The sequence below is a fragment of the Solanum verrucosum genome, unplaced genomic scaffold, assembly GCF_900185275.1.
Source record: "Solanum verrucosum unplaced genomic scaffold, falcon-dt-bn FXZP01000257.1, whole genome shotgun sequence".
In the NCBI taxonomy this organism is placed as follows: Eukaryota; Viridiplantae; Streptophyta; class Magnoliopsida; order Solanales; family Solanaceae; genus Solanum; species Solanum verrucosum.
In genome coordinates, this window is record NW_026020539.1 from 4249683 (window position 1) to 4321771 (window position 72089).

General features: G+C 34.9%; 1 pseudogene; it reads left to right on the top strand.

Annotated features, from left to right (window-relative positions):
• Positions 1-21888: 21888 nt before the first annotated feature.
• On the top strand, positions 21889-48846 carry LOC125809925 (cytochrome P450 CYP749A22-like; annotated as a pseudogene).
• The last annotated feature ends 23243 nt before the right edge of the window (positions 48847-72089 follow it).

The window sequence follows — 72089 nt, forward strand, 5'->3', positions numbered from 1 at the left end:
TCAAATTTTGAGGTGAATTGGCAAGGTTGTTTATGAACTTGAACTACCTAATGACTTGGCATCAGTGCATCTAGTTTTCCATGTCTCTTTGTTGGGGAAATGTGTTAGAGATCCGACGTCTATTGTTCCCTCAGAAGGTTTAGGAGTTAAGGAGAATTATTCATATGAGGAAGTTCCGGTTGAAATTTTAGACCGGCAAGTCAAGAAGTTTAGAAATAAAGAAGTCACTTCCGTAAAAGTTCTTTGGAGAAATTAATTAGTTGAGGGTGCTACTTGGGAGGTCGAGACTGATATGATGTCTCGTTATCCTCATCTCTTTCCCTCTGTCCCTACCCTAGATTGATATATTTAGCTCCTTATGGTTTACTCTTTTGATATCATGTGTCTTTCCATGATTTCCTAATTTATGTATGTTCATGAAAAGCTTATATTTTGAAAAACAAAGAGTCAGTTGATTGATTTATTCATGTTTATGTGCATTTTAGCATGAGTTTACATATAGACTTCATAATAATATGTTTTGAACATGCATTAACTTGGAGTTGATTTTTCCTCTTGGATATGCGCATCTATGTAATTGCATTCATGTTGGGCTGTTAGATTAAGTTCCTACCTTCCTTATGATATTTTGAATCCCATTCAAGGACGAATATTCCCAAGGCGGAGATAATGTAACACATATTCAAAAATAGTAGAATTGTAGCTTCTTGTAGGATCTGGTTCCAGTTCCGACGGAGCCACCCACGACCCGTGGACTAACACATGGTCCGTAGGACAACTCCGTGGTTGGCCAGTCTAGGTTCCAAAAAATGTCAAGTTCCAATACTTTTCAACAGTTCACCAGGACGGTTTCCCGTCCAATCCACGAGTCGTAGGTAGGTTTCGTAGGTGAGTCAAAGACTTAGATAAATTTTAGGGTCAAAAGTTGAGACCTACGAACGAGATCCACGACCCGTCAATTGACCCACAATCTATAGGTGGCCCCTGTCAGTTGAGGCCCAAGGATCATGTTCTCTGAACCCATCAACGGCTGACCAGGATGGTCCGTAGGTGGAACCACGGACCGTAGGTCCCTACAGTCGATGGTGTCAGCAATTATTTTAAGGAGGGATTTTGGGTTTTTTAAAATTATTCTAGCCTAATACTATGTCATTTTACCCTTCACCTAAAGCCTTATATAAGTGTTTTTACCCCTAAATTCCCTGATTGAAATCATTCTCTCAAATTCCTAAAAGAAGAACAAGTCTTTATCTCCAAAATATTTCTCTCTCTAGAAAGCTTAAAGAAGAAGAAGCCAACCTAGGGTTTCAAGTCAAGTCTCCAATTACTCCATTGAAGGAAAGATTTTGGTATTGATGTCTGATAGTCTTCATCCATGGAGCCCTTTCCTCCATGTAGTTCCTAAATTCTCCAATTTTTTTGGTAACAAATGTAAATATTACCATTAACAACCAAATCAATACACCTAAAGAGCATCTAACTCTACAGCTACCTTTGAGGAAGGGCTATTTGAGTTAAACCTCCAACATATCTCTAATTACACAATAAACTGCTGAAATAAAAAACCACATCTTTGGCCTTTCCCAGTGCTTCTAACCAGATCTAATCTAACACTGAAACTTAGCTTTATCTGTGTGATTGTAGTTTCTATAGTGATAGTAGCCCCCCTATACAGTTTCAAATTCCTTGCCTGCCACACATGATATACTATTGAACCCCAAAGTGCTGCAAGTATTTCCTTGTTGAGTTGCTTCCAGTGCCTCTTCCTAGTTAGATTCAACACTTGTTTGACATTTCCCCATGGAATTTGCACTCCAGCGCATTAAGCCATTGCTATACTGAGTCCTTTAGTCCATTTACATTCAAAGAAAGGTAGTGTTGCATCTCTATAGTCTGATCGTCACACAAACTGCATGTTATGTTATCTACTAGTATATTCATCCTGTAGTCTATCTTTTGTCAACAATCTACCCTGTACATCTAACCATACTATGAATCTGTACCTTGGTTGAGAGATTTTGTTCCTTATCAGTTTCGCTATCCTCATCTTTCTCTGTACTCCTAGCAATACTGCATAACTGGCTCCTGTTGAGTACTTCCAATTTGCTGTTAGGACATAAGCTCCTTGAGAGTACCACTCCAACATATCAGACTTTAGTGCATTCAACTTTCTCCAGTACCAACTGCTATCTTGCGGAAGTGTATGCTCCCAAATATCTTGGTTATCCTTCATATACACCCATGTACCCATTTAACCCACAATACATCCTATTTTACTATTAATTGCCATAAAAGTTTGCCCACAGATGCCAAATTCCACAACTTGCTCCCCTTAATATTTAGTCCACCAAACTTCTTAGGCATAGACACTTTATCCCAAGATACTAATGGTGTATTCCTCTTGTCCTCAGTGCTGCCCCATAGGTACTCTCTGCATTTCTTGTCAACTTCTTTTAATACACTTTGGGGTAAGAATAAACACAGCACCCCAAAAGCTATAAATAACAAATAATACTGAGATAATCACCTGCTGTCTTCCTACATATGATAACTGTTTTGAGTAGACCTTTGTTATTCTACTCGTGATCTTCTCTATCAGTTGATGGCACTCCATTTTACTCAATTTCTTAGAAGATAATGGCAGCATGAGGTATCTAATAGGAAAAGAGCCCTGCAAAAATTCTGTTCTTAACAACAATTGCCTTTTGGTGATATCATCCACCCCTTCCATGAATATGTTTGAATTCTCCATATTTGCAACTAAACCAGTGACACTACTGAAATGTTGCAAGGCCTCAATTATTCAACTTACTGATTTAACATCCCATTTGCAAAAGATCATCAAATCATCTGCGAATATTAAATGTGTCAACTTGACTTTCTTACACATTGGATGAAACAGGAAATCAGGCAGCTCATACACTTCAATGTCCTGAAAAGTACTCCATAACAAGCACAAACAATAAAGGCGACATAGGATCCCCCTGCCTTAGTCCTCGTTTACCAGCTAAAAAACCATTTCCTTCTCCATTTACCTTAACTGTAAACATAGGGGATGTGATACATGTCATGACAAGTTCTGTAAATCTACTTGGGAACCCATATCCCTACAATGCTTCCTTTACAAATTCCCTATTGACCATATTGTATGCTTTTCTTAGATCAATTTTCATTAAGCATCTAGGAGATGTCTTCCTCTTATAGTGTCTTAATAGGTCATGGCATATTAAGACATTATGCCACATCGGTCTCCCCTGAACAAATGCAGATTGGTTATCAACCACAATATGTTTTATTGCCTCTTTAAGTCTGTTGCAGATCATTTTTGTAATGCACTTATACAACATATTACAACAAGAAATAGGTCTGAACTGGCTGGCGAATTCTGGTACAACAACTTTAGGAATGAAGGCAATATTTGTAACATTGATTTGGCTCAACAACTTGCCATTCTTAAAGAACTCTAGGATAGCTTCTGTGATATCTTTCCCCACAGCCTTTCAAGCTGATATGAAAAACCCAATCCCATAGCTATTAGGACCTGGGCTTTTGGTGCAGTCTATCTTGAACATTGTTTCCTTGACATCCCTCTTCGTGAACCCCTGTTGCAATTCTTGTTGTTGCTCTATAGAAAGGATAGGACTATTGCTTAAGAAAACTGAGTAAGTTTCCTCCTTCGTAGCATCTTTCTTCCCGAAAATCTCTTCATAAAATCTCACAAACATGGTAGCAATTGCCTCTTGATCATATTGCCATTCTCCTTGGTCATCTCTGACTTGAGTTATTGCCTGCTGGAGTCTTCGATGTTTTATCACCGCTAAAAAGTATCTTGTGTAGCCATCTCCCAGGTTAAACCATGTGGCCTTACTTTGTTGTTGGAGAAAGCTCTCAGCCAAATAGGAAGTGTACATGTACTTGCCACATTTGGCCTTCTCTTCTTCCTGCAAAGACTTATTCTGAGGATCAGTTTGAAGTTTCTGTTGTACTTCTAGAAATGCCTCCCTATCTTCACTTGCTACAGTAACAATGTTCCTGAAATATTTTGTATTCAATTTCTTCATACATGGTTTCAATAATTTTAATCTTTTCACCACTTTCCACATTTTACATCTATCCACCTGTGTGACCCAAACTGATTTGATTCTATCATTGAACTGCGGATGTTGTGCCTAAACATTACAATACTGGAATGCTCTCCTTGTTCTAGTAACTTGATTCTGTAAGTACACCTTTGCAGGGAAATGGTCACTTATACCTTCGGGTAGATAAGATAATCCACATGAAGACATAGTGTTTAACCATATAGAATTGATGAACATCCAATCTATCTTAGATTGAATTCTATTCCCTGTACCCCTATCATTCCATTTGTATTTCTGCCTTTGATGGGGTAATTCTATCAAGCCACTTACATCAATACAATCTTGAAAATCTGATACTTTCGATCAAGAGATAGGGTTTCCTCCAATTCTATCTTCAGCGTGTAACACTGAATTAAAATCACCTAATAATAGCCATGGCTCTTGACAATTTGAACTTTGGTTTTTTATTTCCTTTCACAGTTCTCTTCTATCCTCTCTATTGTTGTATGCATAAACAATTGACACCCTAAACGTTAAATGCATAGGTATATAACAGACAATGCTAGTCAACATTTGGGCAGAGCTTTCCACCAGCTCCACTTCAGCCATTATCGTGTGATTCAGGTTGGTTAGGAATTGCTAACCTCCAAACATTTTATTCACCACTTTTTCTATATTTTGGCTTTTTACCTTCGTTTCAACTAGCCCTACCAATCCCACCTTTTCCTTATTGCAGAGGAATACCACTTCCTTCTGCTTATTGAGGGCATTAAACCCTCTCACATTCCAACATATCATACTAACCATTCCCTTCTAGGAAAATGGTTCTGCCACCCACTGTTTGCCCAATCCTTGGAGTTGGGCTATTCAGCTCATTGGATTTGTTCAACATTTGGAATGAGTTATTACTAGCGACTTGTACTTGATGCAGATCTTGGTTCCTTCCGGTTTTGAATGGTGTTATCCAACCCACTGAAGATGGTTCCCCGTGTTCTACTTGATGTTGCCCAACTTGCACTTTTGTCCTCTCACCAGTTCTTAACTCAACATGTTTTGCCTCGTCCTTCACTACTCTGGCAAGCTTGTGTTGGTAGCTGTCCATGCTCCTCATAGTCCTTGGTAACCCCTTCTTCTTTGCAGGATTCTTCCTTTTACATTCATCAGTAGTGTGCCCATACTTATCACAAAACTTACAGTGGGTTGGTTTCCAATCATACACGACTTGTTGTTCTATCACCTGTCCTTTCACATTCTTGAAATGCACTTTTTCTGGATAGATTAGCCCCCAACTCTACCTCAACCAGGATTTTAGCAAAATTAAGACCCTGCTTTTTTTCAGTGTTTTGATCAGCCATTAATGGTTTCCTATAAAACTCCCGATCTTGCTTAATCCTATTGGACTCCAATATTTGAAGTCTAATCATAGGAGTTTTATCCAAATCAGAACAGAATTCAGTTCCTCCTTTGTGAATTCCATATCCATTGACCATGTCTTGACAATAAATGGCTTATTGTCAAAATGGTAAATTCCTCGTTTTAGCACTTCCTCTTTCCTCTTAACTGAATCAAACCTTACTATTATGACTCCATTTTTCAGCATCGCCACCTTATTCAACCCATACTTTGCCCAAATTCTTTGGATGTATCCGTTGATTACAGTGAATGGAGGGTGTGCACCCAGAACATAACATATATACCACAACATTATTCCAATAGTTAACTTCAAACTCAATATCCTCTAAATCAATGCCGATTATTGACCCTTCACCATGTTTTTCTAGAACAACATAATCTAGCTTGAATCCAACTTTGGCTAGTTTAGAAATGTCACATGTATCCCACATTGTTTTCTCCTTTGGTTTCTGCACCATTACCTCTTCCACTTCATCTACCCATGTTATCGATCCACTTCTAGATGGAGACCCCAGATTCGAAGGTTGTGGTTGAGTGATTTCTTCCCAGTGTTTTTGTGCAATTACCCTATTTTCCTTCTCCACATACTTAGCCTTTTGTTCCGCTAGCTGGTGCTCTTTATTTACCTCCGCCTTACTATTTACCGTTTCTCTAGATTCAGATCCGATTTTGATTTCTTCTTGGAGTTCAAGCTGTTGTACCTTTTTCCCTTTTTGTGGATTTCCTTTTGTTGCTGCTTCTTGTGCCATTAGAGCCTTATGCGATGGAGCACGAGTTCTCTTTCCATGGCTAGTGCACGTTAGTAACCTACTCCGAGAGAGAAGGACCCATCGAAAAAGCGAACTATATAAATTCTCCAATTTACAAAGTTAGAAATTCCCAATTGAGTTAGGATTTTCTTCTATGTCATGTGTTCCTTTCAATGTTGTTTTATTTGATTGTTTTATGATCTATTATGTACGAATTGAGAAGTTGCCATGTTTTTAAGATGAATCCCCATGAACTCATGTTTAACCCATGTTTTCTAGATTTTGATGATTAAAAGTGGGTTTTGAACTATGAAAGGAGAATTATGGAAATATGCATGTTTCTTATGAAATTGTTGAAATATGATGTAAGTTTCTTTGAGAGTAAAACATATATTATGTTGTTGTTAATTGTTGTGAAAGGATTTCTCACATAATTACTCCATGCATAAATGTGAAATGTTTTCTCACATAAAAGATTCTAAGGTTGAAAAGTCTTCTCACCTATAATTAATCAAAGTTAATGAGTTATTCTAAGAACGTGGCATGTAGTGATTACCCATTTCCTCTAATAAAAGACAAGAGGCGATTACCCATGTCATGTGATACAAAGACAGGAGGTGATTGCTCAAATCCTTTAAAGAAAAGATGAAAAAGACTAACGAATGTTCCATGAGAGTTATGCTTAGCATCGAGTGGGCAAGTGGTGATTACCCATGTCCCAAAAACTATGTGCCACCATATGTTATCTATATAGACATTAGCCACATCCACAATAGCTAGAAGTTCATGGTCTTACCTTGGGTAGACATCGGATTTCATGTAAATAGCTCACATGGTCTTACATGTCAGTTAAAGGTAATTCTCCCACATTAATGAACCAAGGTTACTTCAAGAAGTATCTCACATGTGATTTAAGATGATGTCTACCTGCATTGGCCATGTTTTGGTGACTTGTATTTTCCAACTCTTTTATATCATGTTTTAGCTTGGTCATTCATATTATGAAAATGCCCCTTTATCATGATTTTTACACTTCATGCATCACTATCATACTTGGTACATATTTGTACTAACGTGTACTCTTGCCTACATTTCTTATCTAAATGTACGGTCCGACGCTCCAGGCTCGCACTTTCGTGGCTAGGATCTATTAGTAGAAGATTGAAGATTTGTGAGTCCTCATGTTCTGAGGACTGAGCCTTACTTCATTATGTCTTATCATTTCAGTTTTAGGCTTGATGTACGGGTTACATTGTGATTACTTCTTATGTACTAGATGACTTTGAGACGATGTTTAGACTTCCGCTTCACTTTATAAAATCCTATGTTTTGAAATGATCTTTTAAATCTCTTGTTTTCTATTATCTTGTTTATGTATGCTACATGTCTTGTATGGGGGCCTCTCAGGGTCCTATACGCCATGTTACACCTAGGGTCTACTTTGGGCCGTGACAAAATTGCTTCCTATAAATATTCATTTATATCCATTATATTAGACATGATTCTGATGAATGAAAATCAAGAGTACCCCTAAAATTGAGAGTTCTGAATTTTGAAGAAATATTCTTCTCTTTTCACCTATCTAGAATCTCATATATTTGTTGGAGTTCTATTCGTGGTGAAAGCTCGTTATCGCTCTGACTCATCGTTTTCTCAGCTCATTTCCTTGAGCAAGGTAATTCTCTTTTCTTGTTTGCCCTTTTTTTAAATTATTAAATTTATTTAGCTTGATGATTAGATTTTCTTTAATTTAGTGTGCAAGTATAAATATTTAATTTCAGCAGTTTATTTACTATTTTCAATTTCACTTGCTTGCTTGTATTGTTAGAAGTAGTATTATTTTTATTTTGAGTCATTAGTTTAGCTTGTCTTGAACTTCTTTGAGCTTCAATTTGTGTAACATTTTTCTCCCTCTTATAATTCTCATTCACAACTATTAGTATTTTGTTTAAATTACAACATTCGAATGGTATTATCTAGTGATTTTAAATAATAAAATTTAATTTTATTTGGTCATGGCATGTATATCATAAGTTCTATTTATATGATAAGTTTATTCGAGTTGGAGAGTTTTCTTTACCGTTAAATTGCTTATTTTAAATTTAGTGACAAAACTTTCTTTTTTTCCTACTTAAGCTTGTCAATTATATTTAGCATTCTCTTGTTTAAATTTTTAAAAGTTCTTTGTTTCAATTAGTTTGACTATTTTAGTTGATGTGTTGAGTTTGATTTTGTCATTTGAATTTTATATTAAGTGATACTTATAGTTCAAGTGATGTCTGCAATGTAAAAATTGAGTTTAATCTAGTTTATGATGAGATATATTTGTTCACATAAATGATGAAGCTAGTTGTCTTTGCACTTTTTCTTTCTTTCTTGTGACAAGTTGATATGCTTCAGATTTATGTAAATAATGACTTCGTAAATTTCCTCATCCCTATTTCTTCTCCTTGACGATATCATCTCGTATGGTTAGAAACTTAGGATAATCAAGATGTGACATGAATCAATATCCAACTCTAGAAAATACATTTGTTTGCTTTTATAAGCTATCAAAAATATGCATTTTTGGATAGGTCTACTACATTCACTAATTTATCTTGCTCTTAGCTTGATTGATTAGTTTATAATGTTATCTCTAGTTAAGCCAAAGAAATAAGTGTTCATTTGTAAGAAAGTCTTGTTTTTAATAATGTCTAATGGTTTAATTAAATCATATCTTTTTCTATGAGTTATTTTTATCCATATCAAGAAAATAATAAATTCTCATTGTCACTTATTGTTGTTGGCGGATTGTTTATAATGATTTTGAGTGTCACATGTCTCTTACTCATACTAATTCTCTACTTTTTCTTTTTCATGTACGAGTCCCATTTGGACTCTCATAAGTCGATACTCTCTTATGTTTTGAGCCACCTCATCTGGAAATGAGAGGAAGAGGAAGTTGTTATATAAGTGTAAAATATGTTGTAAAATAGGTTATGTACAATCAGTACACGTTCCATATACAAGGAAAGTAGGTGATGATATACAATGATATATAATAATGATATACACTAATATACACGCCGTTGACTTTCTTAGCCCTTGGGTTACTAGTCCACTTGAATATAATGTTCACTCTTAGTTAACTAGCATAGAGAGAAGCCAAAATTTTGAAATTATCTCATTTTCTTAAGATGATCCAGTACCCAAGGTGTAATAGGTTAACTAGAAATACAATCTTGAGTAAAAAATCCCCTACCTAAACGTATGATCATACTTACGTGTTTAAATTTGAAGGACATATACGTTGTTCATCGAACCATTGTCCTTCGAGATTGTAAATTTATTTTTATAATTTATTCTAATTGAAGAAGGACATTTACAAGATACTATTTTATCCAAAAGATGTTGGTATTCGAGATGATAAGAAGTCCAAGAAGGAAAGACCTTCCATGAAAGCTTAGTTTAGAATTGTACCCCTGCGTAAGATTGATTATTTATATCTCATTTTTCCTATTATGTATTCTCATTCAATTTATTCTTAAAGATTGTATAAATATGTTTTTAGGGCAATGAGACATTTTGAAATGACTTAATACATTCTTCAAATCGCTAGGTTTACCCTTGACATAAAAGGTTCACATATTTTTATAAGACACACAATAACTATTTGTGTGCTTTATGAAATAACTATTTTGTGTGAATATTTTGCTTCATTTGGAGACATGCTAGTAATATTTTTAAAACACTTTCCTAGAGCTTCATAAACACAATCACTATTAAAGTCCGTCCAAATACTCCTCGAGTCTTGAGTTTTCCAACTAGATTTGAAATTCACTATAGAATCTTTGATCTTATTCTCTTATCTCATGAAAGGTCGATTGTCGACCTGCCATTTCAAGGTGGATAGAAATTTGAAAGCATATATATATATATATATAGAGAGAGAGAGAGAGAGATACGAGATAGGAAGTACAACAATTGAAGCACTAGAAGAACTTGGCTCAACTCAAGCCAACCTTTCTAACACACAATAATCTAAAAAAATAGATAAATTTTTGTCCGTTTAGTCTTTTTTCATCCATAGATTGAACAAAGCAAAACTTATGTGTTCAGGTCTTTGTGTGATAATTTGCATTATCTATTATGAACACAAACTAACATTCTTTCCTTTTGAGTTATTCTTCTTTTTAGAGAGAGATTGATTTGTGTAAAATATCAAACTTGCACACTTATAAAAGATTGAAGCAAAGACACTCTCAAATTTTCATCGGTAAAAGACCCGAACAACCTTATCATTGTTTACTTGGACCATCAAAGACTTATCTCAATAAACACTACTAGTTTGATTAACCTAGCCAATCTTCATTGTGCTTGTCACAACCATATGAACTACGTTTGACCTAATTTCTCTAGTGAAATACGTAGGTGCCTTACATACTCGATCATATTCCTAGTAAGTTTTACATCTTTCCTTACGATGAAAATTGGACAATTTTTTTGAGCTAATCTCAAAATTTTTGACAAAAGATGATATTTTTTACAAGATTGAATACATGAGTTTATTATAGATGAAGCGGTAGACAAAATTTTTGAGAAGATCTGAAAAATTTCATACTAAGTAGTGTCACAAGTTGCGAGGATATTCAAGAGTTCTTCTATATTCTAAACTGGGACAAAATTTTGGAGGAATATCCTCAAAAATTATGTCACGCCCCGAGCCTACACCCTGGACGTGGCCGGCACTCGAGAATCATTTATGATCCCCAAGCAAACCCTTGGCATGACTGACTACTTAGCGGAAGACTATCCAAGAGATAAAAGGCTTAAGCACAATTTATCTCAGCATATAACTCCATTGAATGTCTGAAGATACTCATTTTCAATAATCATAATAGTTTACAAAACATCTTTAATATAAAAAGGGAAAATACTAAGAGACTCCTCAACTCTAACTATCTATGAAGCCTCTAATACTAGGATATATGTCGGGACAAGACCCACGAAAACTCAACAATAACAGAAAATAAATGTGAAATCCTCCGAAAAGCAAGAAGGCTCACTAAAGCTATCTGAAGCGCAAAGTGATCTCAACCAAAAAACTTGTTGATGATCCTGAACACATGTATCTGCATCATAAAAGATGTAGGTCAAATGACATCAATACATTTGAATGTACAAGTATGTAATACAGCCGAGGAGAAATAACGGAAAGAAGGGACTACTATAGGTATAACATAAACTCAACTGATTGTAAAGAATTAAAAGAATGAAACCATTTAACTTTACAAAATACTTTCTCATTATTTAAACATTAGCATAATAAGTGATATATAAAATTACACTTTAACTCTATTAGGAGATTCTCTAACCGACAACCATCACTATGAGCTAAGTGATGATACAACGTCTTGTCCACGCCGCCAGAACTGTCCTATATCATGCCGGGATATAGAACATCTCAACTAAGTGGATCTACTAAGCTCTGTCTGAAGGCAAGACACTAAGGATTCATCTAAAAGTATGATCATATACCCATGTTGGTAAGACATGGTTTATGAGGGCTGTGAGTTGTCTGAACGCTCCCTATATCGGTGCTCAATACTACTCCCACTAATATATATACTCTTTCTCCAATGTATAAAAACATTACTCTTTCTCTGATTTGAGATAATTGCTCAAACTATCCTCTTAAAAGAGGTAACTGCTGTTAACTGTCTCTGAAACTCATTGTTTATTTAGAAAACAAGGTTTTCTCTTTGCTCAATATAAAAATACATCCTGGGTTGAGATAATTACTGAAAAAGGGCCTCTTTAAGAGGTAACTGCTCTGTACTTAATCTTTCTAAAAACTCTTTTAACTTTTCTAAAAAAAAGTCTACTTGTTTTCTTCATGTAAAAATGAAACATTTGGGAAATACTTAGTTCCCTTATACTCTTTCTCAAACTGCTCTTTACTTCTTCAAAACTCAGTTCAAACAATGATGGTTTGCCTAAAAGATTCTCAATAAAAATCTACTGAATTCTCAATAAGAATTTGCTAAATTCTCAAAATATGGTTCATGCTGAAAAATAGTCATGCACAATATACTCAATAATCAGAATTCACATTGTATGCCAATTAAATGATTAGGAATAGGAATTACATAATCAACAACACAAGAATTCAGATTTCCATATCAACTCATCTCAAGAATACTGAAATCTAAGGATAGAACCCTAGATTACTCTTTTACTGATTTGAAAGTAGATGTAGCGTGTGAGGACGAACTAGTCCAACACTATGATAACCTTACATACATGGAAGAATGCAATTCTTTGGCGAAATCGAAGAAACTTGAAGAACGCTTGAACCTTATCTTTTCTCCTCTTGGAACCTTGCTCTAATGTCTTGAAGTGTTAATAAACGTAAAAGAATTGTTTAACACTTTCTAAGCCCTTAATTTTGTGTGCAACGACGTAGTTTAGGCTTAGAATAGGGGTTAAAACAATGTAGTTTCAGTACCAAACACATCGGGGAAAGACCAAAACAACCTTAGTTTAAAAAACTAAAAAGATGCCAAAATGGGCAGTTTCATGGGCCGTTTAATGCTTCACGGCCCGTCTGGTGGGTCGTCAAGTTGCACCTGCCTGACAAGGCTTCACTAAAATGGGTATAACTTTTTACTCCAAACTTGAAATGAGGCAAACTTGGTGGCGTTAGAAAGAGAACTCAACTACCTTTAATTTGATAAGTCATGGGCCACCTAATTCATTTTGTTATAAGAGATATGATTGTTTGAAGTTGACCCAAAACTCAAAATCTGATGGGTGACTTGTACGAACCACTAAATGGACCGTACAAGTCATCATGGGCTGTTTAGTGGCTCGTCTAGGTGACTTTCATCTTGGCTGCCTTGGGAAGTCCTTCACGATGCCCAAGACAGGTCGTGATCCCCTAAACGGGCCATCTAAGGTCTCGTGAAGGGTCCAATGTTCATTTTGGTTTCGTGAACTTGGCTAGGCTAGGCTTAGTCTTTATAAGGCTTTTAAAAATACTAGATAGGTATAGGATGTCTCTGAATACAATATAAAGACTAAGCTTAACAAAAAATAGATGGAAATCGGTAACTCCTAATGTGAGGAGCTCACCCTAGTCTATGAGACCCCAAGCTACTCCGCACAACTCTAAATCAACGACGATAACTCAAACTAGGATTTGAAGGGAGTAGAGTGTAGTATGAGTACCAAAGACGGTACTCAATAGGCATCAGTCGATTGAGATCAAAAGATAACACAAGCATAAACAACAAGTAATAAGGAAAGTATAACACAAGTAACTAAACAGGAGATACTAAAGTAGACAGGTAATAAAGAATAGAAATAGGATTCAAGGGGTAAGAAGTCGAGTAAAGAACGTACTTGGAACGCAAGACAACAACCTATTCGCAAGCAACTAAGATATCAAGTCAACTACCTAGGGTTAGGAGGACCCACAACCACAGTTCTAAAGTCAAAGCCTAGCACCTAGCAAGAAAACAATAACATAGAACATAATGTGTTCAAATAATAACCTAACCGGACCCCATAGGCCTGGAAGGTACAAACAACAAACATAACCCAACCTGCCCCCATAAACCGCTGGGTGTAATCAACAAACAAATATATTGGTGATAGGCGATGCATATGAATGCATGGTGAGTAGAAGGACCATTAGTGACTATCCAAAAACTCTAACCTCAAGTACCCAATAATGGGGCCGCCCAGCCAACCAGGAAACTCCCAGGGGCATCAGCCACCCAACTAGAAAGAGTAAACCCGGGGGCATTAATAGAACCAAAGAGGGGCCGCCCAACTAGCCAATAAACTCACAGGGGCATCATCCATCCAGCTTGCAAGAGTAAACCTAGGGGCATCAAATCATAGCCAAACACATGTAATAAAGGGCATCTGGTTAGTCAAGTAAAAATTGAGCATATCCTAGATGCCTCTAATAGCTATAGTAGAAAAGGAGCACGCTTCTTATGCCTCGTAATCTAAAAACTCAGTAAGTGAAGTGATCTAGGTGGTACCACTCTTGTTTAAACCAGTTTAAAATAAAAGTCGAGTAAAACAATATCTCATCATAAATAATAAATATGCCAATGCATGAGCCGAGATCATACCACAAAGTCTATGAGAATGAACAAGCAATGCAATGCATGTCATCACCAACATTCAAACAAGGCACTCAAAGTCAAATAAATATACAACCATCCAAACCTCGCTACCAAAGCAGAGAGTACTAACCAAGGATCCAACTAGTCCTCGCACACGGCCTCGGGCCCAATAATATAATCAAGGTCAGTAAGAGTATAACAGAACTACTGCTAAACAACAAGTGAACGGATCAAATAAGAGCTATCAATCAATAAAGGGGGAACTAACTCAAGGGACGATGCCCTACCCAAATCATACCGCTCTAGTCCATGACTAAGCATAGCTCTCACGGCTACGACGAGCCACCAAGTTCACAAGCACCAATACATGGAGAATAACTCAATACAATCCCACGAGAGCAAATCATAACTACAGAGGCGATAAAACACAAAAATGCCAAGACTCCTACTGTAACACCTCTTACAATTTTCTAGTTGGTTAAAATAATTATCCATAAAATGTTGGTATCTTCCTGGTGCATTTTTATATCCAAAAGGTAGTACGTTCCATTCATAGAATCCTTGTGGTACTGTAAAAGCTGTTAATTTTTTAGATTCTTCTTCTAGCTTTAGATGATAAAATCCTGATTTACAATCAAATTTACTAAAATAATTATATCTTTGTATTTGTCTTACTTTTAATACTTTGTTAGGTATGGGGTAATTATATGTTTTTGTTTTTGCATTTAAATTTCTATAGTCAATAACCATACGACTTTTACCTCTTTTTTGTTCGCTGTGTTTATTTACTATGAATGCTGGACTTGTATGTTTGCTATTACTTTCTTGAATATATTTGTTTTCTAATAATTCTTTTATATGCATTTTAAATTCTTTTAAATCTTCAAAATTATATTTCAATGGTTTTTGGGTTATTATGCTATTTTCATCAATTAGTTCAATTTTTACTTTTGTTTTATGGTTTTCCCATCCTTTTAAGGGATCTTCACTATATAACATATCTAATTTTTCTTGAATTAATTTTAATTTGTCTATTGAAAATATTATTAATTCTATATTGTGAGTATTTTCTTTAACATTTTCTAATTTTTGAGTGATTTTTTCACTTCCTTTAATCCATGGTGTAGGTTTTCTGTTTTTATTACTTACTCTTTTTGCTCCTATCTTTTGCTTACATGGTGTGGTAAACCACCAATGTGTTTTTGTTATTACATGGGGATATAGTTTTTCTAGAAATGGCATTCCTAAAAGCATGTCTTTATTTATAAATTCATAACTATATATATCTTCTATAGTTAATATTTTATCCCATATTTGTAACTTTATATTTTTTGCTTTATATGTTATCATACTTTCTTCATTATTAAATCCTGTGACGACTATAGGTGTTTTTAGTTTTTCCCATTTTTCATCTGGTAGACAATTATGTTTACACATGTTTGCTTTTGCTCCTGTATCTATCATTGGAGTATAGTATCTGTTGTAGTAATTTTCTACTATTATTTTTGCAAGTATATAAATTTTCATAATGCTCTTTTTACTATAATCTTTTTATTTTTATAAGTTATTGTTAATTGGGTATTTTCTAAATTATATGGTTTCATTTCTTCTAACCATTTTATTCCTAATATTATATTATCTTCTTGATATATTTTAAAGTCTATTAATATTATTATACCTCCTATGATTATTTCTTTTTGAGTTGTTTCCTCTATATGTAACAATTCTTTTGGTAATTCTGGGCATACTTGTTCTTTAGAGGTTATCTCTTCTTCCGATACTAATTCTCTTGGTATATAATTTCTTCTTGTCCAGTATTTATTATGATGATATGTTTCCTTTGTTCTATTATTCCAGTTATATAGTAGTGATATGGTTCAATTTCTTTTATTCTTTGATATTCTACTGATTTTCTTAAGGGTTGGGATGTATCATACAATGATGTTCTAGTTTTTCTTTTTCATATTTATATTTTAATACTCCTCCGTAACTTATTTCACTAGCATCTGATTCTACTATGTATATAAATTTTTTATTTTCATCTGGGAAATATAATTTAGGTAACTTCTTACATAATGATTTTATTTTTTGTATTTGTTCTTGATCTTTTTTATCAAAATAATATTCTACATCTTTCTTCAATTTTTTGTGCAAAGGTTTTAGATTTTCTGCTAAATTAGGTATATATTCTCTTACCTGGTTTACTAATCCTAAAAATGATTGTAATTTCTTTTTCGTATCTATTTGTTCGTCAGAATTTATTATTTTTTGTACTATATGGTTTTGCATTTTTATACCATTTTTATCTATTTGTATTCCTAAAAATTCTATTTGATTTTTCATTATTTCTGCCTTTTTCTTACTTAAACTTATTCCTGAGTATGTTATAATATGTATAAATTTTTCTAACAATCGTATATGATCTTCTTCTGTTCGTGAATATAACAATATATCATCTATGTATACTATCTTTGTCTAGGTCCGTCTGTGTAGCTTTGTCTTGATATGTAGTCTGCAATGACATTTTTGTTAGTACTTATTACTTCTATTGTAAATGTAAAATTCTGTATATTTAATACTAGTCTTCGTATTTCTTTTGTTGTTACTGAATCTTGTATCTTCCTTGTAATCCACCATTTCACCTGCGTATTATCTGTTCTTACAATGAACTTATTATATACTATATATGGTTCAAAAGCTAATAAACATTTATATAGTGCATATAATTCTTTTCTATTTATTTCCCATTTTATTTCAGGATTTGTAAATGTTCCTGAGTAGTATTTTGATCTGGGGTTTTTATTTAAAAAGGTTTGTATTTTGTGGATATTTTCTATATATGCTCTGGTTATATGGTTATAGGTCTTTTTGTCCTGGTTTAGACTTTCCTTATAAGTATTTATTTGAGGTGGTGCAAATATGGGGTTTTGTTTTTTGGGTATAAATGGTTTTTCGAATATCTTGTTCATATTTGTATTGACATATCTTTTCTCCTCTTTTGTAGATGATGTGCTACCTGTAGCTGCATGTAATAAATTGTTAGCTTGGGTTTTTCGGTGTTTCCCAGCGTCACCTTCTAGCTCTGGAATTTTTAAGTCTTCCGATCGACTTAGCTCCGCATATTTACCGTCATGCTGCTGACCTTTCATTTTTTGTATCTCTTTGTCCATGTTATCTATCTTTGTACAAAGCATTGCTATAGCATTGAATTACGAGTCCAGTCTATAACTTGTAGAAGTTTCTATGGGTCATAGGTGGCACTCGTAGGAATAACATTGAGATTTGGGAATTTCAAGCTTCTGAAGTTTTACTTACGAGTAAACAAAATGAGTCGTAAGGAGTTTGATGGGTCGTAGGATGATTTCGTAGAAGGGATTCATACGTGGTAAAATTTTGGACTTGAAATAATGTTCTATGGATGGAGCCTACAGACCGTAGGAATTCAGACGGACCGTAGAATAGTCTCGTGGAAAGTAAGGTGAAATTTGAGTTTCTGAAGTTAGATCTACGATTGATCAATACGGATCGTAGAAAGTCACAATCGTAGGAACCATCTGACAATTTCTTTTAGGGTATTCAGGTCTATTCCTATGCAATAAATACCTATACTATGTCGTTTTACCCCTAATTCTAAGTCCTATAACTACCCTTCTACTATAAAAATTTCCCCAACTCTTTGATTCACTCAAAACCCCAAATCCTCTCCAAAGTTATCTTAAAAATTTCTCCTCTCAAGATCAAGGAAAAAGAAGACTAGGGTTTATTCATCAAGTCTCCTTTCCCTCATTGCTTTAGGACTTTGAATAAAAAGGTATGTAGGGTTTCATCAATGGGTTCCATTCACCCATTGAGCCCCAAGATTTTTCAATTCTCCAAGTTCAATTTCATCAAATTTGATTAGGTTTTTATTAAATTCTTCATAGGTTCAATTTGTGTTGATTCAATTGTTTGGTTTTGATCTTATAATGATTATTTTGACTCAATTTACATGATTTCCCATTGATTTTACATGAACCCATGCAAATTTCATGATTTTGACTTTGAATTATTAAAGGCATGAACTTATGGAAAAAAACTAGGAATCTACGGAAGATGATTTATGAAGGTTTATTCATGATTTATAAAATTATGTTTTATGATCTAGGTTTCTTATGATGAGCATCAATGAAATTATGAAAGAGTTTTCTCACATATAAGAGATCATGGTTTGGTGAATGATTTTCTCACACATGCATTGATTTAAGATTTAAGGATATATTCTATAATGATTTAATCTTGAATTAGTATCTTAATTGTGTATTTTCATGTATAATGATATGATTATGTTTATGACTGATTCCATTGGGATTTTTACTTAGCACCAAAAGGATATTGAGATGGAGGCTCTCCCATTAGTAGAGGTCAGGTCTCGAGTAGCAATCTCATTGTCCTTAACTACGTGCCCCATAGGATTGTCTTAAGTGACATAGCTAGTGGATCCACCTAATCTAGAAGTTTAAGGTCTTTGCCTTGTCAAGCAAGGACATCTCTTTTTGGTGTGGGAGCAAGATACCAGATTCCACATTCTTGCTCATGTGGTCTATGTCAGTTAGTAGTAATATCCTACAAAACTAACTAAGTTGTTCTTAAAAGTCTTATGAAGTTTTACTCATGATTTTAATATGCATTAACCATACCCATGACCTGTGATTCTTCTTTAAATGATTTTACTATATTTAGCTTGGTCATGCATGCCATGTTTTCAATTATGTCTCCTTATTGACCATGCTTCATATTTTATGTATATCCCTTATAGTACATTCCATGTACTAATGCATACTTGTACCTACATTGTTTCACTAATGTATGGTGTGATGCTTCTGATGTTTGCGTAATCAAGACACAACTTCCAATTCAAGTGTTTACGATCGTACAATAGTAAAGTAACCTAACCAAGGGTTGGGGTCGAGTCCCAAGGGAGTGGTTTTGAGAATTAATATAAAAATAAAATTAATTTCTAATTAGTCATAGCTATAAGCATTATCAAATATAAACATACTAAATCTAAGGGGTGACGCAAGTGTCAATTATCAATGGGGGGTTTTGTATTAATTAGCAACTAAAAACAGCAAAAATATATGAAAACGAGATAGAGAGATGGGATTCTTGGGATGTGATAGGAATACGGGATAGACTAAATCATAGGGTCATGCTTTTGATAGTAAATTGTTGAGTATTTGTGACTAGGCTAGACTATAGTGGGGGTAAATTCTCTCTCGAGCAACTTACCCCGAATCAACTCTGTTTCTCTCGAACACCGAGTTGTCGCATTAAGCAAAGCCTCTGCCTTAGCCCATTCACTCTCTCGAGCTGAATGTGTGGGAGAAGAACTAGGATTCACTCTCTCGAGCTGAACCCATGTCGACCCAATACCACTGGCTATCAATTTAGTAGTCTTAGTTTTACGACCTCTCTCTCGAGCAAGCCAAAAATACTAAGTTGAAATCGTATTTGCAACTACAATTCCATTAAGTTCATACACAACTACTAAACGAAATTACATCTAAACAACAAATAAACCATCAACAAGCAAGAGCCAACAAATAATCTAACCCATATTCACAAAATCACACCCCAAGAATTGGGGTTTTAGCTAGACATGTAAAAGAGATAAAAATTTATACCAATATCAGTTTCCATCAACTGGTTATGAAGAATTATGTCTTAAAACACGTCAAGAGTGAAGAATCTTCAAGACCCAAGTCCAATTTCTTGTAGTTGAAACCCTTTGAATCTTCAAGGTCTTAGAACAAAGTCTCCAAAACCCTCTAAAACTTAGACTCTCTCAAAAACTGCAAAAAGATCTAATAATAATAGTGATAATTATTTGATACTAGTTAACAATTTAAACAAGTATTTATAATGTTTGAAAATTTGTGTTGCAACGGATCACTCGGCGATCCATCTTTTGGTCGATTTCATCGCGTTCTTGCTTTAGCCTTCAACATCTTCGTGCTTTGAGTCGTTGGGCGATATAGTACTGCTTCGCAGAACTACTCGGCGACACGCTGACTGATCCATTTCATCACCAACTTGATATTTCCCTTTAGGGCTCAGCACACTGGAACAAAAGGCAATCTCTAGGCAGATCGGCGACTCGCCAACTCGGCTCGGCGATCTTCAGGCCTTCATTTTTTCATTCTTTTCAGCCGCCTTGTTCCTTCTTAACAAGTAGTGTCCATGCTTTGCCTCAAACTCCAAATACCTGAAACTTAAGGGTTTTCATCAGATATTGAGACAAAATATGCATTTGAGGACACTAATTCTATCAAAATATAGCCCTAAATGAGTCCAATTTGTGGACTCATCAGCTTTCTCTCCTTCTACTCGTGGCTAGTTGATGATCGTTTGATTGCTTGAGGTTAAAGATATGGTGAGTCCTCATGTGTGAGGATCATGTTATATTCATTATGTTTCCTTAGGTTTTAAATTTTAGATATTGTACGTGGTGTATGGGTCACGTCTCGACCACTTCTTTTGATACATTAGAATAACTTATCAAGGCTATGATTAGACTTTAGCTTTTATGTCAAGCTCATTTATGATATGAAACTTTTTATCTTTAATTCTCGTATTTTCTATTATGTTATGTTGTATGAATGTCAAGTGACTTGTGTAGGGCCTTTCGGGGTCTTATATGTCGTGTCACCTCTACGGTATACTTTGAGTCGTGACAAACTTAGTGTTCAGAGCATAAGGTTTTAGAAAAAGACCTTAGGATGTCTGACAAGCAGCGTTCATTAGAGTTTTGTTCATAATTCTGAAGGGCACTACATTTATGAATAAGAGACTACAAAGCGATTAGGAAATTTAATTTTTTTTCATTAATCTAAAGTCGTGCCATAAAGTTTATCTCTATAAAGATCCTTCTCTTAAATCTTGTCTGATGCTTTTTTAGGATTTGGAACCTCGAAGAGCTTATGTGAGAAGGAATGGGTGTGAGAATATGGAGCTCAAGGATCCGCAAGCTTTGGTTGACCCTTTGGCCGAACAAGTGACTCATGCCGAATTCCGAGTCGTTTCTAAGTGTTGGTTCAAACTATGATGACCTAAGCAAATAGAGAAGTTGATTCTCTCGTGAACCCAAATGTGGGTACGATGGAAATAAGGATAAGGGACTTCACTAGGATAAATCCTCTGGAATTGCATGGTTCTAAGGTTGATGAGGATCCTCAAGAGTTCATTGATAAGGTGTGCAAGATAGTGGGAATTATGGAATTGTCTACATTGGAAAAAATGGAGTTGATTGCTTATCAACTTAAGGGTGTTTATCAAGTTTGGTTCAACTAATGGAAGAAAGGGAGTGCGGTTGATATGAGTCCTCTTGATTGGGACAAATTCAAAGGAACTTTTATTGATTGTTTCTTTCCTCTTAAAATGAGAGAAGCAAAGGTGCTTGGGTTCATTAATCTCCGTCAAGGACATATGAGTGTGAAGGAGTATACTTCGAAGTTCACTCAATTGTCTAAGTATGCTCCAACTATGGTTGCCGACTCTAGAGCAAGAATGAGTAAGTTCATGTCAGGTGTTTCTGACTTGGTTGTCAAAGAAAGTCGTACCGCTATGTTGATTAAGGATATGGATATCTCCTGTTTGACGATACAGGCCCAACAAATTGAAGAGGTAAATATCAAGGAAATGGCAAGAGAGTCCAAGAGGGCAAGGACCGGTGATGGTGACTTTTGCCATTCTAGGTCCGGGTGACATGGCCATCCCCAATTCCGACAAAAGTTTTCTGGTCATGGTTCTTCTAATGCTCTTAATCTTAAGTTCAACAAATATAGTGTGTCTAACCCTAAATTTCAAGAAGGTGGTGGACCTTCTATTCCTGCTTGCACAAGGTGTGGTAAGAAACATGATTGCAAATGTTTGGCCGACATGGATGGTTGCTTTAATTGTAGAAAGAGTGGTCAGAAGATTAGAGATTGCCCATCGCTTGCTACTAAGAGAAGGTATGGTAGGCAAGCTCATTATTGATAATTTGGAAACTTAGCCACAAATTCCGTAATGTCCTTCTTTATCCCATTCTACCAATAGACCTCCCACAAATCACGATACATCTTGGTGGCTCCCAGGTGAAAATATGTGCTTCTATCAAAATCTTATTTCTCAACTAATCAACATTCGGAACACATAGCCAACCTTGATATTGATGGACACCATCTTCCTCTTGGGAGAAAGCCTCAATGGTTTTTTTTCAGAAACTGAATTCTTCAACTCAACCAATACCAGATCAAGATATTGCTTGGCTTTTACGGTCGATATAAGAGACGATCCTGAACCAATCTTAACAATCACACCACCCTCATTAGAATTAACAAAGCGAACACCCAATCCGTCCAACCTATGAACATTTCGAACTAGTTCTTTCTTATTATCGTCAACATGGGCAACACTCCCCATCGATAGGTGACTAAGGGCATCCACCACGACATTCGCTAAGGTATACAAGGTCCTCCTTACAAGTTCATACATGGAAACTTCAAAGAGATTGTGGAAATGAAAAAAGACTCCATAAATGACGCCATGGATCACTTATCACATGACATATTTCCAAGAATTCTACCTCATATATTTTCTTGGAAGAAACTATATGGTAAATTTAAAAGATTACACCACATTTTCTTGTTTTAATTAGTTTGTATTGTCTTAGTTTCTGATGTCACATAACTATAGAGGCAAATTTTCTCTACTGGTATGGAGTGCAACCTGACCTAGTAGTGACTGAACTAGAACTTCTAAAAGAAATATTGAGCAATAGAAACAACAATTATTCCAAAATGGATCTTGAAGGCTTTCCCAAGAAGATTTTAGGAGACGGGCTTCCGACATCTAAAGGTGAAAAATGGGCAAAAATGAGGAAACTAGCCAACCATGTTTTTCATGGAGAAAGCCTAAAAGTAAAATTCTTGTACAATATTTTGTTAAGGAAGTTCCTCTGCTTCATGTAGTGCTAATTTTTTTCCGATAACGTTTGTGACTGCAGAGTATGATTCCAGTGATGATTATGAGTTGTGAGACAATGCTCGAACGTTGGAAGATTTATGAAGATAAATAAATTGACGTGTTTGAAGAGTTTATGCTATTAACATAAGAAATGATTTCCAAGATTGCTTTTGGAAGTAATTGCTTAGAAGGAAATAACATATTTCAAAAGCTGATGAAGTTGACATTTCTAGTTTCCAAAAATGCTCACAAAACTAGATCTCCGGTCATCAGGTAAGTCCCTTCCTCCACGAGACATTCATACATTTTCTCAGTTAATCCAAACATGCTCTAAATGTTACATTTTGTGTAGTAAATTTGGAAAAACTGTGAGGAAATAGAGTCACATACGTGACAACATTACTTGGATAATAAAGAAAAGAGAAGAGGAAAAGATTAGTGAAAAGCATAACTTTGGAAGTGATTTCCTTGGAAAACTCCTAGATGAGTGCAAGAACTTTTATTTTGCTGGTCAGGAGACAACATCTTCTTTGCTCGGATAGACAATCTTCTTACTAGCTACAAACAAGGAGTGGCAATAAAAAGCAAGAAAATAAGTTGTTGAATCATTTGGCTAGAAAGTTCCTAATGCAGATGTCCTATCAAGACTGAAAATTGTAAGCATTAAGGATCAATCGTGTATTATCAGTTTCGGTACTTTTATTCAATTATGTAACAGTTTTCAATATTCTTTGATCAATGTAGATGAACATGATTCTTGATGAATCTCTAAGATTGTACCCTCCAATACCATTCATCAAAAGGAAAGTTGAGCTAGGTAAGGTAACTTTACCAGCTAAAATGCTGATACATATCACCATTAGCAGTTCAGCATGATCGTAAAATATGGGATAAGATGTTCATGTTTTCAAACCAGATTGATTTGCTAAAGGGGTTGTTAAAGATACAAACAACAATCCAGTAGCATTTTTTCCGTTTGTCTATGGACCTCGAACTTGTTTAGGTTTGAACTTTGCAATGATTGAAGCAAAAATTAGTCTTTCGATGATTCTACAACGTTACATGTTCACGATTTCACCAACTTATGTTCACTCTCATGTTCAGCTTTATATGCTTCGTCCACAACATGGAGTTAAAATCATTCTCCACAAGATATATATATATATATATATATATATATATATATATATATATATATATAAAGCTTAATTGTACTTATATTTGTCCAAGCAAATAAAACTATGTATTTATTTGACATGTCTCTTGAATTAAACAACTTTATAAACTTATTCTGATCTTGTAACACCATTGAAAACCTTTTATGAGTAAAAGAAATAAAAATTCATCTATTTTGATTTTAAAATGTCACGACCCAGAGTGTCGTGATTGACACCCACACTAACCCTCCGGTGGGAGAACCATTACTACAACCCAACCAAGCAAGTTAACCAAAAGCTAAACATTTAAATCTACGGAAGCAGGTTTAAATAACTAAATAAATAATACGAAGTTCCCATAAACTCCGGGAGTTCAACTAACATCTAACAACTAATGCGGAAATAACCCCTAGAACCTGAAAGTGATTGTACCAAAACATCTAAAGTTCAACCAGTCTAAGAAAATGGGGTACAACCCCAACCAACACAAACAACTACTAAAGCAATCTCTAAGTCCGAACAAAATGGACTAAACAAAAACAAAGGATCCATGGCATCCTGAAAGAACTGGCTCACCCTTGAATCCGGTCTCGATCAAATATCTCCTAGATAAGGTTTGACCATAGCCGCTTGAAGATGCCCACTCAACAAAGAACGAGCAAGTGCAGTATCAGTACACAACCACAGTGTACTGGTAGGATCACACGGCCAATCCAGTAAGTGAAACATATATAAGCAGTCACAACATAGTAAACATGACATGTACAAAATATATATACACATAGATTATCATTTCATGAGCAATGTACAATTTCACATTCTCAAAAATAGTAAATATGACAATTCAATGGTCCGCTCATGGAACCCATACCCAAACGGTTAATGTGCCGGAACGTGACACCCGATCCCAATTAGTGTACCAGAATGTGACACCTGATCCAATATATGCGCCGAAATGTGGCACCCGATCCCAGTTAGTGTGTTGGAATGTGACACCCAGTCCAATCATCATACCAGAATCACAATCACAATGTACATTCTCATAATCATACAATCAAGTGTTGATTCATGGCATACAATCATTCATTCATACACATTTACATTAGGTTTGATCAATTGTGCTACATTCAAATACATACATGCATTAAAATGAAGCAAATACCCACATACATCATACAAACATGAAATCAAACCATCACCTACCTCGAAACAAGCTTGAATCCCCCTAAGGCACTTGAATCTTCCCTTTCCGGATTCTTTCCCCATGTTCGGGGTCTAAAAATAACAAATTCATGCAAGGATCAATAAACGAGGCCTAATTACCCAGATTACAATCAAAATCATCAACCCTAGGCCAAACCCAAGATCCTAATACCTAACTTAAGGCTTTTTCCACCATTAGTTTCAGGTCAAAATCCTTCCAAAATGATAATCACCTATAAATCTAAGTTCTACGGATCAAAAAACGGATTAGGGGAGTGAAAACCTTACCTTTAGTGCTAGAAGCGGTTGAAAACTGTCAAGAACTTGCCCTGGTTCGTTTCTTAGCACTCAAGGACGAAAGTTGCAGAATAATAATGTTTTTGGGGTTTAATTCCGACTTAAGTCGCAACTGGCCCGCTATAGCGGACCCCGTCCCACCACAACGGCCCCGCCCTGGCGGCTTGCGCAGAGACAGAACGTCGGAATTAGAGTTTCAAACTCCCATTTCACAACACACCTTTAACTCATGACATTCAAAAACTACCCGATCACGCTAAGGTCAGTTTCGGGAGTTCTACTTGCCCGAATTCGATTCCGTAAAGTCATACGGATTTCTTAACGTCTTAGTTATATACTCATGTGATAAAATTCATAATTAGATCTCTCATTCATTACTTGATTTCCCTAGACCTCACTGACTCAGATTTTGTCCAAATCTGGACTAGGCTAGGAATTCCCATGTTACTACTAAAAATAATTTTGGCCCCAATTCTTTCCCCATTGACTTTTTCCTAACGATGGAATCATGTCGTTACATAAAAAATTTCACCGAAAATGGTCTATTTGGAGATTAAAATACAACTACGTACTCCATCCGTCCCAAAATTAAATAAGTATAACCTTAGTAATATCCATAAAATATTTGGAAACGACATAACTATAAAAAAAAGTGAAAATTCAAGTAAAACACAAGCTAGTAAGTAAACAACATGCATCAATATAAGAAAAAGAAATGAATTCATTTCGTGCCAAGCTTTTCCATTCAAATTGTTTTTTCAAACAAAATTTCAACTTCAAATCTTGAAATGTCCTAATTTGACCACACTAAACAGATTCAAGAACAAGATTGCTAAATAAAGAGCTAATTAGTAGGACTAACCATCGTATAATTTAACACCAATTCAAAAACAAAAGTCGATATATGAAAACATGAATTTTCCATCTTCCTTTCAATGGAACTACATATTCATATATGATATATTCCCCAATGCACTTCATCGTCATAATCATATTCATAATCATCATCATCATCATCATCATCATCATAAACACAATTACTATCATCATCATCAGAATCATAATCATAATCATAATCATCTTCATCTTCATATGCCCGAACAACCGGAATGCTTTCACAGGAACCCATGATGGTAGAATTCAACAGTTTTGAATTCTGCAATTAAATTAATTTAATTCAATTAAATTAATTGAATTCAATAGCATACTAATAATGCATTCATATATATCATACGCTATTAGGGGATACATCATAAACACGTTAGTTTTTCGAAAGTTTATTTGACTAATTTCAAAATTAAATTAAACTACTTAATTCGATATTTTAAAATAAAAATGTAGATATTCAAAAATTATACAAAAAATATTATATATAAATTGCAATTTTTTTCATATCAATATGTAAAAAGAAAATACATCTTAAAATATTAGTCAATACTCATATCATTTGACTCTAAAAATTGAAATTGTGACAACTAAAAAGGAACGGAGAGAGTAATAAATAAGTATAATTTACTCTAAACGAGCGTTTGACCATAGAATTTGCACCTACAATTTTTTTTTAAAACTGTTAATGACCGGTTAGTTTATATTTTACCAAAAAAGACCCCTCATTTAAATTAGCTTTGGACAACAAAAAAATTCATGCTCGACATGAGGCTATTGTATGTACTATCTATATTGTTGAATGATTTTATTAAAGAATAAATAACTTATTATTGTTATTGATGAGTAGTGAATATTTTTCAAAAATTATGTCTTTTAAAAGTTTGTAATATCATATAATTGTAAATATTTATATCCAAATTAAAAAAAAAAATTAAAGATATGTGATTTATTAACATGACACCTTAAAATATATACCAATAAGAGTTTGATAGCTTTCACAAATTATAAAAAAAATATTTATAAAAAAATACACTTTGATTTCCCAGAATTGCATTAGTCATTTCATGGAATATAGTTAAACCTCATTAAATTAATATAGGTGGATCATGAAATATTATTATTTTGTAGAGGTATTATTTAATCGATAAATTAGTATTTATTTTTTAAAGAGTATTTCGACTCCACAAAATTGATTCGAAGATGAAATCTCAGAGAATTTGATTAACCCACTTGTGAAAACGTCATTCATGAACTTGAGGTCATGATTATAGATCTCAGTTACAGTGTAAAATGAACATTAATGACCAGTTGGATGAATGAAAATAATACATGTTAACAAGTACAGAGCTTAGAATATATTGTGTATACTATTGGAAAAAACAATGATGATGATACAATACCTTTGGAACCAATTATGCGTAAAGAATCACTTATCGCATATAGAACACTTCATAATTTTATGTTGCAACTCGAAAAGACAACATTGAAACCTTTGGATACAATAAGAAAAGTTAGAGATGAGCTTCAACTAGATTTACATTTTAACAAAAAATAGAAAACAATATAATCATATTTCACTAAATTGTCTTAGATATAATTGTACTTTTAATGAATTATTAATTTATAATATTAATTGTACCATATGTTTATATAGGGGTCTTCTGAAAATATATTATCTTATTATCTTATTGAAAGATGTGATTTTTTCCATTGGCCTAAGTTGGTACCGGAGAAAAATATTATCTTAAAGAGATTATTAATTAATCGAGTATAATTTAGTGAGATTTTACTGTAAATTCTTTCTATTTCATTTTATATGACAACCTTTTCTTTAACATTTTTCTTTTACTCTTAATGAACCATACAAATATATAAAAATTAGTTTAGATCACAAATTTTTTAATAGTAGTATTTCTTTTTTTCTTAAACATGATGTCAAGTTAAATGATGCATATATAATAAGACATAAAAAGTAATAGCAAGACAATTCAAAAGTATATAAAGTTGAAGCACTTTCATTTTCAGCGGCAACTTCCTTGGCTTTGTTATTTTCTTCTTCATTATTAGTATTAGTATTCTTTGATATTATTTTTTCACTATTTTTCTCCATCCTTGATTTGTTTTTAGTTTCAAATCAAATCAACAAAATTTGATTTTATCACTACACTTGAGTCGACAAAAGGAAAAGAAAAGAGTAATAAGGAAAGTGTCGAGAAGAAACAATGCATGTTGCATGTAACAAATATTAATTCGAATTTTTAAATATTTCTATTATCTTGTCAACTTTCAAGTATCTAATCATATATGACATAAATACTAATTCTAGCTAGTTTCATGTGTTATTTTTCTGTCTTTATTTAGAATTAAGCTTATATCAGTAGGGATGCAGGTTGGTTCGGTTTGTGTATTATCTGTTTGGTTTATCGATTTTTTATTATAAATATGCTAAATCAAGAATCAAACTAATCAGATATTTTTTTATCAGTTTTGATTATGTTTAACCAATAAAAAAATATTTATAAAATAAATGTATGACTTTTCCAATAATTTTATGTGACAAGACAAGAATGTAACTCATAAAATAAAAACAATAATAACTAACTTGAAAAGAATTATACAATTATTGAATTCATACTATAATAGCTATGAGTCTAGGACCACCCTTGCATAAGCACTCAATATTTATACAATTATTGAATTCATATTATAATAGCGAGGATTACCTTTGCATAAGCACCCAATAATATATAATTATTGAATTCATATTATAATAGCTAGGATTACCCTTGCATAAGCACTCAATATTATACAATTATTGAATTCATAGCATAATAGCTAGGATTAACCTTGCATAAGCACCATATTATACAATTATTGAATTCATATTATAATAGCTAGGATTAACCTTGCATAAGCACCCAATATTATACAATTGTACCATTATTGATTCCATATAATTATCATGGCTTTTATTATAATCTTTGTAATAAAAGACAGATAAAATAAAGACAAAGGATATCAAATCAAGGTGATTTTAAAAGATGTCTTCCTCACATAGCTATCACCAATACTTACTAAGAGATGAAAAGTAGATACTCTCCGTACTTAATTACTTCTCCAATTTTTCTTTTTTATTTGTCTTTTTTTACTTGTCCATTTTGACAAATCAAGAAAGGACAAAAAAATTACTTATTATATCCTCAATTAATTGATTTTGAAAAAGATAAAACTTTTTGAAAATCTTAAATTTTTAATTCATCCACTTCGTAATTGGTAGGGGTAAAATGGTAAACTCACTATGTCAATCATGATTTTTTAAAGTGAAAATTATGTGGTTAAACAAACATATACTAGTTAATTAACTAACATAGCTACAGTTTGCATTAATTACAATTCGAAACTTACTTTAGAAATAATTACATCCTCTCTCTCGCCTATCTCCCCTCTCTCTCTCGTCTCTTTGCCCTCTCTCTGAAATCTCGCTCATCACTCTCATCTTTTTCTCCCTCTCCTCTCTCCTCTCTCTTCCCAATCTCTCTCTCGCTTCTATTCCCCATTTTGGTAACTCATTATGTATTTAACAATATGTCTAAGAGTTTTATTTTTGAGCACTTCTTGTCGCCTCCTTATATAGGAAAAAATTGGTGTTTTCATGTCTCACTTGTCCACTAGGGGTCTTTTCCTAATTGAATAATAAACAAATTATTTCTTTCATTTACTTTTATTTGTCAATTATTTTTAAAATAGATTTTTATTTTCATTTGTCAAATACTCCCTCTGTCCTTAATTACTTATCCTTTTTTTTTATTTGTCTATTTTGACAAATCAAAAAAGGACAAATTTTTTTTGGTGAAAGGTGTATTTTATGAAAGTTTATGATTTCGATAAAGTTGGTATATGGAAGATGAAGAGGCACAATGGAGAAGATGTTCTCTGCGATGTTCTGAGGTTTCCTCGGAAAAAAGTTTTAAAATATTGAAATTTATTAAATATTTTTTTATTTTGGGATTGTAATTTTATTTTTTGGAGGGATGAAATTTATTTAATGTTTGAACTGTTGGGAAGAAAATGATTTTTTAAAACTTGTATTTTATCCCCCAAGTTTTTAAAGTGATGAAAAGGTCTTGACCCCACAACTTGACCCACTTTTTCACTTTTTCTTAACCTAAACTTAGAAAATAAATGAAAAACAAATTAAATGGGTAAGAAATAATTTTTTAAAACTTGTATTTTATTCTCCAAGTTCTTAAAATAATGTAAAGGTCCTTGACCCGATAACTCAACCCCACTTTTTCTTAACCTAAACCTAGAAAATAAAGGGAAAACAAATAAAGTGAATATTGACTAAATTAAGTTTTGAAAGTGGGCACAACACCAAATATAATTCTCAAAGTAATTAGGGAGAGAGAATAATATTCTAAGAGAAAAAAAGTAGACAAATTGAGACCTGTCACTCGCAATCTCTTATTTACAAGATGGAATTACTTCACATACTTCTTTCTTACTAATAATACCAAAGGCATTTCAAGAATACATATATAAGAACAGGCCATAACAGGACTGCAGTACATCTTGGAAGAAATAAAAATAGAATAATATTTGTTATTTGTAATACAACGATCGATATATAGATTTCCTCATTTCTTGCCACGAAGATCACGAAATAGGTTGCAGGATTTTGTTCAAATTTGTGCCTTTGCATGTAACCATCTGCCCCCGGGTTTTTCATCATTTTTGTGTTGTTTTCCTCTTCAGACCCCATAATTATATAAATACCCCATGTAGCAAAAGCAACACCTGATGCAGCAACATCTACTGCTCTTGCTATCTTACTACTAGTACTACTAACCTCTTTTTCTTCTAAAACTTCCTTCTTCTTCGCCAACGATGAATAGTTGCCTTTCCCATTTTGATAACTCATTCTGTATTCTAACAATATATGTCTAAGAGTTTTATTTTTGAGCACTTCTTGTTGCCTCCTTATATAGGAGAAAAAATGGTGTTTTTATGTCTCACTTCTCCTCTAGGGGTCGGTTTGTAAGTGAATAACAAACAATTAGTTCCTCTGTTTGTTTTTACTTGTCATTTATTTCAAAAATAGATTTTCATTTTACTAGTCAAATACTCCATCGGTCCTTAATTAGTTATCCAATTTTTCTTTTTTACTTGTCCATTTTGACAAATCAAGAAATGACAATTTTTTTTACCTAATAATACTCTCAATTAATTAATTTTTTTTAAAAAGTCAAATTTCTTGAAAATCTTAAATGTTTATCTAAATCCACCTCATAATTAATAGAGGTATGTCAGTCATTATTTTCTTAATAGATGTGTCAATTCAAAAGTGAACAAATAATTAGGAAGAGAGAGAGTAATTGTTATCTTAATGGGTATACCGAGTCAAAAATAGTGACAATTAAAAATAAATGGAGGGATTATTTGATAGTTGAATAATTTTTTTTTAAAAATGGAGACAATATTATGCAAAAAATTAATACTCCCTCTATCCAATAATAGTTGTCCACTATTGACTTTCACACTTATTAAAAAACTATTAATAGAAAGATAATTTTACTAATCACTATTTGAATATAATAAATACAATATCTTAAAAAATGTAATCGACAAATGACTATAATTAATTAATGATAATGGTAAATTAGAAACTAAGTGAACAAATATTGTTGGACATCCAAAAATAATATAGTAAACAAGTATGGTTGAACAGATTGAGTATACAATAAGACCTCACTAAATTAATACTCGGTAAAATAATCATCTCTCTAAGATAATATTTTCCTCTGGTCCGGACTTGGGATAATAGAAAAAATCACTTATTTTGATAAGATAATAAGATAATATATTTTCATAAGACCCCTATATAAATATATGGTCCCATTATTATTATAAATTTATAATTCTTTAAAAGTGCAAATATATCTAAGACAATTTAGTGAAATGTGATTCTATTGTGTTCTATTTTTTGTTAAATCTTAAATCTAGTTGAAGTTCATCTCTAACTTTTCATATTGCACCCAAAAGTTTGTTGTTATCTTTTCGAACTATACCATAAAATTGTGAAGAGTTCTATATAAGATAAGTGTTTCCTTACGCGTAATTGGTTCTAATGTATTGTGTCATCTAGAACTTCATCATCAACATTTTTTTTATTGTATCCACAATTTGTTCTAAGCTCTGGACCTCTGAATATATATCATTTTCACCTGGATAATTCAATAGGTTATTGACATCCATTTTATTGCGGTAACTGAGATCATTAATCATGACCTCAAGTTTATGAATAACATTTTCACATGCGAGTTCATTCAAATTCTCTGAGATTTCATCATCCAAACAAATTTTGTAGTGTAGACAAAAAATTGTTGTTGTCTCTTGCTGAACACTTGTCGTCCTAGCCAGAATTACAAAATTGATAGCATCCAAAATATTAATCTTTTGTGGATCGATTTCATGTCCCACTTCATATAGCGTTCTAATATCCTATGGTAATATCAGTTGTGATAATACATCTTGAAAAACTCTTATTCTCCCAGCACCACAAGGTTGAATCTCAAAACACTATATAAATTAGTAATTATTAATTTATCGATTAAATAATATCTCTATAAATTAATAATATTTCATGGTCCCGACTATATTAATTTATAGAGGTTTTACTGTATAAATAATTTAACTCTTTATTTATCAAAAGACCCCATTAATTAATATTTTCATTTCGAAAATGACTCCTTAATTTGACGAATACAACGCGTTCCGTTTTTGAAAAGTCATCCAATGACTTCTTTTGTAAGTGCATGACCAAAAGTTTACTTCATTATTAAGTTACTCCTCTATTGTGTATTAATTGAATTTGTAAGATAATGCATACATATTAAGAAAAATATTTAAGGATATAATTAAACTATACTTTTCACTATTGTCCTTTCTAAAATTATAAATATAATTTTATAAGTAATGTAATTTATCTCCTAGAAAATATAAAATTTTAATAAATAAAAGGGCAAATATGAAAAAAAGTGTCAAACATCCATCTTAAACTTTGAACAATTCAATTATTTTGAATAATAAAAAAACCTTAAAAATTCACCTTTTTTTTCATTTACTTTAAAATTTACTTAATATAGAACAGAGGGAGTACCTAATTATGTTTACATTTTTTCTTTTTACCCATAGGCTAGGGGCATAGCTATGTTATAGTCAGGGTGTCCAATTAGACACCCTTCGTCATAAAAATAATATCATATATATAAGTAAAATGATATACGAAGTGATTAAATAACATATTCTGGACATACTTGACTGAACAAGATATTGTAGCCCAGTATTATTAGATGTCTTAAAAGAGTCAGTGCTTAGGGTGCTCACGTGTTTGAATTTCACTAGTAACAATTTTTATTTTCTTAAACTTCTTTGAATACTCCCTAAAATTTCTCACTCTACCACTACCATGTGCCACATGTATGTGTGTTGTCTATTGCAATTTAGTGTCCCTTGTGGACCTAGTTGGTTGAGTAGTTACGAAGCAATAAGTGTATTTAGCAAGGATGCGCGTGTGGCTCATTAAAAAATAAAAATTCAAGATTTTTAGAAAGTGTAAGAGACAACAAAGGTTTGGTACTGCAAAGAGTGAAATAGGTGTTTCTTTCTGGATATAATGTAGGAGATTTTTAATTAATGATAAAATATATAATATTTTAAAAATATAAATGATGATAGTAATAATATATATGATATCAAAGTATATCTAATTACATAGTTTCTTCATTAAAAAAGGGATCAATTAGGATAAAAAGGAGTGAATGTTTGGTGTTCATAATTGAGAGTAGAGTTGGGATGTAATGTGATGATAGACGAAAGAAAATATCATTTTTTTTTTGAATTTTGAAGATAACACTAATTTTGATATATATATATATAAGCGTGAATAACCACACACCTCCCTGTCAACACGCGTGCTTACTTACTCGATATTACGCTGAATTTGAGGGTTATTTTTGTCATTCTACGCTTGACTATACACCTGATCCCTTATCTTCCCCATCAATCCTGATGCCACCGCTAAAGAGCTCCACCTCCAAACGTTTGCTCTGTTCTCTTCTTTTCTCTCAAATTTGCACCCAACGAGTTTATACCTTCGTCCTATCTCAGGTGAGTTTATTTTAGAGTGGTATTATTTAGTAATTTTTCCCAAGCAAATTTTGTCGGTCTTCTTTGGGGATCTCTTGAATTTTTTCTCCTTTAGTTTTTAATTTCTATAAATGATTTTTTGTTGAAGCGTTGTAAATCTTATATGTTATATATCTTATTATACTGCTATTTCTTGTATTTAGTTTTCCGTGTTCTGTAAATGTAAATTTATGAATCTACAATTGTTGTGAAAGATATTTCTTTCACTTCTTAAGTGAAGCAAACTCTCTGCTCTAATTTTGTTTTCCGCATTTTACATTCTTTTGCCAATTTATAAGGTGTTCAATACTTCTCATGACATAACTCTAATCAGCTACAAAAAGACCCCTTAATTTATTGATTCAAAGTACTCCCCTTTCTTATAAAAAATGCACCACAAACGTAGCAACTATGTCTCTGATTTACCTTAAGAGCTAACTTTTATTTTACCTTTGTAGTATATCATATCTCTTTACCTTCTTTATATAACAATGTGATATAATGTATTCCGTAGGCATCGGGTATTCTTAGGTTCTTAGCTGAATTTAGGAGCCACTAATTGATTTCGATAGAAAAACAACGGAGAAAGGATTATCCCAATTGTAAAACAAAGTGATAATGTCTTCCCTATCATCCCCTTTTCTCACTATGCCTTCTTATGTGCACTTAATACCTCAATGTAACAGTGAGGTTGTGCTATTTGTTGGGTATATAGCAAGAGTTAATGGGAAATGGAGGGAAGATGAAGAGAGAGAAACTTGAAAATTTCTCTTATGCTTTAGTAAAAAGACGTTTCTCCCTTATTGGTGGTGGAAAGAAAAATAGAAGTGTTTAAATTAGAAACACTTCTATTAGTTGTTAAAAAGGTTGGAAAGAGGGACCCCCTCGCGCTGTCATCGTCGCTCGGCTCGGCTTCGACTTTGGAAAAGGATCGATCGTTTAATTATTTAGTTATTTATTTATTTAATTAATTAAATTAAATTACATTGCCAAAACTTTTTAATTATTTGATTAATTAACCGAAACGTCTCGATCCGACTCGAATCCGCGCGACCCATCTTATTTAAAACACTTTTCCATTTTATTTGAATTTCCCACCGTTGGAGATGACTATTCTGAAATGTTGCAACTTTCAAGAACAACCATGACCGTTTGAAAGATTGCAAACTTTCATGAATGGTCGTGTGGTTTTTGAAAAGTTGCAATATTTTGAAACCAGTATTTCTTGGCTGTAAATACCAATGATTCTTTAGACTTTTCATTTTACTAAATTTCTGACTTCTTCTTCTTTTTCTGCACAAATTTTATTCGTGTACTTTACTGTCATTGAGTGGCTCGCTGACACCAGGGTTTTGGGTATCAATACACTGGTGATTAAGATCGTTCTATCTTGGGACGATATATTCCAATTCAAACCTCAGATACTATAGGGGAATAATTTCCTTAAGGGGACACTGTGCATTCAGTGGGTTCGATTTTCTTTCCATTCTGTTTCATACAGATTCTGGTACGTTTTACAGATTTTAGTTTTTTGTTAATTAATTTCTGTTCTTCACTGGGTGATTTAAACTTTGGATATTTACTATTTCTACAAAGTTTTGTTATCACCAGAATTGTTAGAATACAGATTGCATAACAATGTTCAGGAAGTTGTTTTTTATTGTTAATCTGTATTTCTGGTGGAGATAAAGATCTTCGTGGTTTTATACTCCTATTAGGTTTGCAATTTAAGTTATTGCTTACTAAATCAGTTTTATCGATTTTTGTTTATCAAAAATGACAATTGACAATGCTACGACTTCGGTGGATGTTGTTGCACCAACCCGACCTGCTATACCACCAATAGAGAAATCGGGAAAATTCTCTGTTGTGAATTTCAAAGGATGGCAGCAATAGATATTTTTCTGGCTTACCACTCTTGGTCTGCAGAAATTTACTGAAGAAACTCCAGTGCCTGCTGTTGATATGACAAATAGAGAAAAATTCATGGTTATTGAAGCATGGAAACATGCAAACTTCCTATGTAAAGGCTACATTTTAAGTGCTTTAGATGATGACTTATATAATGTCTACAGTGCAATGACAACTTCGAAATAATTGTGAAATGCACTTGAGAAGAAATATAAGATAGAAGATGTATGCTTGAAAAAGTTTGTGGTCGCAAAGTTTTTAGACTATAAAATGTAAGACGGTAAAATTGTTGGATCACAAGTGCAGGAACTTCAACTTATTTTCCATGATATGATTGCTGAGGACATGGTAGTTAATGAAGCTTTTCAAGTGGCTGTAATGATTGTGAAATTACCTCAAACGACTTCAAGAATTTAATTAAAGCACAAACTCAAGGAAATGAAACTTGAAGATCTTGTGATTCGGCTCAAGATCGAGGAAGATAACAAGACCGCCGAAAAGAAGTCTCGTGGGAGTTTGACAATAATTGGAGTTTGGAGTTAATAATGTTGAAAAAGCCCCCACCAAAGGCAAGAAGAGAAAGAAGTCCAATGGATAGAAGTCAGGATAGGCCAAGAAGAAATTCAAGTGTTATGCATATATGCTCAATAATAAGGATGAAACAATTGATGCATTTAAGCAATACAAAGATGAAGTGGAGAATCAATTAAATCAAAAGATAAAATGATTCAAAGTGATAGGGGTGGAGAATACGAATCTCGTTTTGCAGAGATATGTTTGGAATATGGTATTTTCATCAAACAACTGCACCCTATACACCACAATCAAATGGATTGGCAGAACGGAAGAACAAAACATTAAATGAAATGATGAATGCCTTGTTAATCAGTTCTGGTTCACCGCGAAACTTGTGGGGGGAAGACATCCTTACGGCTAACAAGATACTCAATAGGGTACCTCATAACAAAACGCAATCAATTCCATATGAGTTATGGAAAGGAACGAAACTCAACTTGAAATATTTCAAAGTGTGGGGGTGTTTAGCCAAGGTAGAGGTTCCTTTACCCAAGAGGGTGAAAATTGGACCTAAAACACTATATTGTGTATTTATTGGATATGCTGTGAATAGTAAAACTTGTCATTTTTTTGTTCACAAATATGATAATCCTGAAATTCACGTTAATACGGTAATTGAGTCAGATAATGCTAAGTTCTTTGAACACATTTATCCGTATAAAACTAAATGTGAGTCGACAAGTGAAAGACCTAAACGACCACATGAAGAATCAATGGAAAATACACTACCTAACGAGGATCCTAGGCGTAGTAGTCGTCAATGGAAATCCAGTTCTTTCGAACTAGACTTTGTGGCATTCTTGCTTGAAAATGAGCCTCAAACATTTAAAGCAGCGATGTCTTCATCTGAGTCAACTTATTGGAAAGAAGCAGTCAATAGTGAGATCGAATCAATTTTGAGTAACCATACTTGAGAATTGGTTGCTCTTCCTCTAGAAAATAAACCTTAAGAATCAAAGTGGATATTTAAAAGGAAAATGAAGGCCGATGGGACTATTGACAAAATATAAGACTAGACTTGTAGTAAAGAAATATAGACAAAAAGAAGGTATGGACTACTTTGATACGTACTCTCCATTAACAAGGATAACATCAATTAGGATGTTAATAGCACTAGCGGAAGTGCATGATCTTAAAATCCACCAAATGGATGTTAAGACAACCTTCTTAAATGGAGAGTTGGAGGAAGAAATTTACATGGAACAACCTAAAGGGTTTGTGGTTCCTGGTAAAAAATAGAAAGTGTGCAGACTTGTTAAGTCACTTTATGGGCTCAAACAAGCACCCAAACAATGTCATGCTAAATTTGATCAAATAATGTTGACAAATGGATTCAATATCAACGAATGTGATAAATGTGTTTACACTAAAAACGTTTCGAATCATGAAGTCATTGTTTGTCAGTATGTTGATGACATGTTAATAATGAGAAAAGATATTGACGATATAAATGCTACTAAGTGCATGCTGTCCAACAAGTTCGATATGAAGGACTTAGGAGTTGCTTATTTGATCTTAGGGATCATAATTCTCAAAACTCCTCAAGGACTAGCATTATCTCAATCTCATTATATTGAAAGAGTATTGAACAAGTTCAAGTACTTGAATTTCAACGTTGTCAAAACTCCAATTGATATAAGCTTTACTTTTCAAAAGAATGAAGGTGAAAGTGACTCTCAATTGGAATATGCCAGAGTGTTGGGAAGTTTGATGCATATTATGAATTGTACATGACCAGATATAGCATGTGTGATTAGCAAGCTGAGTCGGTTCACTAGTAATCCTAATTAAACTCACTGGGTGGCAATGAAACGTGTGTTGGGGTATTTGAAACATACACAATACTATTCTTTGCATTAAAATAAATATTCTGCCATGATTGAAGCATATAGTGATGCAAATTGGATCACTGAGTCAAATGAAGTAAAATCCACAAATGGTTATGTGTTTACACTTGGTGGAGGAGCTGTCTCTTGGAAATCGTCCAAACAGACATGTATCGCTTGCTCCACAATGGAATCTGAATTTATTACCTTAGATAAGGCTGGTGAAGAAGCTGAATGGCTCCGAAATTTCTTAGAGGACATTCCATTTTGGCCCAAACCTGTGGGACCTATATGCATACATTGTGATAGTCAAGCAACAATAGGTAGGGCAGCGAGCATCATGTACAATGGCAAGTCTTGTCATATACGGCGGAGACATAATACCGTAAGACAACTGCTCTCTAGTGGAATTATCACAATTGGCTATGTGAAGTCAAGCGATAATGTGTCAGATCCACTAACGAAAGGCCTTGTGAGAGAGACAGTTGAAAGATTATCTAAGGGAATGAGTTTACGGCTTAGGACAAGTCATCATGGCGGTAACTCTACCTAGCAGACTGGAGATCCCAAAAGCTAGGTTAAAGGAGAAAAACAAAGTTGTGATTGACGGTTCGACATTGTCAATCAACTCAGTCCATTCTCATGATGAAGAAAACGTTCAGGAATGAGGTTAAAACATTAAGGCTTGTTAATGAGTTAATAAAGCTTAAAGTTTTTAATGATTTGCTAAGTTTGGTAGATTTGGCCAAATAGTGTATCTACGCGATGACACGGTTAGAAATCACCTATGTGAGTGTGAAGTATAAGCCGCTTCAAAGAGAATTATTTGTCAAAAGCCTATTCTCTATACACTCATGGAACCAGGAGGTGTTCATGGCTAAAATGAACACAATCGTAAGAACCATAAACGGTAAATGATTAATTGTGTGACATATGGTTGTCTAGGTATACATCGAAGCTCGACGGTTCAAAGATATCGCATCTACGAAAAGTATATCCGACATATGTTCACTACGAAAAGTTCAATGGCAAACCTTCTTATCCAGATGCAATTGATCATTGCTTGTAAAGTACACGCTCGTTCGTGCATACCTTTATGCTATAACCATTCCCCATTCATGTGGGGGATTGTTGGGTATATAACAAGAGTTAATGGGAAATGAAGGGAAGATGAAGAGAGAAGAACTTGAAAAGTTCTCTTATGCTTTAGTAAAAAGGCATTTCTCCCTCATTGGTGGTGGAAAGAAAAATAGAAGTGTTTAAATAGGGAAACACTTCTATTAGTTTTTAAAAGGGTTGGAAAGAGGGATCCCCCTCGCGTCGTCGTCGTTGCTCGCTCGGCTCGACTTCGGCTTTGGAAAATGATCGAGAGATTATTTTTGGACACTTTTTTTTAATTATTTAGTTATTTATTTATTTAATTAAATTAAGTTAAATGGCCAAAACATTTTAATTATTTTATTAATTAGCCGAAATGTCCATTGGCGCGACCCATTTTATTTAAAACACTTTCCCGTTTTATTTGAATTTTCCGCCGTTGAAGATGACTGTTCTGAAAGGTTGCAACTTTCAAGAACAACCATGACCATTTGAAAGGTTGAAAACTTTCATGAATGGTCGTGTGGTTTCTGAAAAGTTGCAACCTTTCGAAACCAGTGTTTCTTAGCTATAAATATCAGTGATTCTTCAGACTTTTCATTTTACGAAATTTTTGACTTCTTCTTCTTCTGCACAAATTTTATTCGTGTGCTTTACTGCCGTTGAATGGCTTGTTGACACTAGGATTTTGGGTATCAATACACTGGTGATTAAGGTCGTTCTATCCTGAGAGGATATATTCCAATTCAAACCTCGGATACTGGAGGGGAATAATTTCCTTAAGAGGACACTGTGCATTAAGTGGGCTTGATTTTTTTTCCATTCTGTTTCATATAGATTCTGGTACATTTTACAGATTTTAATTTTTTTGTTAATTAATTTCTGTTCTTCACTGGGTGATTTAAACTTTGAAAATTTAATGTTTCTGCAAAGTTTTGTTATAACCAGTATTGTTAGAATACAGAATGCATAACACTATTTACCAAAAATCACTGCATGCAACTGAAATAGGAATACCATTCTTCAACTGGTCAGGTACTTTGACAAAGATGATTAGTTATTCGTGCTTAAGTAAGTATACAAACTGTCTTTGCCTTTTGTTTTTCCATATGGTATTTCTTGTTTTGCACCATCATGGCCTTCATAACAGATTATGCTTTACATATGGTAGAAGTAACTAATGTCAGTATCTTCTTTTATAAAAGCCTAAGCGCATGTACAACAATTGAGAATGATGAGACAAAGTTCACAAACATTTTCTTAGCATTCTTGGTAAGTTGTAAAAACAATTTTATCTAAAATAACTATATATATATATATATATATATATATATATATGAATGCCGAGAAAGTACTACAACTATAAATAAATTTCCTTCTCCGCTTTGACTTTGATGGCTCTTTTTAAAGTTGGGGACAAAAAAATTAGGAACTGATGAGAAGACTTAGGGTGTGTTTGGTAGGAAGAAAAATGTTTTCCGTGAAAAATGATTTCTTGGAAAACAAGTAGACTTTGGACTTATTTTCTCATGTTTGGTTGGTGAGTAGAAAATATTTTTGGAAAAGATTTTGTGTGTTTTGATTTATGAATGAAAAATATTTTTGAGAAAATATCTTTTATTTTTACTAGAGAGTGGAAAATAATTTTTGAATTGAAACGAAAAATATTTTTTTAAAAATAAACTTAAATTTATTTGGGGGAGGGTGGGGTGGGGTGACGGGGTGGGGTAGGGTGGGTGTGGGGGGGAGGGGGTAGGGGTGAGATGGGTAAAAAATAAAAAAATTGAAATTGAAAATATTTTTAGAAACAAACATAAATTTTTTTGGAGAGGGGGGGGGTAGGGGGTGGGGTTGGGTGAAAAAATAAAAAATATGAAATTGAAAATATTTTTTAAAAATAAACTTAATTTTTTTTTTTGAGGAGGTGGGGGGACTAATGGGGGAGGGGGTCACATGTAGAGGGTGGAGTGGGGTGAAAAAATAAAAAATTGAAATTGAAAATATTTTTTAAAAACAAATTTAATTTTTTTTTGTGGAGGGGGGTGGGGAACTGATAGGGGATGGTCGCGGGTAGGGGGTGGGGTGAAAAAATAAAAATTTGAAATTGAATTTTTTTTTAAAAAACAAACTTTAAATCAATTTGAAGGTGGGGGTGGGCTGGTACGGGGCTGGACGGGGGGTGGGGTCGGATGAAAAATAAAAATTTGAATTAGAAAATATATTTTAGAAACAAACTTTAATTTTTTGATTTTTTTGGGGGAGTAGAGGGAGGATGGGGGGCTGGCAGGGGAGGGGGTCGAGGTTTGGGATGGGAATAAAAATTTGAAATTGGAAATTTATTTTAAAAACAAACTTAATTTATTTCTTACGAGAAAAATAAATTGCTCCGCTTTACTTATAAGCACAATACATTGTAATAACCTTTGCAACATAATTTTTTTCGTATTGGGCACGGGCAACGCCCGGGCTACCGTTACTAAGTATATATACAAACACTTATTTTCGAACGGATGGCCTGGAGTGATAAATACAACATGTTATTTGCTTAAATATGGAGTACTAAACTTTTATATAGTCAAGATTTAAATAATTAAGAGTATGTTTGGCATTGTTGCTAAAAACTTCTTATTTTAAAAAATATTTTTTTAAATATAGCTCTTCAGAAAAGTGCTTGTGAAAAAAAAACAATTAGTGTTTGGCTAATTCGTTTGATAAATGATTTTTAAAAGCAAATTGTGTTTAACTAATCTTTTTTAAAAAGTGTTTTTGAGAGTCAAATTACGATAAAACGCAAATATTAAGACTATTTTATAGCGAGAAACTAGTTTAAGAATCTACTACAAAAGATAAAATTTTTATTTTAATTAAATTAAAATATTCATATTCAATTTTTCAATCAATATTTTGTGTTTTTAGAGTTGAAATCCTTAATTGTTTTTTTTTAGTCTTGCAAAAATAATGTTGTTAACTCTTTTTGAATTCTACAAAATAATACGTAAAATAATAAATAAAATAATACTACATAAACATAAAATAAAATAAAAAATTTATTATATAAAAATAAAAAAATTTATTAAATGAAACTTACCCAAACATATGAGATATGTTAATTACTTAATAATATATATATATATAATTTTCAGCTTCTGTTTTTCTTTTTAAGAAGCAAAAATTGTCAACTTCTTCCGAACAACATAAAACTTCTCCTGCTTCCATTTAAAAGAAGTTTAACTGGTTTCCCAAAGACCTAATTTAAAATAAATATAAAATGAACGCCCAAAAACATTGTCAAACAGGCTCTAAACCTAGTAGTTGTTCTAAACAAAATTGAAGAACATAAAATGATATTCGGGAATTGAAGAACCAAATATGGTCCATTTTATGACTTTGTATGTCCATTGACTTTCTTTAATTCCTTGGAAAGAAATATTACATCTCCTTCGCTTCAATTTATATGATAATAAAAAGAAAGATTTTTTAATTAAGGGTCAAAACTACCCTTAAACTATTCGAAATAACTTAAATATACCCTTAAACTATATTTCGGCTCAAAAATACACTTTCCATCAACCTATTGGGCCACACCTACCTTTCTAGTTAACAGAAGTATCCATCTGTGTGTTAAATGCCACATGGATGCCACATGTGCACGCCAAACAGACCCCACCTCCACATAGACGACTACAAAAAAGGGTCAAAACTACCCTTAAACTATTCGAAATAGCTTAAATATACCCTTAAACTATATTTCGGCTAAACGAATACCTTTCCCGTCTAACTATTGGACCACATTTTCCCTTTTGTTTAATAAGAACATCCATGTGTGTGCTAAAAGGTCACATGGACTCCACATGTGCACGCCAAACACACCCCACCTCCACATAGAAGACTTAAAAGACCTAATTTCACTCTTTTTTTTTAATGAACTGAGGGGAAATAAAGTGAAATTAGGGCTTTAAGTCGTCTATGTGGAGGTGGAGTGAAATTAGGGCGTGAACATGTGGAGTCCATGTGACATTTTAGCACCCACATAGATGCTCTTGTTAAACAGAAGGGCAAGAATGGTCCAATAGTTAGTCGGGAAGGGCATTTTTTGAGCCGAAATATAGTTTAAGGGTATATTTAAGCTATTCCGAATAGTTTAAGGATAGTTTTGACTCTTTTTCGTAGTCATATATGTGGAGGTGGGGTCTATTTGGAGTGCACAAGTGGCATCCATGTGGCATTTAACACACACATGGATACTTCCGTTAACTAGAAGCGTAGGTGCGGCCCAATAGTTTGACGAGAAGGGTATTTTTGAGCCAAAATATAGTTTAAGTGTATATTTAAGCTATTTCGAATAGTTTAAGGGTAGTTTTGACTCTTTTCCGATTTTAAAATATTCTTTTTATCTTTGTTTTTGGGAGACAAACAGAAAACTTATTTTAAGGCAAAATGTTTTTGAAGATTATTATTTATCCGATTTAGTTAAAACATTTCATATTCTACAATTTTAATATTTAAATATAAAACAATAAAATTAAATTAATAATATTAATGAATATCAAAATATGTAGAGAAGTACTATTGTTGCTACAAAAGGTTTTTGGGCAACTGTCACTTGCCCTTAAATTTTTTTGTTGGCAAGTGCTACTAGCGCTTGAGAATTTGGTGGACAAACACTAGTAGCACTTGACAATTTCACTTGGGAAGTGAAGAGTTTATGTGGACAACTTATGAATTGGTTCGACGAGGTGTTTCCACCAGCGACAAGTGTCACGTCTCAAGTCCCATTGAGACAGACATACACTTGCTGCCCTAAAGGCTCGAGAGAACTAACTTATAACTCTTGCTTATCATACATGCAACAAATGAAGTTATAAATCTTTGATGAGTATACGTAAAATACCCTGATAATATACCAACATAGATAGGCCCAAAATAAATATACTTGATTTATCGTTGAGACCTTAATTACTAGAAAACGAGACATAATCACGCTTCACTTTGACATTGGCCTACCCTCTAAAAGATAAGACACTTAGCTAAGGTCGGGACAGGACTTCGTCATACCCTTAACTGTAATAAAATATCAAATATATGTTAGAGACTCGACGAGCCCCGAATCAACATGGAGCTCACCAAAGGAAGCTGAGTATCTGGTGCTTATCTTGGACATATTCTATTATCTTGAGTACATGCGGCATGCAACATAACTTCCCCATAAGGGACGTCAGTACAAAAAAATGTACTGAATATGTAAAGCATAAAGTATCCATAGGTAAAACAAAAGCTTAAGTAAAATATGTATATAAGGATGAAAGACCACCTTTGCTTACTCTTTTGGGGTATTGAGTACCTTACATTCTTTGCTTTACTTTACTCTTCTTTTCTTTATAAACTTTGTAGAATTTGATACAATGACCAGCTGATCAGAGGTAGAAGAGGATGACCCATGCTAGGCATTTTAACCCCTGGGATGTTGTCCTCATACATATACAAATTAAGTTCGTCCCATGCTAGGTATTATAACCCCTGAGCTGCCACCCGTATTTATATCAATTGGGATCGGCCCTTGCTAGGTATTTAACCCTGAGCTACCACCCATAATCATATAACTTTGCTTTCAGGATCAACCCATGCTAAGCTTTCAGCCCCTGAGCTGCCACCCATAATAATAGATATTTTCTTTACGTCTTTTCTTTCATCTTTGAGATTTTTCATAATTATTTTGAGCTTAGGGACTATAAACCAGTGATGTAAACAAGTGAATAAAAGACTCGAGGCAGCAATTATGACATAATAAACAAATGTAACATCAATGTAGTAATACTTAGTAATTTATATGACACAAAGAATCTTATTGGGTTAAATGGGCAATGATGACACACAACAAGTGATAACATGAGGACATGTAGAAAATGAGTCATTAAGTGGTATAACAAGTGAACAAGTAATTCTACTAGCACATGGTTCATTTAAATCACATTTGGACATCTCAAATGGAGGCATACATGCATTTCAAATAGAGACTATAACTCTTCAAATGGAGAGGCGAGGAGTGCATATGATGATACGATAGCTACACACTTAGTACACGATATCAAAGGTAAGGGTGCATAAACATGTGAACTAATGAAGCATAGGACAAATCACAAATAAGGGTTGCACATTCCACGTAAGGACATATAAAATGAATAATAGACATAATGTGTATTTGCCATACAAATACTTGTAACGTGTATAATGTAGGATCTTATTGACTCAATGATCCTCATTTGACTTGGTGGATAACTCATGAGATTTTCTGTTTAGAGTACCTTTGTCATCGTAATAATTGAAAGTATAAACACACCAATAATGGAGAATGAACACGCATAGAAGTAGCTTGACACATTTTCTAAACCATGGACGGTATGAGGGAGATTATTATTTTTGGAGACTTTACACCCTCACATTGTATCTTTTACCATGAGGATGACTTAGAGATCTCACTTGGTTGGTACACAAAATATAGGACTTCATGCCATAAAATATGGAATCAAATAGCCTTACATACCTTGTCTCCCGACCAATACTATGTGGTACCATGAATCAACCTTTCGTTTGAGGCGTTAATCTGCATTAATGGCAAGTAATAGAGCTAATATTAACAGCTAACAAACAAGGTTGGATCACTTTGACTTACCAAAACTGTAGTCGGGCAACAAGCTCAAAACCCCTCTACTAATGGGTGTTCTTTTCGCTAATTCATTTATCACCATGTTTACACAATTTATGACCTTCCCATGAGGTCATCCGACACTACCTAGGATTTACGACATCCAAAACAGTAAATACACACCTAAGGGGCAGCACGCCCACACAACCCACAATTCAAATGGTGTATCTTCATTCTTCCCTAAAACATTTCTCATGATTTTCTCTCAAGGCTAGCCAATATTACAAATAATAATCTACAAAATATATTGATTACATCACAATCGAGTCAATAGGTCAAGTAATGGACCACTACAACATTATGTCGAACACCTAGCGGGCATAAAGCTCTACAATTCATAAATGGTGTTTCAACACCCAACGACCTCATACTTACAAACAACACTCTCACTACCATATATAGGAATAAAACCATGCTCTTTACCACTAATAAACCCAACCATCCACCCAGTACTTCTCCAAACTTCTCCACGTAAAGACAACCACAAACTTTTCTAAAATAATCAATAAAGCTTTGACTCACTGCTTTTGATTATTTTTTTCGTGAATTTGTAGTAAAACACATAGAGAGATCTCAGCCAATCTGATATATATAGTGAGACAAAATGGGGCAGTAACCGTACCTCAAATTCTGGAAAATTGTTTTCTTAATTTGTACTCCTTCAAGAGGTTTAATTACCCTTCACACTTGAACAAAATAAGAAGAGAAACTCCCTTAATAACAAATAAAACATGAGCAGACAACTCAGGGAAAGGTCTGCACCATATTTAAACATGAAAAACATGAAATCTCATGGAACAATCAAGCTAAACCATAAGGTTTCTATTACCTTGGGCTGGATATTAGAAGGGTTTCTTCAAGAACCCGGGAGTATTTTAGAGGTAGCTGTGATAATCATTGAGGGAAAGAGAGAGTGCTGGAGATAAATTCCTTTTTTTTTTCTATGTAAGAATTAAGAGATAAATGAGCCAAATATGACCCTATAATTGTTGGCACTCCACTGCCTCTATCTTCTTCATTTTTGTCCACAAATTGCCAAGTAGGTGATCCACCTACTTGGTCATTTTTAAGCTGCTCAAATGTCAAACTAGGTGATGCAGCTGCTTCTTCTTATTAAATCTATTTAGCTATGGCAGAAGTTACACTTCTTTCATATTCTTTATGTCGTGCCTTAGAGTTTAGCTTTATTGATGTCGTTTTCCTAACCCTTCTCTTGTGTTTATAGGCTATGAATACAAGGGCTAACCCAAGAAGGATGGAAGAGGAGATTATGGACGAGGGAGTTCCTCCCCAAGGTCTTCAAGGTGACCAAGTTCCTCAAGTGAACCAAGTTTTGGTGGTTCCCCCGGACATGACCAATGAAGAGATTAGGGCGGATTTTCTAACCTTAGATCAAGCCATGACGACTCAAGCTAACCGAGATGTGGGGCCTAGGGTGAATACTAATGAGAGTACCATAGCCTCAAGGTTGAGAGATTTTGTGAGGATGAATCCTCCGATATTTCTTGGGTTTAGAGTGGGAGATGATCCCCAAGAATTCTTGGATGAAGTATATAAGATAGTCAATGCTATGGGGGTATCTTCTAGGGAGAAAGCGGAGTTGGCTTCCTTTCAATTAAAAGAGGTGACCCAAGTATGGTTCACTTAATGGAAAAACAATAGGCCTTTAGAAGTGGGTCCGATTGAATTGGAGGAGTTTAAATGAGCTTTCCTTGGTAGGTACTTTCCCCGTGAGAAGAGGAAGTGTAAGGTTGAGGAGTTAATCAATCTTAAGCAAGGTAGCATGAGTGTGGAAGAGTACTCCTTGAAATTTACTCGCTTGTCAAAGTATGCTCCATCCTTGGTGTCTAACCCTAGGGATGAGATGAGTAGGTATGTGATGGGTATATCCAACCTAGTTGAGGAAGAGTGCCGTACGGCGATGCTCCATAATTATATGGACATTTCTAATCTTATGGTGTATACTCAATCTATTGAGGAGTCCAAACTTAAGAGGAATGGTAGGGAGTTGAAAAGGAGAAGGTCTGATGAGCAAGGTCAACCTAGGTTCAAGAAGAGAGCTCCTAACCAAGATTCTTCAAGTGCTCCTAAGGTCAAGGAGGAGAAAGGTGGTGGATCTCAATTTTCTAAACCTCTTTGCACCACTTGTGGGAAGATGCATCATAGGAAGTGCCTAGCCGATACTAGTGGGTGCTATGGTTGTGGAAAGCATGATCATCAAGTGAGAAATTTTCCTACTCTTATCGCTAGGGGAAAGGAGGCCAAACAAGCTTCTTATGTTGGCCCGGATCCTAATTCTCTAAAGAAGAACCATTTCTATGTTCTTAAAGCTAACAAGGACAAATGAGCTAATCCGGATAAAGGTACCAGTAAGTTTTAGTTCCTTTTGTTGTTGTTCATATTATCCTTAGTTGGGTTTACCCTTAAGTGGGGAATGGTATGTTGATTAGTAGGTTGTGGTGAGTTTTGATATCCTTCTATTCTTATTCAAGCTTGAGACCAAGAGTTCCTTGTAGCTTGTTTCATGTTTTGGAGTCTTGTGTGAATAAGAGTTTGCATGTTCTCCTTTATGTCATGCATGTTCTATTTGAATTCTTGTTTATATGAGAAAATGAGTTTTCAAAATTGTGTTTCTCATGTTGATATGCATCTATGATGAGTTGCCTAAATATTTCATGGGTTGACTTGTTGAGCATGTTTAAATGTATTCTTGAAAGAGTTGCATGATGTGCTTTTATGAGAAAATTGCATGAATTGCCTTATGATGTTGTAATGAGCATAATGTGAGTTGGAGAAGGAAGTTCCTCCAATGAAATGAGAAATGTGAAGTTGATGCATAATGAGCTTGTAGATGTAGTTCCTACTCTCTTGTTTATGCATTGAGCCTTTTTGATATGGAGTTGATGTTTCCTCCTATGCTTATGCATTTATGTTGGTGTCATGATTATGGGCTGCTAGTCTTGAATCGTTACCCCTTAATGTGTTTAAAGTGTCATTCGAGGACGAATGTTCCTAAGTAGGGGATAATGTAATGACCCTAAAAACGAACTAGTGAAACTAGAGCCTAACGTGTGTGTTTGAGTTTGGTGTGAGGTTTGATGTTGTGTAATGTTGTCCCAAGGCTTGTTTGAAAGAAGTTTAGTGAGTCAACGTCAAGGTACGTGATAGACTCCTTAGTTGACAGACCCTTTTTAATGTTGGTTAAGGATTGGAAGGTAAAGTGCCAAGCCAAGGGGGCAAGGCCTAAGTCAAAGGCCAAGGCTGCCCAACCTTGGCCAAGAACTGTCCTAAGTCCACGGACCACTTCACGATCAGTGGCCTTGACCACGGTTCGTAGAAGTAGTTGTGTAGGTCACTTGGTGGCATGGGAGGCAAGGCACTTTGGCCAAGCTACTGCCTCAACTTCACGGACCACTCCACGGCTAGTGGTCTTGACCACGACCCGTAGAAGTGGCTGTAAAGATGCCTTAGCATCTTAAGGCTTGGCAAGGCAAAAGGAGACACTGCCCAAGAAGACCACGGGCACCACCACGGGCCGTGGTCCCCCTTCACAGACCGTATATATGGACTTGGTCCCTGTCGGTAGGGGTCTGTATTCGGTTTTTCGGTTTGGTTTTGCGCTATTCGGTTTGGATTTTTTCAGTTTTTGATTTTGTAAAAGTGTAATCCAATCCGATCCAAAATAAATTTGGTTTAGTTTGGTTTTCCTCTATTCGGTTCCGCTTTTTTTAGTTTGGTTATTCGGTTATGTCAATAATTAATAACATAACCAAAGTAATAATATTTAATCTCTTAAATATCCTTTCTAATATAAATCATAAGTAAAACTTAAAACACAATACTAATAAGTATACCTATTATAGACGTAATTCAAACATAAAATATAAACGTAATCATCATAAAAGGCAATAACCAAAAAGAGACAAAAGTGGTTAACTTCAACTTAATTCTAAACCTAAACATTATATATATAAAAATTCAGTTTTTTCAGGTTTTCGATTTTTATTTTTTAAAATCCGAAACCAAACAAAGTAATTTATTAATCCAAAACCAATCCGAAAAACCAATTCAAATAAAAATTTGGTTTGATTTAGTTTGGTAATTCGGTTTAATTCGAATAGTGCACACCCCAACTTGTCGGGGATGCCTCATCTAGGGTTTTTTGGTAAATTCTTATTTAAGTTGTATTGATGTGGGGTCGTTTATATATATATATATATATATATATATTGTTTTAAGTCTTTTAACAACTATTTCACCTCATTAATCAAAGGACCCAAATCAAAACCCCCAAGTTCTTCCTCTCTCAAAATTTCTCTCTCTAACTCAAGGAAGAAGAAGAAGTGGGAGCTAGGGTTTGGATTCAAGGATTTATTCATCAAATTTCTTGGGGAAATCTTAGTAATAGGTATGGCGATCCTTCATCTAGGGTTAGCTTTCACCCTAGAGTCAATTTCAAAGAGGTTTTCAAAGTTTTCAAAGTTGATGAAAAACCAAGGGTTTTACTCAATCTCATGGGTTCTTTCATCAAACGATTTCAAATGGTTTCTAATGTCATATATTGATTGTATTGATGTTTAATTGATGATTTATGATGGAAATATTCTATGAACCTATGATTTCTCTCAATTCCTAATTTGTGCCTTTATGAAGTGGGTTTTTTTTGATTATGAAGGCTTATGATTGAAATATGTCTAAATTGCTTTGGGTTATTGAATTGTATCATTATCTATGCCTTATTTATAATAAATTGTTGGTGTGTTGATGATTTGAGATTTATGGCCTTGAAGGCAAATTATGACCAAATGTTCATGTTGTAGTAGAATGTGTTTGACTTGTTGATCCACTTGAAAGGTGGAGGTGTGTACTTAAGTATATGAATGTGAATTCAATGAGGTTGTGGTGATCATGTCTTGAAGGTAATTGTGTTGTTATTGAAAGGAAAATTCTCAATTTGACACTAATGTATGATGATGATGGAATGTGAAGTGTTGTCTTCTATACATTGTATATCTAGAATTGGTAGGCTTATGCATCCTTTTCTTATATAATGAATGTGTATTGACTTGATGAATATAAATCGATAGGCTATGGCATTCCTTTCATATATGAGTTATGAATGTGTCTTGACTTGATGGTTATGAATTGATAGGCTTTAGGAATTCTTTTCATAAATGATCTAATGTAATGAAGACTCTAGAATCAATAGGCTAGTGGCATTCCTTTCTTAATGAGTCAATGTACCATGAATCGATAGGCTAGTAGCATTCCTTTCATGAGTATAAGAATGAAATGAGGGGCCATGAATCGATAGGCTAGTGGTATTCTTTTCATGAGGACCCTAGAGCTATCCTTGAATGTACCATGGATCGATAGGCTTATAGCATTCCTTCCTTGGTAATGATGTATCATTGGTCGATAGGCCTATGACATTCCTCCCTAATACACTAATGTAATGTGAATGAATTAATCTATGAGAATGTAGGCTAAGCACCGAGTGGATATGGTTAGATGGAAACTCTCCCAATGTTAGGTTAGAGTTCTAAGGAACATCTTCCTATCCCATAAATATGTGCCCACATAGGATATTAGCCAACAGATTTCATCCAAGCTAAGGATTCATCCGAGTTAATGTTACCATTCTACCTTAGACAAGTGGAACACCTCTTTACGGTGTGGAGCTATATGGCACCGGATTCCATGTCTAGGTTGCATAGTCTATGTCAGTTAAACGCTTATTCCCATCATGTGAGATGTGCATTATGGTTTCTTGAGAGGTTCTATGAAGTGTAGGTGGTAGTATGGGATGCCATCTATACATTGCACGGTAGGCTTTGATATGATCATAGTGAGTTCTCTAAGTCTTAATGACTAATGAATGAAAGTCCTCTAAATGAAGTAATTAAAGAATGCTGACTCTTAAATGCTTAATGTGATAAGAATGCTATACTTGGGTTATATTATGAGTTATTCTCCCTTGTCATGCCTTATGAAATGTTATGTCTCTTATGTATGGATATTGTGTAAAGGTGAAAAGAAAGGAATGGTAAGTTCACTTTTGGTGACCCTAATGTGGTGCCTTGGTATGGATGGTGGTATGGGATGCTATCCATGCATTGAACAAGGTATAGCATGAAGGTTACTTGAAGTGAAGGTCTAAGGTAAAGGAAATGGTTTACATGATGGTATTGTCTAAATGTGGTATTATGACTTGCATGAGGATTATACTTGTATTGTATGTCTCTTATGTTATTGTACTTGATATTTCTAAAAAGTGGCATAATGCATGGTTTCCAACTAAAATGTCCCTTTTTAAGTATGTTTTTGCATGGTCATCATACTTAGTACATTTTTGTGTGCTAACCCATATTTTCCTATTTTTACTACAAGTGTAGGTTCCGGCAAGTGATTGGTTCTAGCTAGGATTGAAGTGCTTGGATAAGAGTTTTCCTCCAAGACTTGGTATGTCTTCATAGGTCGAGGACAAGGACTCTTATTGTTTCTAGTTCTTTCTTATATTGAGACTATTGTTAAGACTTCGATTGTAAAGGGCCGTGACCCTATCTTGTTAAAGTTTTGTCTTAGATGGCCATGTGAGACTCAGTCTTCCGCTGTGTCTTTTGAAAGATTTCTATGAGTATTCAATGTTTTGAATTGTATGGTTTTAAATATAAAGTTTTAATTCCGCATTATTTTCATTATTGAATGCAATGAATGACTATGAGGCATGTATAAGATCCCTTCGGGGTCGAGTATGCCATGTTACAACTAGGGGGTGCTCTCGAGTCGTGACACCCTTGAAATCTATCAGACACTCCCTCAACATGTCCTCTAAGGTTTGAATGGCGCATTCCGCTTGACCGTCCATTTGAGGGTGTAAAGCGGTACTAAGCTTAACCTTGGTACCAAGGCCCTTTTTGAATGCCTTCCAAAAGTGTTAAGTAAATTGAGTACCCCGATCCGAGATGATAGATAGGGGAACCCCATGCAACTTTACCATCTCATTGATGTACAACTTGGCATAGTCTTCCGCCGAAAATGAAGTCTTGATTGGAATAAAGTGGGCGGACTTTGTCATTCTATCAACAATAACCCAAATACAATCATGTTGCCTTCGGGTACGAGACAACCCAACAATAAAATCCATATTCACATCCTCCCACTTCCAAGTGGGAATATCAATATTTTGGGACAATCCTTTGGGCCTCTGATGCTCGGCCTTAACTTGTTGGCAATTCAGATTTGGCCACAAAACCCGCTACATCCTTCTTCATACCATTCCACCAATAGACTTCCCATAGATCACTGTACATCTTGGTGGCTCCCGGATGAATAGAATACCGCGAACCATGAGCCTCTTCTAAAATTTTCTCCCTTAAGCCATCAACATCCGGAACACATAATCTACCTTGGAACCTAAGCACCCCATCTCCCCCTTGGGAGAAAGCCTCAATGGATTTCCCAAGTACCGATTCTTTCAACTCATTCAAAATAGGATCAAGATGTTGCTTAGACTTCACATCAACCACAAAGGACGATTCAGAACTATGATGAACCATGAATCCACCCTTGGTGGAATCCACTAGTTGAACACCTAACAGGGACAACCTATTCACATCACGAACTAACTCATTCTTCTCATCTTCTACATGAGCCACACTACTCATGGACATTCGACTTAAGGCATCCGCAACTACATTAGCTTTGCCGGGGTGGTAAAGGACACTCATGTCATAATATTTCAATAGTTCCAACCACCTTCTTTGTAAGAGAATTAAGTCTTTTTGGCTAAACACATATTGAAGAGTTTTGTGGTCGGTGAAAACATCAACATGGACCCCATAAAGGTAATGCCTCCAAATTTTCAAGGCAAACACCACCGCCGTTAATTCTAGATCATGGGTCGGATAATTCTTTTCGTGTACCTTGAGTTGTCTTGAAGCGTAGGAAATCACCTTGCCATGTTGCATAAGGACACATCCCAAACCTACTCTAGAAGCGTCAAAATATACCACAAACCCATTGGTACCCTCTGGTAAAGTCTACACCGGAGCGAATGTAAGTCTATCTTTAAATTCTTGGAAGTTTTTTCACAAGCCTCCGACCACACAAACTTAGCTTTCTTTTGAGTCAATGCGGTCAATGGAGAAGCAATAGAGGAGAAACCCTCAACAAACCTCCTATAGTAGCCGGCCGAACCTAAAAAACTTCTAATATCGGTAGGAGTTAGAGGTCTAGGCCAACCTTTGACTGCATCCATCTTCTTCGGATCTACCTCAATACCCATGCCCGACACAATGTGACCAAGGAAAGCAACCGACCTTAGCAAAAAATCACACTTACTAAACTTAGCATATAATTGGTGGTCTTTAAGGACTTGGAATACGATCCTCAAATGGTCCATGTGCTCCTTTTCACTCTTGGAGTAAATCATGATATCGTCAATAAACACTATCACAAACATATCGATATAGTGTCTAAAGACTCTATTCATTATGTCCATGAATGCCGCCGGGGCATTGGTCAACCCAAATGAGATAACCACAAATTCAAAGTGACCGTACCGGGTCATAAATAGGTAGGTAAATCCGAACGAAGATCTATCTTGGAGAAATAGGTAGGCCCTTGGAGTTGATCAAACAAATCGTAAATCCTACGAAGAGGATACTTATTCTTTATAGTGACCTTGATTAATTGGCGGTAATCAATACACATCCTAAGGGACCTATCTTTATTTTTCACAAATAATACTGTAGCACCCCATGGAAATATGCTTTGTTGAATAAAGCCTTTGTCTAACAAATCTTTGAGTTGCTCCTTCAACTCTTTCAATTCGGCCGGAGCAATTCTATAGGGAGGGATGGACACGGGTTGAGTATCCGGCAAGAGATCAATGCCAAAGTCTATTTCCCGCTCGGGAGGAATGACAGACAAGTCATCGGGAAAGACTTTTGGAAATTCACTCACCACGGGGACCGACTCTAAGAAGGGACCTTAGACTCAACATCTATAACCCTAACAATGTGATACATGCACCCCTTGGAGATCATTTTTCTAGCTTTTAGACATGACACAAATTGACCTCTAGGAATAGAATTCCCCCCTTTCCACTCTAAAATTGGCTCTTTTGGAAATTGAAAATTTGATCACTCGGGTCCTACAATCTATTGAAGCATAACATGCATGCAACCAATCCATGCCCAAAATTACATCAAAATCAAGCATGTCTAATTCAACCAAATCAACCAAATTGACTTTATGAGACAAAGAAATTAGACAACTCCTATAGACTCTTTTTGCTACTACCGAGTCACCAACCGGGGTAGACACCGAGAAAGGTTCTTCTAAAATATCGGGGAGCATGTCAAATTTCATAGACACAAAAGGAGTAACAAATGACAAAGTGGCACTGGGGTCTAACAATGCATAAACATCAATAGAGAAAACTTGTAACATACCGGTCACAACATCTGGGGAGCCCTCTTGATCACTTCTAGATTTGAGAGCATAGAAACGATTCTTCTTGGGAGCATTAAAATTTCAGCCACTTGGAGGGACTTGATTTCCCTCTCTTCCTTGGGCCCTTAGCATGGGACAATCTCTCTTCATATGATCGCTCTTCCCACAACTTAATCAACCATCTGTGCAAACTAGGCACTTGCCTTTATGCTTCTTGCCATACTTTGCACAACTAGGTCTTTCAACATAATAGCTACCACTATTACCTCCTTGTGGCTTAGGGTTAGACACCCTATCTTTGTAGACCCTTGGAGTGCTAGATGAGCCTTGGTTGGAAAACCTCTTCTTAAACCTTGGTTTACCTTGAACCTCAAATTTACCCTTGGAAGGATTCCCATCATCGGTCCTTGACCTTTTTACCTCTCTATTCACTTGCTTGAGCTTTTGTTCCTCAATTTGTTCGGCATGAACCATGAGACGTGAAATATTCATACTTGGGATGAGCATTGCCGAATGACATTCATTGACAACCAAGTAGAATATCCCTATAAGAAATTTGTTCATTTTGTCCCTTGAGTCCGCCACTAAGGTTGGAGAATATTTAGATAATTGGGTGAACTTAAGACCATATTCCTTCACACTCATTCCTCCTTGGCGAAGGTTGATGAATTCTTGCATCTTTCTCTCCCTCAACTCTAGGGGGGGAAAACCTATCAAGGAAGGTCGACTTGAACACTCCCCAATCAACCGGGCCCACTCTTTAGGTTCTCTCCTCCTTCCATTTCTCATACCATACTTGAGCTATGTCCTTCAATTGGTAGGCGGCTAGTTCCACCTTCTCTTGAGATGACACCTCCATAGCATCAACCACCTTAAAAAATTCTTCTATAAAACCTTGTGGATCTTCATCCACTTTGGAGCCATAGAACATAGGGGGATTCATTCTTGTGAAATCCCTAATTCTTGAAGCAGTTGTACTCACATTAGGGTTCACTTGCACTCTAGCATCCCTAGTGGCTTGAGCCGTTAAAGCATGAGTCAATGTTTGGAGAGTCGTCCTTCTCTCCACATTAGTCATAGCCCCCTCTTCATTAGGAACATGAGAATTTTGAGGATCTTAGGGAGGAACTTCCTCATTTACATTCTCCTTTGGCACCCTCCTTGCATTCCCTCTTCTTGTATTAATTGCCTATAATCACAAGAGAAAGGTTAGGAAAGGACTTCATAGAGTTAGGACTCCAAAGCACGACTTAAGAGTAATGAAAAAAGTGAAAGTTTCTAAACATATTATAGCCTCTCATTCATAAGTGTGGCACACTTCACACTTATGAACAAGACTTTACTAAACGTGGTTCATGAGACATAATCCTAGAATCATTCTAAACCTTGTGCTCTGATTACTAAGTTTGTCACAATCCAAGGGTACCCACTAGATGTAACACGACGTACTTGACCCCGAAGGGGTCTCATACAAGACCTTAGCATCATCATAACATCAAGACATAGAATAATGTGGAAAAATTTAAAACCTTTACAATCGAAGTTCAACTCCTTTTTCATAAATGAAAATACAAATCTAGACTTGTCTCAATCACCATATAGTACATAAATAGTACAAATAGGGTCAAAATCCCTTTACATCAATAAGAATCTCAAACTAGGAAATACAATAGAAACTAGAAACAATAGCATCTTGTCCTCGAACTTGAGGACTCACCAAGCTTAGGGAATAGTCGACCCAAGCTTCTCTTGAAGAGAGAAGAATGTATGAACCGCCGGAACCTACACTCATGGAATGTAGAAAATATGGGTTAGCACAAATAATGTACTAAGTATGAACACCAAGCACAAAATCCATAAAACATGCATAAAAGGGACATTTAGTTGAAATCATGCCTTTATCAAGTTTAAAAACAATTATGCACATTTATGAAGAAACATAAGCCAAACCAATCATACAAGCAACCCAAAGCCACACTAGTGCAATGCAAAGGTAAAGTCCCATAACCTCACCAAATGCTAAGTGTCACCCTTAGGCTACCAACATAATACATATCTTACTTTGCTTTATTCATAGTCAACATACATAAGTAAAGAGTCATACATTTTCATAACTTACAACAAGTGAAAGCAACTTTAACATTCATACATATCTTTCATACATAATCCATAAGCCATGATAACATAAAAGAACCTCACCATAACCTCTCTTAGAGTCTACTTGTGCAATGCATAAGTGAAGTCCCATACCCCACTCACACTAAGTAGTACCCCTTAAGAAGTCATAATTAAAGTTCATGTTCTTACCATATTTCATATTCATATCATATAGGGAAGAATATCATTAACCGACATAGACCATGTGAGCTACATGGGATCCGGTGTTCTACCCCCACACCGAAAAGAAGTGTCCTACTTGCCTAAGGTAGAACGTACATTTTAGCTTCTAGGTGGATCCACTAGCTAAGACCTATATGGGCACATAGTTATGGGATATGAAGATTGCTTCTAGAAACCCTAACTACTAACGTGGAGGTTTCCATCTCATGAGACACCGTATTGGGAACCCAACTACTAGTGTGAAGGAACCCATATCATACTCATATCCTCTTAGTGCTAACAATAATTCCCTTAAAGTCATATTATGTCTTTACTTAAGTTTATGTTCATAAGAGAATGCACTAGGCACTCATGTCAACATATCATCATAATAGCTCATGGATTCCTTAAGTGAGATTGCCCTTTCACCTTAGAATCATCAACATGTGAGTAAGCCTTTCATAACGTATTCATAGTGTGCTCATGAGAATGGCCTTTCAATCAACACAATAAGCTTATCATAGACATACATACATACTTCATGCATAATCAAGTGTATAGGTTATAAGGAATATAGATCTTGCATCAATACCACAACTACACAATAGATATAGGATCATTACTATCCAAGTAAATCACAATCTCATACATAATTCTCATAAAAAGGTACAAGCCCCCATACCTTTGCCCTTCAAGGGTCTTGAATCACAATCAACCCAACCATATACAATTACTTAATAATATAGGAGGAGTTTAATGATTCAATATCTTAATTAACATAACCATATTCAATTGACATATTCATAATATCAACCAACCCATAACATCGATTCAAGATCTATCAATATGGGGAAACATAGGTCTATGGGGAATTTTCATTATAAAACATCAATACTCCATCAACCTATTCATAATTCACCATAACCAACCATACACAATCATAATTAAACAATAAAAACATTTTGGAAAGAAGACCCATGATATAGATTGAAAACCCTAGACTTGGGGGATTTGATATCTTGAAAACATAATTTGAAGGGGCTCCTTGGGTGATAGCTACCCAAGGATGAAAAGCATCCATACCTCACTTAAGAATCACCACGAAATTTGGGAAAGAACCCTGAGAATCTACAAACCCTAGCTCCAATGGCTTTTTCTTGTTTCTTGAGTTTAGAGAGAGAAATATTAAGAGAGGAGGGGATTTTGGGAATTATTTGGGTGTTTGATTTTATGGCTTGAAAATAGGTGAAATTGACTTAAAAACAATATATATATACTTTCCCTAAAAATACCCAAAACACCCCCCATTTAATTGGACTAAAAGAAAATGACTAAAAATGACCCTCATTTAATGGCCCCCATCCAGTGACCATGGCCACTTAAATGGCTCGTCTAGGGGACCACGGCTCGTGGGGGTGCTCGTGGTCCCTTAGGCAGTAGCCTCCCCCAAGTTGTCAACTTTTGCCCAAGGCCAAGGCATGACCACGAGACCTCCCACGATCCGTGGTCAAGACCACGAGTCGTGGTCCTTGGGGCAGCATCAAGACCTTCAAACCTTGCCTCCCAAGTGCCTAAGTGATCTTCATGACCACCTATACGGTCCATCAAGGCACCACGACTCGTGGTGGTGCCCGTGGTCTTTGAGGTAGTAGCTCCCTCAACGTGTCCTAATTTTCATGAGACCAAGGCAACTTCATGAGAACCTTCATGAGTCATGAAGTGGACCATGCCCGGTGGTCCTGCTCATGGAGTTTGAGGCAGTGTGCTCAAATTTGGGTTAGCCTTGGCCTTTGACCTTGGCTTGACCCATTGCTTGGCACTTGTCTCTTAAGCCTTGACTCCTAAAACCCCCATATCATGTTTAGATGGTCTAATAATCTAGAGGAAGTCATTTTTATAGTTTCTAACCTTATGTTTAGGCTCTAGTTTGACCTACTAATTTTCTGGGTCATTACACTTCACACTTTCCACCTTTTTCGGCATAGGAGGATCAATAGTTTGCTTCCCACCTCGAGTAGTCACTTCCATGTATTTCCCATCATTCTTTGGATTTTGGATCACATTGTTAGGAAGTGTTCCTTGTTGGCATGATTTCACAGATGAAGATAGTTGACTCAATTGTTGAGTAATCTGCTTAACATAAACAACATGTGACTCTACCTTTTGCCCAATGCTTGATAAGTCCATACACATCTCTTCACATTATCGTCTATCCCATAAAATCATTTCATCATCTTGGACATCATATACTCAATGAAGTTTAAACTTAATCCTCCATATCAATTACCTGATGGGATATATGGACAAGTCCTCTCATTTATATTACTATGCCTATTTATATTATAATTATTATCGCAGTTGTAGTTCCCTTCATGATTGTAGTTGATTAAGTTTTGACCTTGATTTCCTTGACCCTGGCACCAATTATCTTGATTGGATTCTCTGTCGTTAGTCTAGAAACTGCCCATCTTCTCATTCATAAGATTAGCATCTTTTTCATATATATACTCATCTTGAGGTGATGCTTTGTTATGGTGATTGAAAGCATTAACTTTCTCAGAACCCCCACATATATATTTTAACACTATGCGGACCTCTGTTCTGAATTGATTGACCTATTGATGCATATATTCATTCACTTGATTTTGAGTGGATTGCATTGAAAAAGATCTCTTTGAGGTGCCGGAAGTTCTAGTGCTCAATGATTTGTTATTCTTGGAGGTCTTTTCAAGGTTCTCTGCGATTTGCTTAACTGTGTTAGCTCCATATGGCCATTCGACAATCGTGTCTCACACCAGTTTACCATTGTTATCCTGTCCTCTGTAAAAGTACTCTTTGAGCGACTAATCATCAATTTGGTGGTTTGGTACACTTCTCATGAAGCCTGTAAATATATCCCATGAATCACTAACCGACTACCCTGGAAGAAACACAGTTGTTGAGTTTATGTTTTAAAATTTAATTTCTTTGATAACAGGAAGTATTTTTCCATGAACACTCTATGACGCTCATCCCACGTGGTAATTAAATTCTATGAAAACTTAGATAGCCACGTGGTAGCATCACCAGTCAATGATAGTGGGAACACACATAGCCCGATTGAGTTCATGTCTTAGTCTGGCCTGCCCACAAAACTATTATAAACACTAATGATTTTACTTAGATGAGAATATGGATCCTCGCACGACATACCAGCAAATAACCCTCTCGATGTAAACATTTGCATCAGACTGCTAGTGACAACAAACGTATGTCTGGGTGGTTGTGGAGGTATAATGACGAAATCTATTTATCCAACAACATTATGATCGACCCTGAAATAGTCACACATATTGGTTGCTTATTGATCTTCCACTATCGCAAGTTGTTCTTGTTGTTTCCTAATACCTTTTCCACACCCGAGAGTTAAACTCCATGATTTCCTTCACTGACTGGATCGACATTCAGTCCTAGATTCTGGCCACGCCTAGTGTTGGCTATTTTTCATTGTGTTTTCCTTAGTTTAGGATTGTAAGGGGTCAAGGGATTTCCTTGAATTCACATACTTTGCATAAAATTTGAACTAAACATGTATAAAACAAAATAAAAAAGAAATCGTAAAGTAAGATTTAAATAACTAACAGTACAATAACAAAATTAGTCGAATCTAAAAACCTTATTCCCCGACAATGGTGCCAAAATTTGATACACCAAAATTACACCCCCCTAAAGAAGTATAAGTAGTTGTTGTTCAAATAAGCAACCTAACACAGGTTAGGGTCAATCCCATGAGGAATGAGGTATAAAATTATACTAATTAATTGTTGATATGTACTTTCAGTCAGATTATTTCCATAAAAAAGGGTTTTATAACACAAACTATATTGATACAATTGAATAACAATTAACCAAGTAAACAAGTTTTAATGTTTTATTAATGTGTTCCCCACAAGTCCATAACGTAGTAAACCTTATAATAGTAACCTTGTCTAGCATTTAACATAAAAAGTTGGTAGGTTTTATATCACCTAAGTGATTGATTGTTAAAATAGGAAATTTTACTACGCAACTTAGTCGGTTTATGGGTGTGTGCTTTACTAACCCTTATCATTGACCCCATATTAGCTCTCGCAAAGGTGGTTCAAGTTGTTAGATAATAGTTTTAGTCGCTAAAACTTTATTGTTTAATCTCTTTTACCATTTGTTACTTCCTTTGGTTGAGCAATTAGGAATAAGACCGATTCTAATGTTGACCACCATTAAAAAACAATTAAAATTAAGAGATTAATACACATGCATAAACACTATTCAAAAATTACAAATAATTAGGTCTACGTAGTTAATTCTTCATGGTTCCCACAATTCTAGTTTTGAATTTAGGTAGTCATGCTTGAGTTCTCATAATTGATAATAACTTTGTTAAAATAAGGTGGAATGACTTGTGAAACCCTTGTACTTGGGTCCGTTTGTATGTTGGACCCTCTTACTTATCAATTTGCCAACTGAACCCTTAAACTCATTAGAACACAACATTTTAAATTCTTTTTTCATGTGACTAGTATGCGTGAAGTGCAATTGATTGCACGTGGAATTCCACGTCAATTATTAATGACACGTAAGAAATTACATGTTTTACAAACAATTCAATCAAGCCACTTTTGTAATTTCTGAAAATTTCTAGATAAGCATGTTCTTCATACTTACTCACAAATTGAACACTAAATTCATGTCAAATAGATAAAAAAATTTCCCCATTTGATTTGAAAATTCAAATACAAGTTCACTAACACAAATCCAACTAACCCCAATCACAATTTTGAATTAATTGCACAAATTCACAAGAACCATTTGTTATTAACCTATCAATGAAGTTTTAAAATTTTCATTATCCACCATCATCCTATATGTTAATCCATACTTAGACCTCTTCTTTGAATCCGAATAACAAAAATAATAATCTGAATCTTTTTAGACTAAAAACTGAAATTTAAAAGGCAGATCGAAGTGGTTAAGGCGGGCGGCTAATTTCCAGTGTAAGAGAAGTGTGGGTTGAGGAGGAAATGGATGAAGAAGAGAATGAAGAAGAGGAGAGTGGGTGTGATGGGTGAAATTTCAAGAAGAAGAGGGCAGGGATGGAGGAGAGAGGGTCGAAAATTGGGGGTAGGGGTGCTGGTGGAATTGTTGAGGAAGATTGTTTTTCCTTTATTTTTTTTTAAAATTTATTATTTAACATAAAATATCTTATTTACTCGCTGTCAAACGCGTGTGACCACATAGTTTCCAACTCATCATTATCAATGCCACATAAGTTTTGTTGATGGTCAGATGGGTTTCAAATATTACGTTTTGATGAGTTTAGAGGTTCAGTTCGCAAATTGATAAGTAGGATGCTCAAACTTATAAACGGAGCCAAGCACAAGGGTTCTCGGGTTATTCCACCTTAAATTAAACCATGAACATATAATTAGAGTAGATGAAAGTTAGAATCTTCAATTAACGAACAAAAGATTATATTATAAGCTGATGGTTCAACAATGAAATGGAAAAGTTTTTCACCAAAGTAAGTATCAAAGCCAAAAACAAAGTATCTAATTGTATAACAAGTAAAAACTAGAATTAAATGTCTATTTATAGAGATATAATCCTACACAAAATAAAAAAGGAAATACAGGAAAATCTTGCTCGACAATAACTTCTACGATTTGGTCCTACAAATCGTAGGAATTCCTACGGTTCATAAAGACCTTCTGTCCAACAACATCTTCACTTTTAACTTCTAGAATTTTCTACGAGCATGTTCTCTGACCCTTAGAACTTCGTACGACCCATCCTGACATCTCGTAATTCTAGTATTGGGACTCAACCTCTCTGATCTTTTTTACAACTTGTAATTATGGCTCGTAGTCCTGTCTCGTTGCCAAACAATTATCTTCAAAACATATGAATGCCTTCTATGACTCATTCCTAAGGCTAGTAGGTGAAGTCGTCCAACCTCAAAAAGCTTTTGTTTCAACCTATTTTGTCCCAACTCGTCAAAACACCTATTTTTCTACAAAATACGAGCAAAATACCATTAAATCTATTAACAAATTCTTAAGACATATGAAAAAATCCAAATTTAAAGCATGATAAGTACCGCAAATTTACAGTACATTAGATTATTTCGTGAATTTTTTTGGGACTCCGTGATGACCTATTAAATAGCGTGCAATGGTTTTGAGGTGTAATCATTGGTATTTACAAGTTGAAACAAAACACAAAATTGAGAATAAGGATTTTTTTTTTTGTGTTATAGTGTATGGATTTTGTGTGATATGTCTGCCTGATGGTGTTTCTGACGAAACTTTATATGGGCGTAAGTGATGACCTATTAAGTGGCATGTAGTGGTTTGGAGGGGCAAACATCTGTAATTTCAATTTCAAACAAGGGCCGGATTGGGAAATAGTATTTTCCTACTTTCAGTGGCTATAATCCATGGATTTTGTGTGATGTATGCGCCCAATGGTTTTTCGACCAAAATTTTTGTGGGTGTCTGTGACAACCCATTTAATGGTATGCATTTTTTAGAGGGGCTTTCAAGTTCAAATGACACCCAGACCGGTAATAGGGTTTTTTTTCATTTTATGTGTGAAATGGTCCATAGATTTTGTGTAATATGTGCGCCTATAAATTTTTGGCCAAAATTTCTTTTGGGCGTCTGTGATGACCTATTCAATGGCATGTGTTGGTTTAAGGGGAAAAAGTCCATATTTTCAAGATTTCCTTTTTTTGAGTGTTAAAGTTCATGGATTTTGTCTGATATTAGCGCCTGGCGGTTTTTTGGCTCAAATTTATCGTGGGCATTCGTGATAATCTATTAACTGGTGTGTGTTAATTCAGAGCAAAAAACATCGGTATTTTAAATATTGAATGTGGTCTTATCATGATCCAAAGTACACCCTAGACATGAAATGATGCATAAGACCACGAGAGGCCCTACTTAAGCCACTTAGCATGAATCATAGAAGATAATAGAAACATGAGAGTTTAAAGAAGCATTTCATATTAAAGAGTTTGACACAAAATAATGGAAGTCTAACATAAGTCTCAAAGATATCTATTACATCAATGGAGTGATTGAGATGTAATCATGCATAACATACAATGTCCGAAAAGAAAACACATGAAATCAATAAAAGAGTCTTGGTCCTCAAAACATGAGGACTTACCAATCTTTAATATCCATGCATAAAATTTATGACATCATGCAAAAAGGGACTTTGTTTGACATGAAATGACAAAGCTAAATCATAAAATCACATGTTAGAAAACACAAATCATAATCATGGTCAATGCAAGCTAAACATCTTTAAAACACATTTGAGATACTTTTAGAAAGTAACCTTAGTTCATTATTGTACGAGATTTACCTTTAACCGTCATAGACCATGTGAGATATAACAAGAAATTCAATGTCTATCCCACACCGAAAAGCGATATCCTTACTTTCCAAGGTAATAACCATAAACTTTTAGCTTAGGTGGAACCACTAATTAATGTCTATCTAAGACAAATCTGTGGTGGCACATAGTTTGTGGGACATGGGTAGTCGCCAGTTGTCCACTTAGTGTTAAGCATAAATCTCACAGAATAGTCATTAATCTTAACTTGGCGTATTATCCATGGAAGGGAACATCAAGTAGCCAATCCAAGCTAGAGTTCATTAGAATAGCTCCTTAATATCGATTCAACTTAGGTGATAAAACCTTATAAATCCTTAATTTGACAAATACTTTCACAACAACAACATAACAATATCGATAATTTATTCTCAAAGCAACCTTAAATCATTTTCATAAAAATAAACATGAATATCTTCATAAATTCACCTTTCATATCATTATATGATCAACATCTAGAAATCATGGATCATGCATGGGTTCAAGTGAATTCAACTTAAATACATGAAATTATCTCAATTCATGTATACAAAAACCTAAAACAATCAATTAGATCACAGTTGAAAAGAACCCATGAGATTGAATAATACCCTAACTTTAATTGGAGATTCTAACTTGTAAAATTAGTGGATTTAGGAACCAATGGAGGAAAGGACATCATAGGTTAATACTATCATAACTTGATGTCAAATTCCCACAATCAAATGGTGAATTTGGAGACTTGATCTTGATACCCTAGACTTCTTGTTCAAGATTTAAAGAGAGAAATATTGGGGAAGAACTTGATCAACTTTTGAGAATTTACGAGAATGAGATGAATTGAGTAATTTAGGGGTTAAAAACATTTATATAGCTCCTAGGATAGAAGGTAAAATGACAAAGTATTGGGTTAAATTATTAAGAAAGGACCCAGAAGCCCCTCTTAAAATTAACTGCTGACTCGACTTACAATTTAGCCCTACGGTGCATAGGTCCACTTACGGACCATCCTGGCGAGTCGTAGGTCAAGTACTGGGACCTAAAGTTTTACCCCCTTTTGATGGATCCCATGTACGGTCCTTTGGTGTTCCTATAGTGATCCGTACATGCCATCCGTCATTGTCAATTTAGACCTTCAATTATCACTAAGTCTGGGACTCACCTACGAGACCTATCTACTACTTGTATATTGAGTGACGAACCGCCCTAGTGAACCGTAAAAAGGGTATTGGAATTTGACCTTTCAAAAATATTTACCCCATCACCTAAGGTTTCCACCTACAGCCTTTAAAAGAACCTATGGTTTGTAATTGGGGGACGTGGACACAAACACAAGCTAAAAAAGTTTTGCATTATTCCTTCTTCTCAAGTCCGAGGTGTTATAATATCTCCTCCTTTGGAACATCCGTCGTTGAACGGGACTCAAGATATCATAAAGAGGGTAGGAAGAAGATCTAACAACTCAATCATGAATGCAAACACATAAATGCATATATTCGAGGAGGAAAATCAACTCCAAGCTTTAGCATATTTAAAACATCATTTCATAAGGCCTATATGCCAGTCAAACTCAAATGCACATATAAACGAAGAAATCAATCAAGTCAACTCATCTTCTAAAAAAATATTTTTTCATGAGTATGCATGCGTGAGGAAATATAAGAATTACTAAGACATAAGGATGGACCATGAGGAACTAAATACCTCAAGCTAGAGTGGGGTCGGAGGGAAAGAGATAAGGATTATGAGACATCATATCGGCCTCGGCCTCCCAGGTAGAACCTCCACTAACTGATTCATCCAAAGAACCTTAACAGAAGCAACTTTTTTGTTCCTCAACTTCCGAACTTGCCGGTCAAAAATCTCAACCAGAACTTCTTCATAAGAAAGATTCTTCTAACTCTCAAACCTTCTAAGGGAACTATGGATGTAGGATCTCCAACACATTTCATCAACAAGGAGACATGGAAAACCGGATGTACCGATGCATAATCATTAAGCAAATCAAGTTCATTACAACTTTACAAATCGACTCCAACTCTAATATGGACCCACATATCTGGGACTAAGCTTTCCTTTCTTTTCAAACCTCAAAACGCCCTTCATATGTGAGATTTTCTAGTAAACCTAGTCATGAACATCAAACTCTAGGTCTCTTATTCTAACATCGACATAAGACTTTTGTCGACTTTGGGGCGTTTTAAATATTTCTCTAATAAGCCAAAATTTCTCCATAGGCTCATGTACCAATTCAGGATCTATCAAAGCGACTTCATCCATTTCAAACAAACCTATAAGAGATATACCCCTCCAACCATAAAGAGCCTCAAATGAAGCCATACCAATTATCCTTGTAGTCAATTACATAAGCTTTGAACATATCTTCCAAAGTTCAGATAGTACACTCTGCTTGCCCATCGGTTTGCCGATGAAATGCCATACTAAGCTAGCTTCACACAAGTACCAAGACCCTTATGAAAAGATTTATAAAACTGAGAAGTAAATTGGGTACCACGATCGGAGATAATGGATAAGGACACTCCATGCAACCAAACCATTTCCCTCAAGTAAAACTTATCATAGTCCTCCACCAAATAAGAAACCTTGACTGGAATGAAATGAGCCGATTTCATCATCCGATCCACAATAATCCAAACCGAGTCATGTTTCCATTGGGTGCGGGGTAACCCAACTATAAAGTCGACAACTATTCCCACTTCCAAATAGGAATAATAATATCTTGGGATAAACCCCTGGCTTCTGAGGTTAAACTTTCACTTGTTAAAAATTAGGATATTTGGCCACCAATTCTGTAATATGTTTCTTCATCCCATTCCACCAATAGACCTCCTGGAAGTCACAATACATCTTGGTGGCTCTCGGGTGAATGGAATATCAAGAACTATGGGCTTATGATAGAATTTGCTCTCTCAAATCGGCAACATTGGGAACATACAAATGACCTTGATATCAATGCAAATCATCTCCCTCTTGGGATAAATCTTCAATAGATTTCTTAAGCACCACTTTATTCAATTCTGCCAAATTCGGATTGAGATCTTGCTTGGCTTTTAACATCTAACACAAACGACAATTGTAAACCATTATGTACCACAACACCGCCTTGGTAAGGTAAACACCCCGAACACCCAATCAGGCCAATCTATGAACATCTCTAACCAATTCCTTCTTACCATCCTTAGTATGAGGAACACTACCCTTATATCACTGACTAACAACACCCGCCACTACATTTGCTTTACTGGGGTGATAAAGAACACTCATGTCATAATCCTTCGTAACTCAAGACACATCCTTTGGCAAAGGTTTAGATCTTATTGCTTGAACACATATTGGAGACTTTTGTGGTCGGTAAATACATCAACATGAACACCATATAAGTAATGCCTCCAAATCTTTAAGGAAAAAACAACTTCTGCTAGTTCCAAATCATGGGTAGGATAGTTCTTTTTGTGAATCATAAGTTCTAGTGAAGCATAAGCAATAATTTTCTATTTTTCATAAAAACACACCCTATCTTAAATCTTGAACCATCACAATAAACCAAAAATCCATCAGATCCTTTCGGTAAAGGCAACACCGGAGTAAAGGTAAGCCTATCTTTCAATTTTTGAAAACTCTTTTCACACACTTTAGACCATGTGAACTTAGCCTTCTTTTGGGTCAATGCAGAGGCAATCGAAGAAAACCCTTTAACAAACCTTCTATAGTAACTTGAAAAACCCAATAAACTTTGAATATCTGAAAGGTATAAATGTCTAGGACAAATCTTAACCACATCATTTTTCTTAGGATCTACCACAATACTTCTAACTGAAATAATTTGACCAAGAAATTCCACATATCTCAACCAAAATTCACATTTGCTAAATTTTGCAAAGAGTTGTTGGTCCTTGATAACTTGCAATACAATCCTTAAATGATCGGTATACTCATTCTCACTCCTAGAGTAAATTAATATATCATCAATAAACACAATCACAAACATATAAAAGTATTGTCTAAACACCCTATTCATCAAATCCATAAATGCGGCTGAAGCATTATTCAAGCGAAAGAACATCACCGAAAATTCATAATGACCATACCGAGTTCAAAATGCTATCTTCTAAATGTCATTTTCCTTGACCCTCAATTGGTGGTAACCCAACCGGAGGTCCATGTTAGAGAAGTAACTTTCTCCTTGTGGTTGATCGAACAAATCATCTATCCTTGGAAGAGGATATTTGTTCTTAGTGGTAATCTTGTTCAATTGCCGATAGTCAATACACATATGACTTCAACAATCTTTCTTTCGAACAAAGAAGACTTGACCACCCCATGGATAGATACTCGGTCTGATGAAACCCTTATCCAACAAATCTTTCAATTGATCCTTTAACTCATTGAGTTCTGTCGGGCCATACGATAAGGAGGAATAGAGATAGGTTGAGTATCTTAGAGAAGGTCAATACCGAAGTCTATTTCCTTTTCGGGGGCAACACCGGGTAAATCATTAGAAAACACTTCCAGAAACTCATACACAATGAGGAAAAACTCAATGCCATAACCTGAACAATATGATATATAGTGCAACCCTTAGATATAATTTCTCTAGCTTTAAGACATTAGACAAACTAACTCTTAGGAATAGTATTTCACCCTATCCACTCTAGATGGGTTTATTGGGAAACTAAAACTTGATTACTAGGTTTCTACTATCAATAGTAGCATAACATGAATCCATACCAATAATAACATCCAAATCTAACATATCAAGCTCTACAAGATCAACATGAGTGAATATATGGGATAATGAGATGGGACTACCAATATAGACTCTATTAGCTACAATAGATTCACCAATAGAAGTAAAGACAAAAAAAAGATCTACCAACACATCCGGAAGAATATCATTTCTCATGGCCACATATGACTTCAAAAAAGACAAGGTAGCACCGGGATCAAGCAAAGAATCAAGATGGTAGGCTTTTAAAATATCGGTAATGATGAACGCTGAAGAATACCTCATCCGATATGTAACACCCCGACTTTTCAAAACGTCTAAATTAACTCGTACCTTCGTGCAAAGACAAGGAGGGTGAGTAATAAATTAAGAATCATGTGGTATGTCCTATTTTAAGTGTTCAAGTGTTGCATATCAAGTTTTGAAGTTAGGTAAGTGGCAAAATAAAAGTTGGCGGAAGTTATCGTAAGTTCCTTCTTAAAGATTTCTCTGAAATTTGGGTCAAATGTCTTGGAGGTTTTCTCCCAATATATAAATAGTTATGGGACCCACAAACTATTAAATCGAAGGTCTACGAGTCTAGTTTCCAACGCATCAAACCGTTCATTCATACGACTGCAGAATAGAGAGATATTCGCATTTTCGTGGGACTGCGCAAGCAGGCACGTGAGGTGGGGCCCTAGGTCGGTGGAAAGTTGTATATATCTTCTTCTTCGAGTTTTTTCTTCATTTTAAGCTAAATATACAGAGAAAACATAGAAACCCATTTTTAGGATCAAGTGAAATATAGATTTTCTCGACGTAAGTCCTTGACGAAAGTTGTTCTACGCGTTGGGCTCAACATCGTGGTATAATTTGTTTTATCGATTGCGTAGCATATCACATTTTAGTGTTGGGACAGCAGGGGTTTGAGTATATTTGAAGGTTTTGAGGTGAATTACGAACCTAAGATCGAGGTAAGACCTTTC